This window comes from Cornus florida, unplaced genomic scaffold (genome assembly GCF_030987335.1).
Source record: "Cornus florida cultivar Cherokee Brave unplaced genomic scaffold, ASM3098733v1 CherokeeBrave_3.0.0_Hap2_Chr09, whole genome shotgun sequence".
NCBI classification, from domain to species: domain Eukaryota; kingdom Viridiplantae; phylum Streptophyta; class Magnoliopsida; order Cornales; family Cornaceae; genus Cornus; species Cornus florida.
Window position 1 is genome coordinate 50,639,504 of NW_026775579.1, and position 72,089 is coordinate 50,711,592.

The 72,089-nt window shown below is 36.5% G+C and overlaps 2 protein-coding genes, 3 long non-coding RNA genes and 1 other non-coding gene across 8 annotated transcripts; 5 read left to right on the forward strand and 1 right to left on the reverse strand.

The window, feature by feature from the left end:
• The first annotated feature begins 1,913 nt into the window (after positions 1-1,913).
• LOC132273891 (uncharacterized) lies at positions 1,914-2,803 on the forward strand. The gene is made up of 2 exons (XR_009470295.1): positions 1,914-2,155; positions 2,566-2,803. It is a non-coding gene; the product is annotated as an uncharacterized LOC132273891 (long non-coding RNA).
• Positions 2,804-23,441: 20,638 nt separating this feature from the next.
• LOC132275704 (small nucleolar RNA R71) lies at positions 23,442-23,547 on the forward strand. Its single transcript, XR_009470711.1, has one exon. It is a non-coding gene; the product is annotated as a small nucleolar RNA R71 (small nucleolar RNA).
• An 11,039-nt stretch (positions 23,548-34,586) lies between these two features.
• Positions 34,587-39,670, forward strand: LOC132273892 (probable disease resistance protein At4g27220). The gene is made up of 3 exons (XM_059774999.1): positions 34,587-34,819; positions 34,916-37,599; positions 38,941-39,670. The coding sequence occupies exon 2, from the start codon at positions 35,056-35,058 to the stop codon at positions 37,003-37,005; it is 1,950 nt and encodes a 649-aa protein (XP_059630982.1). The 5' UTR covers positions 34,587-34,819; positions 34,916-35,055; the 3' UTR covers positions 37,006-37,599; positions 38,941-39,670.
• Positions 38,695-43,703, reverse strand: LOC132273895 (uncharacterized). Its single transcript, XR_009470299.1, has 2 exons — positions 43,319-43,703; positions 38,695-38,950 (listed from the first exon to the last, which is right to left on the reverse strand). It is a non-coding gene; the product is annotated as an uncharacterized LOC132273895 (long non-coding RNA).
• LOC132273893 (uncharacterized) lies at positions 40,110-41,615 on the forward strand. Its single transcript, XM_059775000.1, has 2 exons — positions 40,110-41,197; positions 41,331-41,615. Exons 1-2 carry the CDS (start codon positions 40,942-40,944, stop codon positions 41,423-41,425), a joined length of 351 nt encoding a protein of 116 aa, XP_059630983.1. The 5' UTR covers positions 40,110-40,941; the 3' UTR covers positions 41,426-41,615.
• A 1,371-nt stretch (positions 43,704-45,074) lies between the features above and the next one.
• LOC132273894 (uncharacterized) lies at positions 45,075-50,682 on the forward strand. Of its 3 annotated transcripts, none has more exons than XR_009470296.1 (4): positions 45,075-45,205; positions 45,956-46,027; positions 50,062-50,222; positions 50,341-50,682. It is a non-coding gene; the product is annotated as an uncharacterized LOC132273894 (long non-coding RNA). The 3 variants fall into 3 exon arrangements; XR_009470297.1 differs by having other exon boundaries at positions 45,086-45,227; XR_009470298.1 differs by lacking the exon at positions 45,075-45,205 and adding an exon at positions 45,234-45,872.
• Positions 50,683-72,089: the final 21,407 nt, after the last annotated feature.

Here is a 72,089-nt window from a genome sequence, read left to right on the forward strand (position 1 = left end):
TCTGGGCAGCGGATACCTCAATATTTTTTAGAACATTCGTTTGACATCCGAATTGAGAAAACATAATTTATTTTGAAATTAAACTTATTGAATTATAAATCAGGAATTTTTTGGAATTTTTGGAGGTCAACAAGTCGGTCAAGTAAAATGTTCAAAAATCAAGTTACAAAAATCAAGTTATAGCCATTCCGACTGGTCTAAAAAGGCTTGACAAATGCCTCCTTTCAAATTCTAACACTGCCCATTCAGTCGTGTCATTGTGGTGAAACATACCTTCAATGTCGAAGGTAGTCTCAAAATCCATACGTTTGGTACGCCACGGGGCTTTGGGAGTCTCTTTGGATGGTTTCAAACGTTTGAAAGAAGAAACATGAGTCATTTTTGTAGAGTTCAGGCTTTCTAGTGAAAAAGTTTTGAGACTGGCAACACCCACTTTGTAATAAACTGCAGATTCAACTAAGTGCATCAATTCTACTACAATGACAAACCAAAATCCATATCAATAAATCCGCAAAATTCAACAACCAACTATCCCAATCACCAATTCAACTCTAAACAATTACCCGAATCAAGCACCCTATGCACAATCCAAATCCAACAACAACCTAACCCAACACCCAATTCGGCCACTGTGAAATTTTTTCATGTTTTTTTATTTTATCAATTCAACTCTTTTTTTTTTTTTTTTTTTTTATCATCAATGTATATTACAAAGGGAACCCAATCAACTACGCAATTCACATGCAAAAGAGTACCCAATCAACAATTCAACCATTCAGACCACTGCCAACAACCACCATACACTCAACACTTACCGAAAAAAATTTAATTACTTCAAATTTTTTTTATTTGCTGCAAAATAAGTACTTTACCAAAAAAAAAAAAAAAAAAAAATTCTTTAATTGCTTCAATTATTATTTATTTTTTTTAATTTTTTTAATTTATTATTATTATTATTTGTTTGTTATCAAAATCAGCACTTACCCACAACTCGTCGGAGAAGAGCCAGCCGAAATCGCCGGCGAGACAACGAAGCAAAGAACAACCAACCGACAAGCTTGCTAGAAGAAAACAGTCAAAAATCGCTGGAGAATGGCGACCCACAAGCTAGCCGGAAAGACCCTGCCGCGATCAGAGAAGAACCCAGCCGCGACTCACAAGCTCGCCGAAGAAGAACGACGCAATGAAATCGTTGGAGAACACCGATGCAAAGAACCCAAATCGTCGGAAAGAACGGCGATTCAGAAACTCGCCAGAAGGAACCCAGCCGGAATCGCTGGAGAAACCGGCGATTCAAAAGCTCGCCGGAAGGAACCCGCAACCCAACAGCGATCGCAGGAGAAGAACCAGCCGGAATCGCTGGAGAACACGGCGATTCACAAACTCGGCGACCCAAACTCGGCAAAGAAAAGCAACCCAGAACCATGGCGCAGGAAATCACAACCGCGACACCATGGAAGATGAGAACGAACCATGAGGGATGGACGAAGGAATTGGGAGTGGAGGTTGGGTTTAGAGAGTTGCGGGGAAAGAGAAGAATCGGTGAGGACAGATGAAAAATTCGGAGGGAGAAGAAGAGTGATTTATTTGGGGAAAGGGTATTTTAGGCAACACAGAAAAAAGGGGAAAGGGCATTTTAGGTAACACAATTTTTAAACAGTATTTCTCCATGTGCCACCTCAGCTTTTAGGTCCAACTCATTTTAGGGAAATTATAGGACTTTGACTCAGCCTCTAAGTAAATATGGTGCCTTATTCCCATTTATATGTAATAATCCCATTTTTTTTCACCTTATCATCAGCAAAACAATTATATTATAGTAATTCTGAATCTCTTACAGTTGTTTATATCTTATATATATATATGTAAATTTGACATTTAAAAAAAATAATAATAATAAAAAAAGAGTAAATTTCTTACAAGTCCATCTTTCTTTCCGTGAATCCATCTAGGAAGCATGTGCATTTCTGAAAATCTAAAGTAATTTCTTCACTCTCCCTCCACAACGCCAGCGCCACGTTCGCCTCTCTAACCGCTTCGATCATCATCACCGCCCTCATATCTCTCTCCACCCTCAAATCTGGAGGTACATCAATAATTCTTGGAAACTTGAAGAAGCTCACAACAATGGCCATCACTCACTCCAATCTCACAGGTACCTTCCCAAAAACTAGCATTTGAATATTAATTGCATACACCTGTCTGCTAATAAGCTCAAAGGAAAGATATCCACTTCCTTCTCTTAGCTCCAAGTTGATTTCTTGCGTTAATCTCAATCTCAACATATCTAATTCTTGTAGAGTTCTTATCAATTTTTATTTGCACATACAATATATATATATAGAGAGAGAGAGCAGCGATACAATTCATGAAGTAAATTTCAATATGTGCATCATGAATAGTACTGCCGTTACTTTCAAAGTTCATTCTAACCCACTTTTGTATTTACCCTTTTTTTAAATAGCTTTTTTTTTTTTTTTTTTTAGCTCCAAGTCCATTTCTTGCATTAATCTCGATCTCAACATATATATCTATATAATCTAGATCTGAGTATGTTTTTTTCAGAGATAATTTACTAGCTCACTCAATTCCACGGCATGTTGATGGAATTGAGACTCCTCGCTCGCCCGAACAAAACTTTAAGCATGTTAGAGGTACGTATTTCTCCAACTATATATATATATGTGTGTGTATATCTTTTAGTTTCTTCAATACTTACACTTGTAGTCAGTGACGGAGCCAGGATTTCAAGTGGGGGGGGCACTCTGCCAAAAAAAAAAAAACAATACGGAGTATATATATATACATACCAACTATAAAATTCAAAAGACAAAGGAAAAAAATATTATTAAAATATAAAAGAAAAGAAAAATGAGAGAACTTTAAAAGGAAATAGTTGAAAAGTTTCAATTGAGGAAGAAAAATTTGACTTTTTTTACTAAGGAAATTTAAGCAATGTGAAGAATAAAAGAGAAAATAAAGAAAAAATAAAAATATAATTTTAGGAACTAGAAATTTGAGGGGGGCACTATATAAATTTTTTTATATATATGAAATTTTTTTAAAAAATTACGACATATATTATAGGTTGCTGACCAACTCAGGGGGGGCACGTGCCCCCCCAAGGCCTTCATTGGCTCCGTCCCTGCTTGTAGTTCTCTGTTATTTCATTTTTTTTTTTTTTTTTTCCATAATTGGTTTTGTATAAAAAGAAAAAAAAAAAAAATATACAGGTACACAGAGGGCATACCCTCAGTAAACATTACTGGAAAAAAACAAAATCTGGACTAGGAATCATTTCCAGTATACAGGTGCAAAGAGGGCATACCCTCAGTAAACATTACTGGAAAAAACAATATCTGGACTGGGAATCATTTCCAGTAAAATAAAAAGAAACAAAGGAGTGGAAATTATATAATAGCTCTAAGTGAGACATTATAAAAATCAAAGACTTCTAGTAAAATTTTCCTAGCCACCTCTGATGTAGTACTAGAGCTGTGTCCATGTAGTCTTTGATTTCTTTCTTGCCAAATACTCCAAAAACCAGCTACAAGTATAGTGTGTAACATTTTGCTGATCTGAAATGAGAACCATAGCAGCAAATCATCCACTGAGTTAATAGCAGTTAAGTCCATATTCCAACCAAGAGTATCCTTCAACCAGTTCCAGAAATTCTTAGCAAAAGGGCATTGGACAAAAACATGATTTTTGGTATCAATCTGCTGTTGACAATTAGAGCATCTAGGAGCCAGCTGCACACTCCTCTTCTACAGATTAAACATTGTAGGTAACCTGTCTTGGAACAAAAATACTCCAAGGATTGACTATCTAGGTCTAGCTTTCCCCCAACAAATCTTGGACCATATAACCTCTGGGTTAGTTATTCTACATCCTATAACGACCCACTCCACCACATGGTATGATATTATCCGCTTTGGGCCTGAACCCACACGGTTTTGATCTTGGACTTTACCCCAGAAGGTCTTATACCAATTGGAGTGAAACACCTATATATAAGCACTTCACCTTTCCCTTTCCCAGGCGATGTGGGATTGTGCACCCGTAGCTCGCCAGTGTGGTAGTCTGTCAGTGTCTTGCACCCGCCCACGATACACCCGCCCACAAGGTTATCACAATCTACCCCCCTTGGAAGCCCGACGTCCTCGTCGGCACACTTTCGATTGGTTCAGGTTTTGATACCATTTGTAACGATCCACTCCACCACATGGTATGATATTGTCCACTTTGGCCTGAACCCGCACGGTTTTGCTCTTGGCTTTACCCCAAAAAGCCTCATACCAATTGGAATGACACACCTACATATAAACACTTCACCTTTCCCTTTCCCAGGCGATGTGGGATTGTGTACCCATAGCTCGCCAGTGTGGTAACCTGTCAGTGTCTCGCACCTGTTCACGGCACACCCGCTCACAGGGTCATCACACATTCCTTCCAAGCTTTTTTGAAATTAAACTCACCTCCATTCCACAAAAGTCGATCTGGTGTAGCATGAATAGACAGTGTGTGCAAATAATCTTTTATAGGCCTGAAGATTTCGTCCTGTAAGAGATTAAAATTCCATCTTCCTTTTATAATGAGACTTGACAAAGGAGTAGACCAAGAGAACCCCACCCTTCTTTCCTTTCTGTGCCCAAGTTTCTGCAATAAAGTTTTCCCTTCACACCAAGGATCTGTCAAGACTTTGAATATATGCCCAGTTCCAATAGAAAATTGAATATTTGTCAGCATTATTTCCCTAACATATACCAAGGTTTTCCACAGAATTGAATGAGAGGTCTTTGGTATTGCATTCCAGTATGTTGAGTTAGAAGCATACTTGTTTTGAAACCAAGAAACCCAAAGCCTGTCCTTACTCAATAAGTAATCCCATGCTAGAACACAGTAAGCAGCAACCTGTACCTCCTTCAGCTTTCTGGGTTTTTTTTTTATTTTTTTAATGTACTTTTGGTTTTAATATTAGTGTAAATTAAACATGGTGCTAACTTCATATAGAGGATGCTTTTCCTAGGAGCAAGCAGTAACATGGATGTCTTAGGCACCTATGTTTTTTTTTTTTTTTGGTAATTAATATTTTATTGGTGTGTTGGCTACAGGGAATATGTTGTTTTATATTGTCAATTCCTAAAAAGACCATACAAAATTAAAAATCATGTTTAAAAGTATTATTTTGTTTTTTACAATAGAATATATATATATATTTTTTGGTGAAAAAATAAAGAAGAATAAACACATAAAAAGGTGTTTATGTTGGCACTGTGGTGCAAAAACATTTTCACTATTATTACTACACATGCACGGTTCATTCAAACAAAATTCATGATAGTCATGTTATATACTAAGTCTACATATTAAATACTAATAAAAAAATCTTTTATTAATATATAATGTTTGCATAATAGTGTAAATTCTGTTTTTATTTTATAAAAATTATGTTTTAAATCATAATATATTACTATATAATAGTGTAAATTATATTTTGAGTCAAAATTAATTATGATTTATTTTATACTTATATGTATAAATGGTGCATACACAGTACTTATATACATAATTGGTGAGAATATTTTTGTTTTAATATACACTTATGTATTAGGTATTATTAGGATTTTTTTATTTTAAATTGAATATTGCATTTATTATCATATATTGACTATGGTTAATATTTGTGAAATAATTAAATTACACATGTATTTTAAGGCTTTCTGACACTAGTGGAAAAGTTCAAAATAAAATAAAAATAGATAGCTGTCCATTCCTTACAAATGGACAGCTTCTTGAGGAGATTAAATTTACCCCCTCTACCATGAATGACTTTAGACATGTACAGAGTATCTTGCTGTAACATTTTCTACAAAGTTCTCTAAATTACGTGCTAAAAAGATCCAACCTTTGCTACCCTTCCTTGTGGATAAGTACCAGACTGCCTTTATTAAGAATAAAAGGATAGGTGACAATATGTTCATTGTTCAAGAGCTTTTGAAGGAGTATGTCACACCCCGAATTCCAGTGACACAGTACATGAATGGATAATCGAAAAGCCAACCCAAATCCTGAGTAAAAAAAAATGAAAGCGAATACAAAGGAAGATGTCCATAAGGTGAACACCACCCCTAAGACAATAAAAGAATCACAAATGAAGTTAACAAGACATAAGCACGAGTGCAACTATGGAAGCTAAAGTTACCTTGCCAAAACGGTCACAAATGCGGAAGTTAAAACCCTATACTAGCCTATATGGCTAAAGTGGCCATGAACAGTGAGTCAAATATCATATATATATATATATCCTAGATTATTTATTTATTTATTTATTATTATTATTTTGTCATGGGTTCTTTTCTCTTTTTACAACTAATATATATATATATATATTGACGGGTAATGATACATTAAATGTATGTTAACGACAATCTAAGAGAGTGGGAGTAAGTAGGCACGAATCCAGTATAGGCTCCCACTGAAATTTTTTTCTTTTGCATTTTATACTTATTAATTTTGTTTTATTTTATTTATATACTTACAAAATTAAATTTTGACCGCCCTTGAAATTATAGAAAAACTTCACTAATGCCCCCCCCACACACATTTTTGTTAAAAGTCGCCCCCACTCACATACTTCTTTGGGTCCGTCCCTAGGAGTAAGTGACCACTGACTCTTTGGCCTTTTGGATGGAATGTAAATCTTGTGTATGTGCAATCACTCATAAACCATACATATCATTTAAATCAGTGTGTTTTTGTGCCTTGTGAGAATTGAACTCAAGATGTCCGAGTTTAAGGCTCGCCCCTTGAGACCCCTTAACTACTTGGAAACTGTATTTTTCATATTCTATTTCTATTGTTCCCCAGTGCACCTGATAAGAAACATTTCTAAAAATCTATTTAAGAATTCAAATATTCCTATTTTATAATATAGTTCTTCAAATTCACATATTTTTTTTTATTCATATAATTTTTTTAATCAAAATTTATTTAAATATTGGATCGTCAAGCTCTCGATCTCATACCAACTTTAGAGCTTTTGGGGGTTGTAGGTGCAAAAATTCGTCCACTTTGAAAGTCAAAGAACGATTGCTAGACACTCAATGAAAATTATGAACACTAAGGAATAGAATCAACTTGTCTATATATTTATTGGAAGTCTAAGCCTCTATTTATACAGATTCATGGAAGAATTAGGGTTTGACTCGCATTGCTTGCCCCCCACGATCCTTCCATAGTTGATAGTTTCCTTCTATATTTCTTCAATATAAGAAGTTATAAGTACAACTCTGGTGGTTGGTGGATTATGCAAGTTGGGCTTCTTTTCTTCATGGACCACCACTTGGCATCCAACTCCAGATCCTGTCTTTGTGACTCAATCACTCGACCAACAAGTGTAGGCTGAGCCACGAGACTAAATAAAAATGCTAACTTACTGCCATCATCGTCATCATCACAATGCAATCCCATTTGTGCCAAATCCTCCAACATCTTCCATTTCTAAATGACTAAACTAGCCAAAGTGCTACGAGACTTCCAACTTAAGGCGTTTGCTACAACGTTGGACTTTCTCGGATGATACTGCAAATAAAAGTTGTAGTCCTCTAGGAACTCAACCCATCGTCTCTGCCTGTTGTTTAAGTTCTTTAGTGAGAAAAGGTACTTGAGGCTCTTGTGATCAGAGAATACCTCGAACCACTCACCATATAAATAATTCCTTCAACACTTTAAAGTAAACACAATTGCCGCTAACTCCAAATCATAGGTAGGGTAGTTAAGGTCGTGAGTCTTCAACTGTCTAAACCCATAAGCAACTACCATCCTGCATCAACACACATCCCAAACCGTCACAAGAAGCGTCACAGAAGATGATGTAAACCCAAGTCACGCTCAGGTATCACCAACACTGGAGCCGTAGTTAGTCTCATCTTCAACCCCTGAAAGAATGACTCACATGCTTTATTCCACACGAACTTAATTCCCTTTCGGGTGAGTCGAGTCATAGGAGCTGCTAAGCGACAAAAATCCTTTACGAACCTTCGATAATAACTTGCTAAGCCAAGAAAGCTCCGAATCTTAAACACATTCTTGGGATACTCCCAATTCAAAACCAATTTGATCTTCGAAGGATCAACCAATACATCGCCTCCTGAAACAACATAACCCAAAAACTTCACCTCATGTAGCCAAAACTCAAACTTCTCGTATTTGGCATACACACGGTGCTCTCTCAAAATATGCAAAGCCGTTCTCAAATGGATCTCATGCTCGGCATCCTACCGAGATCATAAGTACACAAGAATGTCATCCACGAACACTACCACAAACTGATCGAGATTGTCTTGGAAGACATGGTTTATTAAGTCCATGAATGCCGCTGGTGCATTAGTTAAACTGAAAGGCATAACAAAGAGCTCATAATGTCCATAGTGTGTCTCGTTCCTAACCCGCAACTGATAATATTCGGACCGCAAGTCAATTTTAAGAGGAAGGAGTCCAAATTGGGACTTGAATCATGAAATACATATGTTTGTAGAGAGATAAAGAAATTTTAGAGAGAAAGAGAGGAGAGATCTTGGCTGAAAGGTGGGAGAAATGACCAAAATATGGTCTTATGGTCCTCTTGCAAATGTGATGGTCAATGGTGGGGTCCACATTTGACCTTAAAATGACAAAAAAAAAAAAAAAAAAAAACCAATTTTGCATATATAACCCCAAACATGCCACTAATGTATATATATCAACCCTATATGGAATACAATGAACTCACACGAAAAATCTGGGTGTGGGACCCACACAGGACCTCCAGGAACAAAATTCTGAAAAATGCCAAAACAACTCAAAATCCATTTCTAATAGTTCTAAACTCAAATAAATGCTCTAAACCACTCTCGGGACTCACACGGCATGTTAAACAGTGCTCGACACAAAAAACAAGGCAAAAAAATAAATTAATACGAAAAAATAGAAAAATGTTGAAATTTTCAAAATGTCACAATTTTAATTCCTCGGCATTCTTATATTCCTTATAGGAATTTTTCTTTTATTTTTGTAAATAACACGCCTATTGTAGGTAAAAAGGCCCCTACCGCCACAACTTTGGGCGCAGTGGAGGCGGTGGTAGTGACCAGTTTCTATGTTGGTTTCTATAAGAATGAATTTATCCTTTATTTTCATGTTGATAAAGGACATTTTCAAAATAAGTTTAGCCTATAAGCGGGTAGTCATTAACCTTATAGAAATTTTCTTTCATTTTTGTAAATAACACCCCCGTTGTAGGCAAAAAGGCTTACCACCACCTACCGCCACAACTTTGGGTGCAGTGGAGGCAACAGTAGTGACCAGTTTGTATGAGAAGAAATTTATCCTTTATTTTCTTGTTGATATAGGACATTTTCAAAATAAGTTTAGCCTATAAGCGGGTAGTCATTAACCTTACTGGGCTGACACCATAATGGGCCTGTTATACTTGGGCCCAAAAGATAGGTTATAACAAAATTATTACAAGGAGAGCCTGCTAGCAGTAGGGCCATAGTTTGGGCCCACTGCTAGTAGGTCCTCTTTGCAATTTGCCTATGCAAAAAATGTTCTCATATATTAATAAGAGTTTTGGCACTATCGTTAGTAGTCTCTTCCCCCCAATTATGAAGGAAAATGTATCTTTAAAGGATTCAACAATAAGATTCTTAATAATTCAAAAATGGGCACTTCCCTACACGGTTTTATTGTTAAACGTGTACGAGAGTGGCCATGTGATTGGGATGCTGCCTTAAGGGAGTATATATGGGTTGTGAATTCACAAATTTATTCGATGCGGGACTTTCATCCCCCCCCCCCCCCTTCCTCTTATATATATATATTAATAAAAATAGTCACCTCCATGCACCGTTAAATGCAGTTCCTTTATTGATCCCATATTGATAAAAAAATGTACGCATTTTTCAGGTTATATACGCTAAGGGAACCCTTTTCCTAAAGTAATGGAGTCCCTCGGACACACGGGATCTTAACGTGTATTCGAGGCTCTCCATTTTTTTTATTCTTCTTATCAAATTGAGATGTTGTATGGGTGAATACTTCTAAAATTTCAGATCGAAGATATTACTTTCGAAAAACTCAAATACAAGTGGCTATAAGTGATTCACCTTTATTAAATAAAAAAGGTTAAACAATCATTACTAATGATACTCCCTTTTGAGGTGTATTGCATTCCAAGGTCGTGGCATGACCATTGCTTTTGACTAATCTGTAAGCTCCTTTGCCCACTACTTCTGTGACTCGATAAGGCCCGGTCCAGTTTGGTTAGAGCTTCTTCACATGTGTTATTTCTTGCTTTAGCACCCAATTACCTATGTTAAAGCTTCTGGGATTGACCTTTTTGTTGTAATTATTTCTCAGTTGTTTCTGATATGAAGCGAGCCTTATTACAACCGCGTCTCTTCTTTCCTCGAAGAGATCTAAGTTATTCTCTAGTTGTTGGTCATTGCCTCCTGCCATGAGTACATCGGTCTGAAGAGTTGGTATCTTTGATTCTGTTGGGAGTACCACTTCGGAACCGTTGGCCAGTGCAAAGGGGCTCTCTCCTGTTGGCCTCCTCGGAGTGGTTCTGTAAGCCCATAACACGTTCGGAGATTTTGGTACCATTTGGAATTATGTTGATCTAGCTTCTTCTTCAGACAGTCAAAGATTGTTTGGTTAGTTATCTCTACCTAGCTATTTCCTGCGGGTGACTTACCACGGCCAGCTTCTGGCTTATCCCGTGCTCTCTAAAGAACTTCCTGGTGTGCCTATTTTCTAGGTTTTTCTCATTATCCATTACAATGGCTATTGGCAATTTGAACCTACATATGATGTTATTCCATAAGAAGCTTATTACCTGCTGGTGGTTCACAATTGAGTATGCCTCGACTTCCACCCATTTAGTGAAATAGTCGGTAACTAGGAAGACACACTCATTTTGGTCTAAAGTCTTTGGAAGAGGTCTCACACCATATCAACTCCCCAGTGGGCGAAGGGCCATGGGTTTGCCATTGCGTGTAAGTCCTCTGCTGGCTGATGTTTCATAGGTCCGTAACATTGACATTTGTCACATCTCCTTACATACTCTGGCATTTCTGGATAGATATGGCTAAAAATATCCTTGACTAAGTATTTTATAAGTAAGGGACCTTCCACCAAAGTGGTTTCCACAATCTCCTTCATATACTTGCTTCAACACTTCTAAAGCCTCTGTTGGTGTTAGGCACCATAGGTATGGTCCTGAGAATGATTTTCAGTATATGTGGTTGTTTGCAATTGAGTATTTGACTGTTATGGCCCTTATCCTCCTGGCTTCTTCCTTCTGGTCCGGGAGAGTTCCATTCTTGAGGTAATCTTCCAATATATCTATCCAACTAGGCTCTCTCGGAGTCTGCAGGATCACCATTACCTCCATATTAAGGCTTAGGCTCTGCTCTTCTAGTACATCTATTGAAATTATTCTGACCAACTCTTCGACAGACGCCGAGGCTGCTAATGCCAATTTATCGGCCTCCACATTCTCCTCTCTGGGTATTTGCAGGAATTTGACTTAGTCGAAGCTGCAGGAGGAAGTGTCGATTGCTTTCTTGTATGCTTTCATTTTTTCATCCCTCGGCTGGTATTCCCTTGTTACCTGGTTCAAAATACACTATGAATCACTGAATACTTTCAAGCATTTTACCTGAAGGTGTGATGTTAGCCGAAGTCTAGCCAGCAAAGCCTTATATTTGGCTTCATTATTGGTGGTAGGAAAATCTAGGCATATCGGTTGTTGAAGTTTGGTTCCTTCAGATGTTTTGACCAAGATTCCTGCTCCTGCTCCAAGCTAGTTTGAGGAACCATCTACATACAATTCCCACTCAGGTTCGGGGGGTTCTGTCTCCTCGCTTTCATATTCATATTCATATTCGAGAAGGAATCGGTCACTACTTGGCCTTTATGGGACATCCTTGGTTCCTATGCAATGTTGAAAAAGCTGAGTTTGATTGAGAAAGATCTGGTTTGGCTAGTATAACCCTGATTGGGCTGGTAGTGCGGACCATAATTTTATGAGACTCGAAGTAGTGTCGCAGTTTTCTCTTGGCGTGGACCAATGCTAGTATTACCTTTTCTGCCTTGTTATACCTTGTCTCGACATTCATCATCGTTCTACTCATGCAGAAGATGGGATATTGTTTCCCACCTTATTTGCGAACCAGGGTTACACTAGTTGCGGTATTTGAAACCGCTAGGTACAAGATGAGGGATTCGCTGTGCCTCGGTGCGGATAAAATTGGGGGATTGGACATTTAATGCTTCAGTTTTGCATGTGCCTCCTATTGCTGAGGCCTCCATACGTTATTCTCCTTTGACTGTATGGCGTTAAAGTATGGCTTACATCTGTATGAGAATCGAGAGATGAAATGACTCAATGTTGTTATCCTCCCCGTTAGGATCTGCACGTCCCTGTCTTGGGCTCTTGGTTCTGTACCAAAGCCCGGGCCTGGGCCGGACTTACTTCAATTCCTCTTTTGTTGACAATGTGGCCGAGCAATTGGTATGATGAGATTGCAAAGGAGCACTTAGGGGGATTCAACTGATGTGTCTAAAATTTTACCACTTGTAATAGAACGAATCCTTGTAGGATAACACTATAGAGAGAGTGTCGAACCCACAGGGAGATGAGTATTTATGTTCGGCTCTTAATTAAGTCCTATTGGTTCACAGGTAATGGTTGAAGTGTTTGATTGGTTGTCACGATTAAAAACAAACTAAAATTAAATTGAAATTAAACTAAATGATCAGATTGAGAGATCTTAGGGCTTTAACTTCACCACAATCATCATACTATGGTTAATTGTTTCAACTCTGGGAATTTAACAAATTATGTTTTAATTGAATTGAACTCAATAACATTCGTTCAATTCGGGTTTTAAAAAAATATTTTCTATAAAATTCAGTTAATTATAACCTATCTGCGGTTAGCATGGACTATCCACCTACCTTCTCTAACTATTTTAACTACTTTAACTACTTTGCAAATAATCTATCTTTCCTAAGCATAGACTATGAAAACATTCTTTTATAAAAACGTTGGAACACCATTACATAACCTATATCCTTATGTCTGGCAGGCCTCTGCCAGATACCGTCCAGTAAAAATAGGTTGAGAATAGAGAACAAATAGTTATATCTAAGACAAGATAATAACAATTTGTAATCTATTTAAAGCATTAAATCCAACTGAGTTGTCTCAATTGCTCATAGTTATATAATTAAAAAAACATAATATACATTAAATAATCCCAGAGTTAAGAACAATCAAACCATAATACTAGATTGAGTTACATCAGTGCCCTAAGAGGATTTAACTACTCATGACGATGCCGGATATCATCTGTGTTGGAGCTATCTCCATCGTCATGGACAGCACTTCTCTTCTCAAGATCTTCACCATCTAAGGTTGTGGAAACCCTAATAGCCGCCACCACAGTATCAGCCTTCTAAAACAATACAAGAAAATGGACCTTTTCTATCAAGGTTATGCCTTCTTTTATAGAAGAAAATAAAGGCTTGGTGGGCTTTAAGGTCTTCTGGCCCATCTGGAAAGAAACATAACTTGTAAAGAGAACAATCCCATAACTTAAATCTGACATGTCATGGAAGGCTTGAGCTTTAGGAACAAGGGCTCGAGCTTTGAGGTTCGGGCTCGACCTTTGTGAACAAGGCTCGAGCTTCTTTGGATTGGTGCTCGAGCTTTAATGAATGGTGCTCGATCTTTACTTTGATATTTAGCCAAATTTCTTCAACTATTTTCCGAAGCGTCTTTTTCTTCAACACTTAAAATATTCTCGGGCTTCATATCTTTTAACATTGCTCGATCCAAGCTTCATGAGCTTGAGCACTAGGTACCAAGCTTGAGTTTTAAGTACCCAAGGCTCGAGCTTTGGGGTAATGGTGCTCGATCCTTGAGGTTAGGCACGAGGCCTTGGAAGCTTGGTTCTTCATTAAATCAACTATTCAAATTTCGACGCCTTGTGCTCGAGCTTAAGGGTCCAGGCTCGAGCACCTTATGGTTAGGCTCGAGCACCTTGAAGGTAAGGCTTGAGCTCTAAGGTATAAGGCTCGAACTTTAATGCCTTGTTGACTTTTCTTCTTTTGCTTGCAGGGCTCGAGCCTCAAGACTTGGGCTCGAGCTTTGGATCTTGAATTCCTCCAAACTTCATTATTTAAGCTCTCGGCTTGCTTTGAATGACTAGCAACGACTCTGTAAGCTTCGATATCAGTCTTTTGATCTTCAAAACATGGTTTTAACCATTTCTCTGGGAAAGTACCTATAAACACACATTAAACATAAATCAGTCTAACAATGGATAGAAGTATCACTTTAGGCCTTAACATACGTATATGTAGGGGCTTGAATATATAATATTCAGCGCTCATCACGCCCCCAAACTTACATATTGCTAGTCCCTTAGCAATATAGAACTAAAAAGCCGCTTTCGTGGGAATTACGGTTGCATTTAGCTTATACAACAAGCCTTTAAACCCCTAGGTTACTCGTAGTGGACGAGTTATAGTCTCGTGAGGATTTCCAGTGAAGATACTCACAAACTTCTCAAATCAATGCCTTAATTGCACGATAAGCTCATTCAAGCCTGTTTTTAAATCATATTATCCCTACAGTTCATTAATCAGTTAAATATAGTAAGTACAGCCAATCCTGTAATCAGAAATACTCTCAACTTCCAATTTTAGTTTAGCAGCTATGGTCCCCACGTGTCAGTTTAATCATTCATTCAACTATCTTATCTCCAAAACACTTTTTGAAAGTGACCCTACAATTCAACGTGTGGCGTACTATCCATACTTGCATTCATTCCTTGCTATTCCTCAATTCACAGGCAAATTTTTTAAGTTCCAACTTCCAAGGCATTTATTATATTTTTTTTCAAGGTATGCATGTTTCAAAAAGGATATTGTGCAATGTTCAGACCTATTAAGCTTTCTAGATCACCCATGTAACGAACTTTCAGCTAATGACTCCCAGACCAGATGGTCTTAGGGCATTAAGTGATAAAACATCCCTCCAGACCTAATTGTTCAAGTAATCTAGGCAACCTAAACCATTTATGTAACAAGGTTTCAGTCAATGACTCCTAGACCAGATGGTCTTAGGGTATTAGGTGTTAGAACACACCCCTAAGGACTTAATCACTCAAGCAATCTAGGTACAAATCTGAACTTGATCATTTTCTATTTCTTTTCTTCACTTTTTCTCTTTTTTTTTTATTTTCTTTTTTTATTGTTATTTTTTTTTCATTCACATTGGTGAAGAAATTTTTTCTTTTGTAGCATTACATACATACCACTTTATTTTTCTCTCGTCTCTATTTTTTTTAATGCCTTGGTTATCAAAATTATCAAATCCACGTGCTCACCTCAGTTCAAAACAAAACAAGACTTCTAGTGTTTACCCCACATGATTCATGCAAGTGTGAATATGTGCAAAGTGTATCATCTTAGAGATCAATTTCATTAAGCAAAGATCATTCTAACAGAGTGGACCACAAGCCACCAACTGATTTAAAAAAAATTCAAGAATTTCTTTTCACAATATTTTAGCATACAAACCATTTATAACCAACATCAAACTGCAAACTGAGTATATGACCATCAACAGACTCAAACTTATGCTAATAACAATAAACTTATCCTTGTGGTAGCCAAATTTCAAATTTCTCTCCAAAATGTACCTTACCCTGAAACTTATCATGCACATTGTCCTTAATGGGAGAACAAGAGAGAGTTAGAAAGATATTACCATACAAACAGACAAGCAAATATTGATCAAAATGAAGTTCCGAAGTGTAAATGGAGAAATCACCCCCAAACTTAATCTGTAGTATCTGGCAAAATCAACAAACTCCAACACACATTAGAGTATCAAGCATATGGAGTAAATGGAGTATATGAAGTACAAATAATAACACAAGGATAGTATAGGCAAAAAACATCTATATAAATGAGAAAGATTATACAATGCTTTTGTAAAATAGACTTAGGGCAGATATACATCATAAAGAAAATAAATACATCCAACACACTGCCCTAGTCAACAAAAATGCCAATCTAACAAAAGAAACTATAGAAAAGCCCTAGTCAGCTAATCTATCTGTGGGGGAGGAGTGTCTGTAGAAGTAGAAGGGGCGGAAGTAACTCTTCTAATATGCTTTACTGGGCAATCAGCATCTGCCGCAGCACTGCTTATCCATCGTGCAGCTCGGTCACCCTGACCTGTAGCTCTCTAATCTCAGCTTGAGAAGAACGGCTGCAGGAACGGGCCTTTTCCTCGGTAGGGCTTGGCTATCGGAGAGATCCATCTCATCCTTTGTAGCCTCATTATCAAATTCCTCATCCTCGTCCTCCTTCGCCATTGCTGTATCAGCACGGTCGGTAGAAATAATAGTAGGCGGAGGTGGATAGGGTGGAACATGTAGCACATATGGCACACCCCGTGCCTCGGCATCCATGCGCCGTCGATCCTCTCGGATCTCATCGTCGACGCCCCACTCACTCTTCCTCGCCTTCGGCATATGGCCAAAGACGTTGTTCCACTGTGTGAAACGGTATTGGGTGAAGACGGTAAATGTAGCCTCATTCGGGAGTATGGGAACTCCCAAAATCTCCATTAGGCGGGTAACAAGCTTGGGAAAGTGTATATGGTGGGTAGGAGGGCGTCGGGCCTCTCCCATCTCATCATAGAGCCGGCGCAGCTGAACAAATACTAACTGGGGAATGGACACCCAGTAGCCGGCATGGAATGCATAGTGTGCATCCACCATCTCTGTGCATCACCCTATCTTATGTCCTATAGGGCGAGCATTGGCCACCAGGACCGTATATAGAAACCAGAAACGTCTCGGAAGCTGTGACTTCCGGATCGTCTCCCAGGTGGTGGAGTGCCTCCCCTGGCCGAGTGCGCGGACCATCGCCTCCCTCGAAAGGCCAGGGGGAAATGATGGGAATCGGCCCTGTAAAGGAGCTGGACAGCTATGGTGGCAACCCATAGCCTGTGCAATAGACTCACAGCTCACTGTCAGCTCAACCCCCTCGACATTAGCTGTGAAGTAGTCCTTGCCATCTTGGGCATCATCGCCCGCATGAAACTGCAAGGAGCGGTAAAATGCTCGCACCAACCGGGGATAGGAAACCTGTACTGGATGCGGCAAGAATCCTGACAGCTGTTGAGCCTGTAGGGCCTCTACAGCCCAAAATGTATCTCTGTGGTGCTGGAAGTCCTTCAGCACAAAATCTGTCTCATGGCGGATAGTGCTGTACCGTCATAAATCATCCAGTGCCATCGCTGGAGTCCGTACTACTCTCAGTCGCGGATGTCGAGGCATCTCTGATATCCAGCCCAAGCTCACCTCCTCAATACTGTCCAAACAAACTCCCAGATATATGCTCTAAGGCTCGAGCCTAAAGTCCAATGGCTCGAGCTTTACTCAGGTTGAGGCTCGAGCTTCCTGCAAATCAAGGCTTGAGCTTGAGTATGAGGGCTCGAGCTTCTTGGTTTCCAACCGAAGCTAAATCGTCTCCAATCCTCCAAAATCGTCTCCAATCCTCCAAAATCGATCAACACCAACTTCAAATCCACCCCAAGGTTCTTCTTAATCACCTAACAACCCCAAAGTTCCTCTATTTGCACCTCAACCCTTCAAAATTACTCAACCCGTGTTCTTCAAATCCTATCAAGATTTGGAATTTCTGCAAGGTTGGATGATAGATTCATGATTAGATTGGGTTGTACAAGATTACAAGGAACTATTCTAGAATATTTGGGCATTATTTTGGGATAAAATTAGTACGTATATAGAAAATATATATATATAAGCGAAAGGGATGGAGGGATTCTTATCTTTTTGACTTGGAATCGAAGCCTAAGATTGTAAGGATGATGATTCAATGGAGATTGAAGAATTTTGAGAGAGAATGGAGGCAAGAATACGCAAAGGCACGAGGGTTTCAAGCTCGGCTTGAGGGTTTCCTTATATTTTAAAGTACAGAGGCTCGAGCCCTAAAATGAAGGCTCGAGCATGGCCGTTGAAAACCCTAAAGTGAACGATGATAAAGGGCTTGAGCGTAGCGTGTGCAGGCTCGAGCCTTTAGTAGCTAATGCTCGAGCTCCAAAGTTCAGGCTCGAGCATTGAGACAAAATTTTGGATTTTTTTCTATTTTTCAATTTTTATTTTCTTTTTCTATTTTATCTAAACCTAAACTATCCTAAACATAAAATAAACATATAAATAAACTAAAACTTAGAAAATAATTAAAATGCAAATAAAAATAAAACTAAAAATAAAACAAAACTATGATACAACATACAAATGCTAAGTTTAACGTCGATAGCTCGACAGCATGCTAAGTTTAACGTCAATAATTCGACGAAAACTGACCTCTCTAGTCCAAGTAAATAAGATTATGAAGTTCTACTGCCTCCACTGTGCCTCTGCACACTACCCTCTCTATGTAGGGTTTAAGTCTCTGTCCATTGACTTTGGACAGTTGTCCAGTCTTGCAATCTTGTATCTTAATCGCACTATAAGGTGTAATAGAAATAACCATATATGGACCTTCCCAACGTGACTTCAGTTTACCAGGAAAAAGTTTCGGTCGTGTATTAAACAACCAAACCTTCTCCCCAAGCTTAAAAGTCTTACGCAAAATATGCTTGTCATGAAATGCCTTAGTCTTTGATTTGTAAACCTTAGCACTCTCATAAGCATCATTACGTAATTCTTCAAGCTTTGTTAGTTGAAGCTTCCTGTTAGATCCAGCAGAGTTCATATCAAAGTTGAGCTTTTTTATGGCTAGAAAGCTCTGTGTTCTAATTCTACAGGAAGATGGCACCCTTTACCATAAACGAGACGGTAAGGTGACATACCAATTAGAGTCTTAAAAGCTGTTTGGTAAGCCCACAAAGCATCATTTAGTCTTAGAGACCAATCCTTACGATTTGGCTTAATCGTTTTTTCAAGAATTCTCTTAATTTCACGATTGGATAGTTTAACTTGGCCACTTGTTTAGGGATGATAGGGAGTAGCAACTTTATGAGTGATGGAGTATCTTTGTACCAAGGTACAGAAATACCTATTATAGAAGTGAGCACCTCCATCACTAATAATAGCTCGTGGCATACCAAACCGACTAAAAATGTTCGTTTGAATGAACTCAACCACGACTGCGTGATCAGCGATTTTAATGGCCACTGCTTCAACCCATTTAGACACATAATCTACAGCCACAAGAATATATTCATTATGATTTGACTAAACAAAAGGACCCATGAAAATCAATACCCCACACATCAAAAACCCCAATGACTAAGATTGGATTTAAAGGCATCATGTCTCTTCTGGAAATCGATCTTAACTGCTGACATCGAAGGCACGACCTACAGAACAAGTATGCATCCCGAAAGAGTGAAGGCCAAAAGAAACCGCATTGAAGAATTTTAGCTATAGTTTTCTTTGCACTGAAATGACCTCCACAGGCTAAACTGTGACAAAAGGTCAGAATGCTATGAAATTCACTCTCAGGAACACATCTCTGAATGATTTGATTAGCACAATATTTGAACAGCTGAGGATCTTCCCAATAATACATCTCAATCTTAGAGAAGAATCGATCTTTTTCCTGCTTTGATCAAGACAAAGGAATTTTGCCTATTGCAAGGTAATTTACAACATCAGCAAACCAAGGCAAATCCGTATGAGAAACCCCAAACAGCTGTTCATCCGGAAAGGAATCACAAACTGAAAGTGAAGTTGAGGTATCCTCAATAAGAATTTTAGAAAGATGGTTAGCTACCACATTTTCTGACCCTTTCTTATCCCGGATCTCATAATCAAACTCTTGAAGCAAGAGGATCCATCTAATCAAACGGGGTTTGGTTTCCTTTTTGGAAAGAAGATGTCTCAAAAGCAGAATGATCAGAATAGACCACTACTTTAGAACCCAACAGATAAGATCTGAATTTATCTAAATCAAAGACAACTGCAAGCAACTCTTTTTCAGTAGTGGTATAATTCAATTGTGCTTCTGAAAGAGTTTTGCTCGCATAGTAGATAACATGAGGAAGCTTATCTACTCGTTGTCCTAAGATAGCACCCATAGCATAATCAGATGCATTACATATGATCTCGAATGGAAGAGCCCAATTTGGAGGATTCATGATAGGTGCTGAAGAAAGTAGAGAGCAGAGCTTGTGGAAAGCTTTTAGGCATGAGTCATCAAAGACAAAAGGAGCATCCTTTGCAAGTAGATTACACAAAGGACGAGAAATTTTGCTGAAATCTTTAATGAAACGTCGATAAAACCCGGCGTGCCTAAGAAATGATCGCACTCCCCTTACGAAGGTAGGAGGATGCAATTTAGAGATCAAGTCTACTTTGGCTTTATCAACTTCAATACCTCTCTCTGAAATAATATGTCCTAAAACGATCCCTTCTTGAACCATGAAATAGCTCTTCTCCCAACAAGAATAAGATTGGTTTCCCTACAACGCTGAAGCACTAGGGACAAATTTTGGAGACAGTTTTTGAATGTGGATCCGAAAATAGAGAAGTCATTCATAAAGACCTCGAGGAACTTTTCAACCATGTCCGAAAAGATAGACATAATACACCTCTGGAATGTTGCTGGCGCATTACACAATCCGAAAAACATCCGTCTATATGCAAATGTACTGAATGGATAAGTGAAAGTAGTTTTCTCTTGATCCTTAGGATCAATGACCACCTGATTATAGCCGGAATATCCGTCTAAAAAGTAATAATTGCTCTGGCCAGCCAAGTGTTCTAGAATCTGATCAATGAATGGAAGAGGAAAATGATCTTTTCTAGTAGCGGAGTTGAATTTCCGGTAATCAATACACACACACCATCAAGTGGTGGTGCGTTGTGGAACTAATTCTCCCTCGGAATTCTCAACTACTGTAATACCTGTCTTCTTAGGTACTACCTGAGTAGGACTCACCCACTTGCTATCTGAGATGGGGTAGATTATTCCCGCATCTAGCAACTTCACAAATTCCTTCAAAATCACCTCCTTCATATTGGGATTTAATCTTCTTTGGAGTTTCCCAGATGTTCGGGAATCCTCCTCCAAATGAATCTGATGCATGCAAATTGTGGGGCTAATTCCTTTTAAATCAGCCACACTCCACCCAATAGCTTCTTTATTTTGTTTAAGAACTTTTAAGAGACCACTTTCTTGGGAGCTTGTAAGATTGGAAGCAATGATCATCGGGAGGGTGTCATTTAAACCCAAGAAAGCATACTTGAGCTTGTTCGGGAGTGGCTTAAGCTCAAGCTTAGGTGGAGACTCTAAAGAAGGAATAGGCGGAGTACTAGAAAGTGAAGGAAGAGGCTCAAGTCTAGATTTCCATGGAGGAAAATATGTGATAGGAGTGGAATTGAGCAAGGAATTGACTTCAGATATTAAAGATTCGATGTCGAAATCTTCATAATTGAAGTGATTCAGACAAGCTTCTAAATGATCCTTGGATAAAATAGTTGGTAGTGATTCCTCAACCAACTCATTAATAATATCAAGGAAAAAGCATTCACTATCATCGTAAGGAGGATGAATAGCATTGAAGATGTTTAGCTTGACTTTCATATTTCCAAAAGATAAATCCATGGCTCCAGTCCTACAGTTAATGCAAGCATTTGCTATGGCTAGAAAAGGACGCCCAAGAATAACTGGAATATACTTTTTGGAATCGTGGACCGGTTCTTTATCAAGAACTAAGACATCGACTAAAAAGAAGAACTTGTCCACTTTTATGAGTACATCTTCAACAATACCTCGTGGTTGTCTCACATAACGGTCAGCAAGCTGTAGAACAACCGACGTAGGTTTTAACTCTCCAGACCTAACTTCCCATACACCGAGTAAGGAATAAGATTAACACTTGCTCCTAGATCAAGAAGTGCTCGCTCTATCGCATTGTTTCCAATGATGCAAGAAATTGTAGGAGCACTAGGATCTTTAATCTTTAGATGAGTGTTATACTTAAGAATATCACTGACTTGCTCGGTGAGACAAATTTTCTTAGGAACTTGGCTTTTGGATTTTCTCTTGAGAGTGCACAAGTCCTTTAGAAATTTGGAGTAGGCTGGAATTCGCTTTGTAGCATCAAGTAGAGGAAGATTCATTTTGACCTGTTTAAAAACTTCCATCATATCTTGAATTTTCTCCCCTTGTTTACCATAGTGGGAGGGTTCCTTGAGATGTTCAGGATAAGGTGCTCTTGGCTCATAAGCTGTCTTAGGAATAGGAGTAGATGAAGAGGTGACTCCACCTTGAACTCCTGTGGTGGATTGTGGAATAAAACTTGAGGAAATATCCTTGGGATGTGGATTATGGATGACAGGAACAATGGGAACCCTAAGCCTCTCTTTTTCTTCCTGTCGTTTTTTAACTTGATTGTCAACCACTCTACCATTTCTCAATGTAGTAATAGCCTGAACTTGCTCATGATGAATACCTGAGGAATTGGTTTCATCAATCATGTAAGTTTGCCCTTTTGGGTTGGCTATTGGCTGACTAGGCAACTTTCCATCCTCTCTTCGAGATAGAGTACTCGCTATTTGCCCTACTTGTGCCTCTAGTTTTGCTATGGCTTGTGAATGAGAATTGAGAAGTTGGGTATTGGCTTTAAGATCAACAAGAGCATTGAGTACTTGATCCTCAAAAGCATAATTTCTTGGAGGAGGTGGAAGATTAGGAGTTTGAGTGGGTTGATTCTTGAACTGAGGTGGACGATAGATACCAGACTGATTGAAAGAATTATTTTGGGGCATAAGATTGGATGAATTTTGGTACTGTCCCTGTGATTAAGAAACAGTGGTTCCTCGACGTTGATTACGCCATGATAGATTGGGATGATCTCTCCAGCCAGAATTGTATGTGGAAGCATATGGATTGTAAGCTGGTCTAGAGAATGCAGCATTCACTTGCTCCTATGGGATCTCAGATGATTGTTCCATCATAGGGCAAGTGTCAGCAAAATGGGAAGGATTAGCACAGATTGAGCAAACTTCCTTGGGAAGGTAGTTTGTGGATTAGCAACAGGAGCAAAGCCAGATGATAAAATTTGATCGAACCTACTGTTCAAGGCTTCTATTTGAGCGGCTAACTCACTAGATTTGTCTATCTCATAGAGTTTTTTAACTTTATGCATTCCAGGTGAAGACCTAGACCTAGAGGAAGACGCATGTTGCATTGAATTTTCACTTAGGGCCTCAAACAGTTCCCAAGCGTCAGCCGGACTCTTACGTAGAAAAGCTCCATTACTAGATGCGTCAACCATGTTTCTATAAGAATCAGAGAGACTATCATAGAAAATCTGTATTAAGTGCCATTGAGCAATATCATGGCGTGGACACTTTCTTAGAAGATCATTATATCTTTCCCATGCATCATGGAACTTTTCTCCCGGGATTTGGGAAAATGCCATGATTTCTCTTCTCATTTGACAGGTTTTACCCACTGTGTAGTACTTTTTCAAGAACTCTTGTTGCACCATCTCCCATGTAGATATGGAATTTGGTGGAAGGGAATGCAACCAAGTCTTGCTTTGTCCTTGAGAGAGAATTGGAAAAGTCGCATCCTGAATGAATCATTGGTAAGAGTGGTCAACTTGGTAGTTGAACACAATTCCAAAAATACATCCAAATGTGTATAAGGATCCTCTGTTGCAAACCCATGGAAGGTAGGAAGCATTTGGATCATAGTAGGCTTGATCTCAAAATGGGTTGCATCAACATCTGGAAATACAAAGCACGAAGGAGAAGTGTATGTGGTAGGAATGAAATGGTCTCTCAATTGTGGTTGTGAAGGAACAAGTGGAACCCGTCTTCCATTACCATTGCCATTCCCATTACCATTGCCATTACCCGATGCATCACGATTATCAGCCATATAATCAGAGGAACTACCTATTGTATTCAAATGTTTTTTAAGTTTTCTTAATTGACTAAGAGTTCTCTCTATTTCAGGATCATGCACTAAAAGTTTTGACCGAGTTTGGCGAGTTAACATGCATTAATTCCACTAATCCTAAAAGTGACAAAAATAAAATTTTCCCAAGTAAAAGAAAACAACAAAAACTCACAGAAGGTTTAATAAACCGAAGCTTTTTATCCCTTAATCGTCATTGTCCCCACTGCTAATTTCCTGTACTTGAAAAGAAAAAGAATTAAGGTGAGATATCAAAAAGTCCGAAAACTGGTAAACCAAAAATAAACTAATTAAAAACTAAACTAAATAACAAATCTCCCCGGCAACGGCGCCAAAAATTGTTGTGTCTAAAATTTTACCACTCGCAATAGAACGAATCCTTGTAGGATAGCACTATAGAGAGGGTGTCGAACCCACAGGGAGATGAGTATTTATGTTCGGCTCTTAATTAAGTCCTATTGGTTCACAAGTAATGGTTGAAGTGTTTAATTGGTTGTCACGATTAAAAACAAACTAAAAGTAAATTGAAATTAAACTAAATGATCAAAAAGAGAGATCTTAGAGCTTTGACTTCACCACAATCATCATACTATGGTTAATTGTTTCAACTCTGGGAATTTAACAAATTATGTTTTAAATGAATTGAACACAATAATTTTCGTTCAATTCGGGTTTTAAAGAAAGATGTTCCATAAAAATTCAGTTAACTATAACCTATCTGCGGTTAGCATGGACTATCCACCTACCTACTTAAACTATTTTAACTACTTTGCAAATAATCCATCTTTCCTAAGCATAGACTATAAAAACATTTTTTTATAAAAACGTTGGAACACTATTACATGACCTCTATCCTTATGTTCAGCAGGGCTCCGCCAGATACCGTCCAGTAAAAATAGGTTAAGAATAGAGAACAAACAGTTATATCTAAGACAATATAATAACAATTCGTAATCTATTTAAAGCATTAAATCCAAATGAGTTATCTCATAATCAAAAAAACATAATATACATTAAATAATCCTAGAGTTAAGAACAATCAAACCATAATACTAGATTGGGTTACATCAATGTCCTAAGAGAGGAATTAACTACTCATAACGATGTCGGATATCATCTGTGTTAGAGCTGTCTCCATCGTCACGGACGACACTTCTCTTTTCAGGATCTTCACCTTCTAAGGTTGTGGAAACCCTAAAAGCCGCCACTACAGTATCAGCCTTCTAAAACAATATGAGAAAAAGGGACCTCTTCTATCAAGGCTTATGCCTTATTTTATAGAAGAAAATAAAGGCTTGGTGGGCTTTTAGGTCTTCTGGCCTATCTGGAATGAAATACGACTTGTAGAGAGAACAATTCCATAACTTGAATTTGACATGTCATGGAAGGCTCGAGCTTTAGGAACAAGGGCTCGAGCTTTGAGGTTCGGGCTCGAGCTTTGGGAACAAGGCTCGAGCTTCTTTGGATTGGTGCTCGAGCTTCAATGAATGGTGCTCAATCTTCACTTTGACACTTAGCCAAATTTCTTCAATTATTTTTTGAAGCATCTTTTTCTTCAACACTTAGAATATTCTCGGGCTTCATCTCTTTTAACGTTGCTTGATCCAAGCTTCATGGCCTCGAGCACTAGGTACCAAGCTCGAGCTTTAGGTACTCAAGGCTCGAGCTTTGGGGTAATGGTGCTCGATCCTTGAGGTTAGGCACGAGGCCCTGGGAGCTTGGTTCTTCATTAAATCAACTCTTCAAATTCCGACGCCTTGTCTTCAAGCTTAAGGGTCCAGGCTCGAGCATCTTATAGTTAAGCTTGAGCACCCTGAAGGTAAGGCTCGAGTTCTAAGGTATAAGGCTTGAGCTTTAATACCTTGTTGACTTTTCTTCTTTTGCTTGCAGGGCTCGAGCCTCAAGACTTGGGCTCGAGCTTTGGATCTTGAATTCCTCCAAACTTCATCATTTAAGCTCTCGGCTTGCTTTGAAGGACCGGTAACGACTTTATAAGCTTCAATATTAGTCTTTTGATCTTAAAAACCCAGTTTTAATCGTTTCTCTGGGAAAGTACCTATAAACACACATTAAACATAAATCAGTCTAACAATTGATAGAAGTATCACTTTAGGCTTTAACATACGTATATTTAGGGGCTTGAATATACAATATTCAGCGCTCATTATCAACCTCATCTTGAACCTTCTCAGTGTGTCGAATACTTCCTGGAGGTGTCTGGGGAGATCCCCTGTCTTCTCATTCTTAACTACCATGTCTTCTATGTACGCCTCTACGGTCTTCCCAAGCATTCTGTCAAGCACCTTATTGATGAGGCGTTGATAAGTAGCCCAACGTTTTTCAGCCCGAAGGGCATTACCCTATAGCAGTAAGTTCATTTTTCTATGATAAACGAGGTCTTTTCTTCATCCTCTGGATTCATGGGGATCTGGTTGTAACCGGAATACGCATCGAGGAAGGTGAGCCTTTCATAACCGATGGTGGTTTATACCATCTGATATATCTTTGTAAAAGGAAAACTTTCTTTGGGAAAAGCTTTATTAAGGGTGGTCCACTTTTCATTTTTCTTTTGTACCACTACAACGTTAGAGAGCCATTGTGGGTACTAAACTTCTCTGATGAAACCTGCTTGCAACAACTTCCTTATTTCCTTGGAGATTATCTGGTTTCTTTCAAGGGCGAACCTCCTCTACTTCTGCCTCACGGGTTTGAACGCGGGATCCACGCTAAGGCTGTGGCATGATACTGAGGCATGAATCCCAGGAATGTCTAAGTGGCTCAAAGCGAATACATCTTTGTTTTTCCTGATAACCTGCGTCAGTTCTTCCCTTTCTTTCGGCAAGTGGGAGGATCCCACTTGAGTGACTTTTTCTAGGTCTCCTGGAACAACCTTTATGGTCTCAAGCAATTCCCCGGTGGGACTGCGCTCTTCTTTCTCTGCCATCAAGTATTTGGGTAGAGAGTTCTGTGATTGCTATTTGGTGGTGTTTTCGAGAGCTGTATTTGGCTTTTTACGTTTGTGTGCTCCTTTCAATGTTATGGAGTAGCACTCTTTGGTTGTGGCCCGATCTCCCCATAGGTCAATGACCTCCTTGCCGTCTAGAGACAAGCACCTTATAACTTGATGTAGGGTAGATGGCACCCCATTCATTCACTGAATCCACCCTTTTCCAATGATAAGATTGTAGGACGGGTGAATTAATGTGGGGACGAAATTTTCTTTCAATGTTCTTTTAGTAGCAGATAAGTATACTACTCCAATGGGATTCACCTTCGTGCCATCGAATCCTAACAATGGGCTAGAGGTAGATTTGATCAATGCGAGGTCAATCTCTAGTTATTCGAAGGCAGCCTTGGTTATGATATTGGCGCTGCTGCCAGGGTCCACAAGCACTCTTTTGATTAGGCAGTTTGCCACCAAAAGGTTGATTACCAGAGGATCCTCATGGGGGAGTTGGACTCTAGACAGATCCTCATCTCCAAATCAGATTCTGATATTACCAGATACGATGACGTTTATAGTGGCTAGCTTCCTCAATTTGTGCACCACCTTGAGTCTAGATCGGTATACCCATTCTGACTCCTAATCCTCTTCTGGTTTTCCGTGAATCGTGTGAATCACCTTTACGGGGATTGCCTTCTACTCTTCTAGGGTTGATGTTTACCTCCCTCTACCTTGGCTATTCCTTCGGTGGGAGATAATTCGACAACTCGCCCCTCGATATCATGGACTCTACATGTCTTTTGAGAATTCTGCAGTCATTGGTTGTATATGCGTAATCTTTACGAAAAGCACAATGCTTATTCTTGTTCCTTTGCTCTAAGGGCTGCTAGATTGGCAGCGGGGCTGGGAATCTTGCTTTGTTTTCTTGGAAAAGCTAGGCTAATGTGGTCTTCAGGGGGCTAACTCTCCTTTGCCTATTTTCTGAAGCTGGTAGGGCCGAGGTAAGAGCTGAGGCGGGAAGATTCCTCGGGTTCTTGGAACTCGAGGTTTTTTCCTTCGGTTTGCTTTCAACCGAGATGAGAGTAGCATGTTGAACTCGATTCGCTACGTTTTCCTCAAGCCTCATGCGCACCTGTGCCCTGACATTCAATGCAGACATGTCCAATGGGGAGTACTTGACTAAAGAAGTGTGGAATTTAGTGCCCTGGATTATGGCTATTTTAAATGCCTCCACAATTGTTGTAGGGTGGCAATCTGGGATCTCCAAGGTTTCTATATTGTATCTAGTTAGGAAGTCCTATAACTTTTCTCCCATTCTTTACTTGATTGTGAACAGGATGGAGATGGTCTTCTTTTGCCTTTTATTGCCGCAGTACCGGGCTAGGAAGACAATACATAGAATCCATAGACTGGGATTGACTTGTTTGTCCTATTCTCAAATCATTCTAACGCTGCCCCCTTTAGACTGGTGGGGAATGCTTTACATATGAGCAGATCATTGTTGTTGTCCATAGTTATCTTTTGGGAATAATTCTCCGGTTCTATCAAACTGGGTGAACACTGGCATGGTAAACTTTCTTGGTCTCTCGACTTAGTAAATCTCATCGGTAAAGGGGACTTATGCGCTTTGGCCATCTCTCCTGGTGTTTGTATTCTCAACATCTTGCATTCATCAAAGAGGGGTGGAACACCATTGGACCACACCGTGAGCCTGTGGCTTGACTCGACCTGCTCTTTATGTGTTTGGGTTCGTTGATGGGGTGACTCTTCGATGCTTCGACCTCGGTTCTCACCCACACCTCTCTCTGTTCTTATTAGCTCGATCCTCTGTCGCTCGAGGTACGACAGGGTCATAGAGGTTTCCCTGATCTTCGGCCGGTAGGTTAGCTTGTGGCTGTGGTGGCTGTGCCGTGATCTGTTCTACCGTTGCCTGGAGAGCATCATTCTGCTGCTAGAGCTGAATGATTTTGGCCGTGTTGGCTTTGTTTGCTTGGTGGAGTGCCTCGAACTGTTGTATGAACTCTTCACGTATTTTCTATATGAGTTCCATCTGCTGGTTGACTACAGCTTATCCCGTCGCCATCCTGGAGCGATGTCGCATATAAAACTCATAACTATTTGCAGGAGTATACTTCTATACGATTCCCACAGACGGAGCCAAAGTGTTAGTGCAAAAATTCGTCAACTTTGAAAAGTCAAAGAACGGTTGTTACACACTCAATGAAAACAATGAACACTAAGGAATATAATCAATTGTCTATATCTTTATTGGAGGTCTAAGCTTTTATTTATACAGATTCTTGGAAGAATTAGGGTTGGACTCGCATTGCTTTCCCCCCACGATCCTTCCATAGTTGATAGTTTCCTTCTACATTTATTCCATATAAGAAATTGTTATAAGTACAACTCTGGTGGTTGGTGGATTATGCCAACTAGGCTTCTTTTCTTCATGGACCACCACTTGGGCTGGAGGTTGATTGTTGGGCTAATGGGTCTTTTTATAATGTCCTACCCAACCTCCTCTTGGGCTTTGGTAGATTGGGTTAAGCCTGATATTCAGATGGCCCCCAAGGGAGTTATTTCGTTAAAAATTCCCTTGGTGACATGTCAGATTCCAATTGGGCCGTAAGATTTTTCCCTAGCATGGGCAAACTTTAAAATATTTTTGGTTAAACAAAAACTTTTCTTTTTAATGTTGGGGTACAATCTTAATTTCCCAAAAGTTTTTGGGTTTTCCTAAAACTCATAACTTTCTTGTGGGGTTTGGGGAAAAAGGGGCTTGGTTGGTTTCGTTATGAACAACTGAATGATGTTGAACGACATATGGTATGGTGACTGTTGCATTTTTTTTTCCCCGAAAAGTCGAACAATCATATTCTAGAAATTCTGATTCTAGTCGTGAATCCATCTTTTGTTTAGAATCATATTAGGAAGTGTGTGCATTTCTGAAAATCTAAAGTAATTTCTACACCATCCCTCCACCATCCACAACGCCGGACAGCACCTATGATGCCACCTTCGTCTTCGATCGACCATCATCACCACCCTCAAATCTCTCTCCACCAATCTCAGACGTCCATCAATAATTCTTGAAAACTTGAAGAAGCTCAAACCAATAGCCATCACTTACTCTTTATATCACATGTACCTTCCCAAAAACTAGCATTTGAACATTAATTGCATTGTCTGGTAATAAGTTTAAAGCTTGCTAGAGGTATATCCCTAACTATTATATATCTCTTTTAGTTTCTTCAATATTTATACGATCGTAGCTTTACGATCTCTGTTTAGAGCCAGTTGAATTTCATGACTACCACAACATGCATCTGCTTCTGATCCATCTTTTTGTATAGAATCAAGCTCAGCCTGTTGATGGAATTGAGACGCCTTTACTAGCTCTCTTTCCCGTTGGCCACACTTCCGGTGGGTTCCGTCTCTAAATACCATTTGTAACACCCCATATTGTCCGATTTGGGCCTAATCCTCCACAGTTTTGTTCTTGGATTTTACCCCAAATGCGTCGTACCATTTGGAGATAGCACTACCACATAATAATATTAAAGCTTGGAATCTTTCCTTTAGGTTCCCTTTGGTTAGATGAAAAAAGCAAGAAAAGAAAGCAACTGGAACATTTATGAACACTTTATAGTTTGGTTAGCTAGAAAAGAATAATTTTAAGGAAAATTTACTTTCCATAATCACCAATCCTACAAAAAGCACAGAAATTTTTTGATTTCTTGATAAACTTTTAGAAACTTACAACAATGCTCCGTCTTTTATGGTAAGTTTCATGTTATTCAAACTATAAACTCGTAGTTTCTAATTCTTTTTTTTTTTTTTTGAAAACTTTCAAACCAATCATGATTAAAAATTTATTTTTCTTTTATTCACTTCACTTTCTTTTACTTTCACTTTTCATTAATAGTTTTTACCTAAGCAAACGGAGTCTTACTTGATTGGACTTTGATCAACAAAGGTTGAATGTTATTTCTTCAAGAGTACAGCATTCTTATTTTTCCTTGGTCCTCAATGGAGAATTCTTAATAGATTTTGGAAGAGAAGAGAGTTGGTTTTATGTTTTGGATAGCTTAGATTGGAGTTTAGGAGGTTTGGAGGCCATTTGGAGGCTCAGGACCATTGGATAGCTTAGATTGGAGTTTGATAGAGTTTAGTTCTTTTTTTTCCAGATTGCAAAGAGGAGTCACTAGGTTGTCTTGCCTTTTTCGTGATGGAGGAAAGGAGGTATTTATAGATGTCTAGGGCCATTTAGTATTCAAAAAAATCAGCCAACCAGAAAAAATAATAATAATAATAATTGGACCCTTACAGAACCCTTCTAATAGGGGAGGGTTGGTTTTGGTTTTTTGGATGGAGTTTGGGAGGTTTGCAGACCGCTCGGAGGCTCAGGACCTTTTCAGATTACAACAAGGAAGTCACTAGGATGTAGAACGTTTTTCTTTATGGAGGAAGGAGATATTTAGTCTTATAAAGATGTCTAGGGCCAATTAGCATTCAAAAAAATCAGCCAACTAGAAAAAAATAAAATAAAAACAGGACCTGTATAGAAATCTTAATACTTATTGCGATCAGACGATCCCGAAGGTTCCTTTGACGATTCAATGGTTAAATTAACCTAATCGAAGTGGGATTTTGAGTACTTTTATGGATTATGATCCAAATTGATGTTTTTGAACCACTTGATTGGCTTTGATGAGGGATTATAATATGGAATGTTGGCCGGAATCAAAATTCAGGCACCATAATTCATAATGTAGGCCAGATTTGGAATCAATTCTACGATCTGACGATGGGAACGATTTGAAATATTAAGAAATGATGAAAATTCGCATTTGCGGTGGATTTGGAGTCTTTAGATCATCTTAATGTTAACTGGACCGAATTTTTTTTTTTTTTTGATAAGTAAAATGTATTAGAAGGTGTTCAAAAGGGGAACGCGTCCCAAGCTATACAAAAAAACTGAAACTATGATCTCAAGGAGCCCAAAAAGTCCACAATATCCTCAATGGAGGAAAAATCTCTCCCCCAACCCCAACAAAAAAGAGAACAAATAATAGAGAATTTCAACACCCCAATGGATGACTTCTTCCCATCAAAAGATCTTTTATTCCCCTCTTTCCAAATGCTCCACCAAACACAAAAGAGGGTTACCCTCCAGAAGACTCTCGCCTGAGCCCCCACCCATTGGCCCCTCCAAATATCCAGCAATTCCCGAGATGTCCGAGGCATAACCCAATGAATACCAAACAAATCAAAAATGAGACTCCAACAATCATGAGCCACAGGACAATGCAGCAACAGGTGATCCACTGACTCCCCATTCAACTTACAAAGACAACACCGATTAACAATAATATGTCTTCGCTTCCTTAAGTTATCCAAAGTCAAAATCTTGCTCCAAGCTGCAGTCCACACGAAAAAGGCCACCCTAAAAGGCGCCTTAGACAACCACACCTTTTTCCATGGGAAGGAGACACCATGAAAACCAGAAAGGCACACAAAAAAAGACCGGACCTAGAACATCCCCTGAGAAGAGGGCACCCAAAACAGGGAGTCAACACCAGTGCCCTCCATCTCCTGTCTGTACAAGAGAGCCAACAAGCCAGTGACATCATCCAACTCCCAATCCTGAAAAGATCACCGGAATCGCACATCCCAAGATAACCTCCCGCTATCAAGGCGATAGCAGTTAGCAACCATAGCATGTTTGTCAACAGCAATCCTGAACAGCCTCAGAAACAAAAGAGCCAGAGGCCTATCCGCGCACCAGGGATCCTCCTAAAACCGGACAAACCTTCCATCCCGAACTTTGAATCTAACATGTTTGGAAAACTCGTCCCATCCTTTTCCAATGGCCCTCCGCACCCCTACTCCACTAGCAGACCTGACTGGCCTAGCTGACCACCCCCCCTCTCTCCTCCCCAAAGCGACAGGAAATAACCCTTCTCCATAATCTATGCCTTTCACTGCCGAATCTCCAAAGCCACTTACCGAGGAGAGCACTGTTAAAGGGGGCCAATCTCCTAATCCCAAGCCCGCCCAACTGAAAAGGCCTGCAAACCTGCTCCCATCTGACAAGATGATACTTAAACTCCTCTCCACGACCCCTCCAAAGGAAGTTTCGTTGTAACATCTCAAGACGGCCAACAACCGAGGCTGGAACCCGAAAGAGCGAAAGAAAATACGTTGGGAGGCTTGACAAGACGCTTTTCACTAACGTAACTTTACCACCCTTGGAGAGATATTGCTTTTTCCAACAAGCTAATCTTCTTTCGAACCTCTCAATCACCGGGTCCCAACTTCCCACCCTCTTAGCCGAGTCCCCCAGCGGCAAACCCAAATACGAGATAGGGAAACGTTGCGTCCCACACCCTAAGGCAGCAGCAAGAGTGTCCACCTCCTGAACCTCCCCCCACAGGGACAAGCACACTCTTGCCCACGTTGACTTTCAAACCAGAGACAGCCTGAAAGCAAACTAAGACATATCTCAGATACCTCAACTGGGACACCTCTGCCTCACAAAAAACAATAGTGTCATTCGCAAAGAGCAAGTGAGAAATCTCCATTTGCTGAACGGACTCGGGACCAATCTTGAAACCCCTTATAAAACCCAAATCCACCGCCCTTCTCATCAACCTACTAAGAGCCTCCATAACAATAATAAAAAGGAACGGGGAGAGAGGGTCCCCCTGCCTCAGACCATGAGAGCTGCCGAAAAACCCCGCAGGGGACCCATTCACCAACACCGAAAACCTGACAGTGGAAACACATGAAGCAATCCATTTCCTCCATCTCTCACCAAAGCCCATCCTCTCTAATAGGTAGAACAGGAAATTCCAGCAGACATGACCAAAACCCTAATTGAGGCTCTATTTTGGAGTGATTCTACAATGAAATGGTGGAATCACCTTGGAATGACTTGTAATGATAAAATTTCACATTCGGAAAGGATATGGAGTCTTTGGAGCTACTTAATTATATCTATTGATGGAGTTTATGCAGTCTGATTGACGAAAAATAGCTATAATAGGGAGTGAGGCAAAATGTGGTATCTAGAGTCTCAAAACGTAAACCAAACCACTATTTCTAAATAAAGAGTATAATGTATTCAACCTCCTTGGGAATGTTCAAGTTTCAAACTCCAATGCATTTGGAATCACTTGGCATTGTTTTATCTTCAACCCTAAATGCTTTTTAATTCCAATACCTTAGGAATAAACAATCAAAAATAATTCAAGTCAATGATTCACTTTTCTAAGTGGTAGTTCATAAAATACTTGCTATTGAATGATTTTGATGTCCCTAGTACAGCTTGATAAGAGAATCGACTCAAGCTCGGTCATTTTGTCAAGCATATATGTATAGGAGTGCTTGGAAATTAATTCTGATTAAAAAAGCTAAGAAAAATATTAAACCATGTTTCTTCAAATTCCATTAAAATCCAAATTCTATTAAATACGAAAACCAAAGTCGTTTTCCATATCGGATTAAAATGCACCAGTGAATGTAAAATTCGTACAGATAAATTAAGCTTCCTAACATATTATGCAACCCTTTCCTGAAGACAAAAAAAAAAAAAAAAAAAAAAAAAAAAAGAAAACGAAAAAGAAAAAGAAAAAAAAAAGATTTTTTAGAAATTTCTGTACAGAATATCAGACTTGTGGTGGTGGTGGAATAAATATTTCTCTGCATCTGCTGCATTCATTTTTCTACTTCTTTCTAAACCATCTCTTGTTTAAAATCAGACTTGTCGTGGTGGTGGAATTAAACAAGCAATCTGAATCAAACTAGTTCTATCGCATCAAATCCTTAAGCTTGTTAAAGGTACGTACCCAACTATATATATCTCTTTTTAAATTCTTCAATACTAACAGTTGTAGCTCTCTATATTTCATGTGCTGCCATTTGCTTTCTATACAGGAAAAAAGGTAGCTAGTGAGCTGAAAATGGAATGTGTCATTGTTAGTGCTGTGGTGGGCAAGATAGTAGAGTTACTTACTGGGGCTTTCTTGACATCCACCAGGCGTTGAATTGGTCATGTGGTTCATTACAAGAAAAATATGGATGTTCTTGATGCTGAATTTGAGAAACTTAGCTGCATGAAGGATACGATCCAAGCAAAAGTCAATACTGCCCAAGAAAGTGCAGAAGTCATTAAAGAGGATGTTTCGGCTTGGCTAGATAAAGGAAAGGAGGAAGACCGGAAAAGATTATTGGTAGCCAGACAAAACATCACATGTTTTCATGTTTGTTCAAGGCATCATGTTAGCAAGGAAGGTAAAGAGTTGTTGTCTCATCTTTCTGGGCTAATAGATGTTGGCGGCAAGTTTGAAACAGTTGGACACCCTGCTATTTGGTACACAGCTACCACAATATTTGAGCAGTTTGAATCCAGAGTATCAGTTCATAAACAGATCATTGACGTGTTGAAAGATGATAAAATTTATAAAATTGGAATACATGGAATGCCGGGTACCGGAAAGACGAGAATGGTGGAAGAAATAGCCAAACAAGCTAAAAAAGAGAACCTATTTGATGAGGTCGCCAAGGTAGTCTTCTCCCAAAGTCCTGATTTGAAAAAAATTCAAGAAGTGCTTGCAGACTGTTTACATTTTCCATTCGAAACAAAGACCGAAGATGGGAGAAAGGGGGAGCTGTCAAAAAGATTGACAAATGGGAAAAAAATCCTTGTAATAATTGATGATATTTGGAGTGATGAGCTTAAGTTGGAAGAAATAGGAATCCCACCTAGTGATAATGATATCGAGGGCTGCAAAGTTTTGTTGACCTCTCGGAGAGAAGATGTGTTCATTAAGATGGGGGTTCTAACAAAATTTCCAATTGGACTTCTACAGCAACATGAAGCATGGAACCTGTTTAAGAAAACGGTGGGAGATTTTATTGAATCTCCTCATGAAATTCATTCTGTTACAAAACAAGTGTGTGGAGAATGTGATGGTTTACCCTTGGCAATTCTTGTAGTTGGAGCATCTCTAAGGGATCAGAAAGAAAAGCCTGCTTGGGATGATGCACTTTCACAATTGAACAATTGTCAAGGAGATAACATTGAGGGAATAAACGAAAATTTGTATTCACGCATAGAGTGGAGTTATAATTATCTAAAGCAAACAGATGTTAAATCTTGCCTTCTACATTGTTCTTTGTTTCCAGAAGATCAAGAAATTCCGATTGATGTCTTGGTGATGTATGGAGTGGGAACGAGGTTTCTCAAGCATAGCTCGTCTACAATGAAAAGAGCTAGAGATAGAACACATGTATTGGTTGATACCTTGAAGAAATCTCATTTGCTGTTAGAAGGTGAAAGTAAGGACTTTGTCAAAATGCACGACATTGTTCGAGATGTTGCCATCTTAATTGCATCAAAAGTGGGATTTCTAGCAAAAACAGGTGTCCCAAAGTGGCCGGAGAAAGATGAGTATGAATCCCGCCGGGTAATCTCATTGATTTCCCAAAATATTTATGAGCCTCCTAGTGAGTTAGAATGTTCAGAACTATGCACATTGGTATTGGGATGCGATTACTATCGCAAACCACAAGTTCCAGATAATTTTTTTAAAGTGATGAAAAAGCTTGAAGTTTTAGTTTTGCATTCGGTGCGGTTGCCATCATCACCTCTAAATCTGATCAACCTTCGGATGTTGCGTCTCTCTGACTGTGAACAGGTGAGCCTAGCTTTTCTCAAGGAACTAAGAAATCTTGAGATACTAAGCATTGTTTATTCTAATGTCGAAGAGGTGGCTGTGGAAGTAGGACAGTTGACTAACTTGCGGTGGTTGGATTTAAGGGAATGTGAAAACCTCAAGATCATTCCATCAGGTGTCATAAAAAGTCTATCCAAAATTGAGGAACTGTACATTCCACATGATTTTGGGGAATGGGGGGTTGAAGGGAATGCAAGGCTTGATGAACTTAATTCATTGACTGGCTTAACCACTTTACAAATTCACATAAGAGATTGCATGCTACTGCCCAATGTGCTCTGCTTTTAGTGCTTGAACAGATTCAAAATATCAGTTGGGAGGACTAAGGGTTTTGATTATTATGAAGAAGACTTAGGAGCAGGGATGTTGAAACTTGATGATATTAGTTTGAGGAAGGAGTTCAATATTTTGATGGAGAAAGCTGAAGTACTTCTTTTAAAAAGAGTGGAAGGTGTAAAGAATGTGCTTCACTGTGGAGATGGAAAAGGGTTTCTGGACTTGAAATATCTTCAAATTGAGGACTGCAGTGACATGGAATATCTACTTGGTAGAGAAAAATGGAATGTACAAACTCAGGGTTCTTTCTGCAAATTAAGTGTTCTAATAGTTGAAGATTGTACCTTGAAATTTCTGTTTTATCCATCCACAGCAAGAGCTCTTCTACAACTCCAAAAATTAGATATATCAAGATGCGAAATCATGGAAGAAATAATTCTAGATGATGATGGGGAAGTAAAGGATAAAGTTATTTTTCCTCAATTAAAGGAAATGAAGTTGAGGAATTTACCAAACCTCAGAAGCATCTGCTGCGCCAATAGGAAGAAAACGTCAAGCACAGAGTGCAATACTTCCGACCTTACACAAGCTTTATTTAATGAAAAGGTATGCTTTGTCACTCAAAACATATTTTATTTAATGGAAATGTATGCTCTGTCACTCAAAACATATTTTATTTCATTGAAAAATTGTTCGCCATATACCACTTGGAAGTATACTTGTTGTAAAAATAATAATTAGCCTATTTCAAAAACTGGTATATGCCTTTGGAGTACACCATCAAAAGTTTGGGCCTTGGGGGCACCATTGGAATGTTTGGACTCACTATCATTGTTTATATATATCAATATCACGTGCATCCTTTAACATAGAATCACTAACCAATTAGTAGAAAAAGGGCACATGACAAAAGTGGCAATGTGAAATCTCACCCACTTTATTGGTGAGATACTGTGATTTAAAAATTACAGAGCTTAGCATAAATTGATAATGCAACTTTTTTTTGTAAGGATCAATATTATCTTTTTGCCAAAAATACACACACGTGTGAACAACAAAGTGTCATTTTTTTTATAATTTTATTTTTCTATTTATCATAAAATAATAATAATAAATCTGAAGTGGCCATTGACGTTTTTTATTTCACCCTCTTCATACTTAGTTCTTTAGGCAGTAAAATTTTATTTCTTAATAACATAGAATTCATGCTAGTATTTCACTAGCATTTTTTAGTTACTATGAAACCAGAAAGTTTCATTTGGATAAAAACAAGCTTTTTCTTTTTTTCTTTTTTCTGGGGAGATTCAAACAATTTTATATATGGAGTAATATTTGCAGTTGGGCTGTAATGGGTCAAAACCCAGCCTAACAGAGGCACTTGGCCCAGAACATTAAGTAACCTGCCAAATAGACAGTCCCAATATTATGTAACAGAAGCCCAATAACGAAAATCTATGCTTGGATGAAGTTATGTTACTTTTCATCAATTTATAAAAATCCACTTTGTGATTGGGCTTAAAAGCTGATATCTGATCACACAAAGAAAATTCGATTATCAGGTTTATGTCTTTCTTATTTTTGATCTTTCTGTTTCTATGCTTTGATGAAGTTATGTTACTTGAAGTATTCTTTTAACGAAATAAAAGCATCACAACATAATTCTTTTCTTTAGTGCCTTTTTTATATCTAAGCAAAAAGAAATAAAACCAAAAAAAGAAGTATTTATAAAAATCTAAAGCACAATTATGGTAGATATACATCTATTTTCCCACACTCAAGATGTAATATATATATATACACACGTTTGCCATATAACACTTGTAATAGCGAAGGCGAAGGAAGCTTGTTTGTAAAATTTACTAGCAGCACTAGTCAAGTAAAGAGCTGGGGCTCATTGATATGATGTACATCTGTTGATCATAATATGATGATTGATGAATTTTGTAGGTTTCATTCCCTGCATTGGAGGAACTAAAGATAAGAAAATTGGAAAGCATTACATGGATATGGGATAACCAATTATTCCTAGCTTCAGAAGCAAAAGAACTAAGGGAGATAGAGATAGAAAGATGTCAGAAACTGGTAAATGTGATACCCTCAATTTGATTCCAAGGTTACAGAATCTGGAAACGGTCAAAATTGAAAGGTGTGAGTCAGTGGTGTCAGCAGTCGAAGTGCTTACTATTGAAAAAGGGTTTGCAACATCAATGGAACTACCTCGGTTAAAATCAATGATTCTTAAGTCACTACCTAAGCTGATGCTCATGGGTTTGAACAGAAACGAACATTCTGATCACAGACCTAACATTGGTGCCTATTCAAACCTAACATCTCTTAACATTAGAGACTGTCATAGTTTGAGAAATGTATTCTCATCATCTATCGCAAGAAATCTTAAGCAGCTACAAGATTTGACAGTAATAGACTGTGTGCATATAGAAGAGATAATTGCAATTAAAACAAGAGAAGGAAAAGATGAGGTAGTGGATGAGGAGATCATTGTTTTCCCTCGATTAAAGGAAATGAATCTTACAGAGTTACCAAATCTCAAAAGCTTTTGTGGGCCCAAGAAAGAAGCAGTGGAGGATGACAATATTCCCCAACTACAATCCCTCTTCAATTACAAGGTACGTATTTCCTAACTCCAATTTAACATATATGCATCATTCACGTTTTTCATTTTACCTTCTATTTAGCTCAATTAGTTCTTTTGTGCATAAATTTATTTCTTAATACATAGAATTCCTGCTATTGTTTTATTATCATTTTTCAGTTCCCATGAACCATGCAAGTTTATTGGGATAAAAACAAGCATTCTGTTTTTTTTGGGAGATTTCTGTGGAATAATATTTGCAGTTGGGCTGTAATGGGCAAGCCCAATCACGAAACCCGTAAACCAAAACAATTTATCGAAATCCATATCCTTGAATTTATTTTGACTTGAAGTTCATGGGCTTTAAGTATTAGCCCTTTTTGCATGCGGCTCCTCACATGGTAATATTTTCTCAATTGGTGAAGGCCTATACCATCACTATCACATATGTGGCTGTTATGACACATCATGATTAATTAAAAATAAAAGATAATAATATTATCCAAAAATTAAATTGGCCCATATGACTTCCATAGTTTTTGACAAAATAGGAAGAGGGTGTGATTACAACTTACAAGTCACTCATTTGGTGGTTATGAGAGGGACATTGTTGTCCTGTCATCTACTACTTGCTTTGAACTATTATACTTTAAGAAGAATTTTAGTGATCTGCTATCCAATTGTATTAAACTTTTCATCCAAAATTACCTTACCTTGCCATTGTCTCAAATAGCAGCTTCATGTGAAGCGTAACTTGGGGATGCATGTCCAGCAACCCATCCATCACACTTGAAACTCCTTTTAACTGAAAATTTAATAACAAACTGTTTTCTTTAATTGATTTGTCTGTTGCTTTTATTTCATCAAATTTTACATGCTTCAAACAGTACTAAATAATTTGTGTAGGTTGCTTTTCCTGTCTTGGAGGATTTGGAACTCTCGGATGGAAACATCTTTTTTGAAGATATTTGGTATGGGCGTGTCCCAGCAGGCTCATTTAGCAAAGTAAGAGAGCTGAAGCTTAAGTGCTGCATGTTAGTGAACATTCCTACCCTGCTGCTACAGAGGTTTAAAGTTGTTGAAGAACTCAGTGTGGAATATTGTGATTCATTACAAGTTGTCTTCAACCTTGAAGGACTTGAAGACATCAAAAGAGGAGCAGCAGTGTTTTCTCAAATAACAAAGTTGGACCCCTACCACAACCTAACATCTTTAACAGTTTATTATTGCAACAGCCTGAAATATTTATTCTCACTCTCAATCGCAAGAAATCTCACAAATATTGAAGAACTGAGTGTTGGTTGTTGATTGAAGAAATAATTAAAAATGAAGATCAAGGTGAAGAGGATGGTGCCATGGATGAAATTGTGTTTCCCAAGTTACAGTCTATGGAGCTTTGCGATCTACCAAACTTCACAAGTTTTTGTTGGGCACAAAATGCTTTTAAATTGCCATCCCTACGGAATGTTATGCTGAGATATTGTCTCAAAATGCGGACATTCACATTTGGACAGATAAGTACACCGGTGATAAAATTAGATGACAACTATGAAGACGAAGAAGTGAATGACCTCAATAACTATGTGCAACAGCGTGTTCAAGGAAGGAAGGGTAAATATAGAATGACATAAAACTTTGATAAAAGATTATATATATATTCTTTTTCCTACATAGTAGTAATAAACTATTTTTTTATTTTATTTTATAAATATTATGAAGTTTTATCAACTTGTATTTAATTCAGGGATTACGATGTATAAGGATGATGAAGAAACAAGTGTTGGCAAAGAAAAAGAGTCTGGAAACCATGATGAAGAAGATATTTTGCTAAATGAGTAAATTAAGGTAATTCTATCTTTTAATTTTTATCTTTCTGCATCTCACAGGTTTGGGAAGGGGGAATCTCATGTGATGGTATTTTTTAAATTTCAAATTGATTGGTAATTAAACTTTGCATTTCCCAAATTTAGTTGGCCAAACCGTGAAGGATGTGAATTCTTCAATCTAAATTATTTGGATAATGTTTAGAATATATTTTCCATTTGAAGAGATATAGATTTGTGCAATGACATCTCGGCCTGTTATTCATATATGGGACTTATGCAAGCCTTATATTTGTCCTCGAGATTTGTGTAGAAAAGTACTAGTCTCTCAAGGGTTTTCCAATCTTCCTCAAGACTTATTTGGAGAGATGAGTTCCTTGATGGCCCTTAAGCATCCTCTAAACTTCTCTATAGAGAGGGGTTTCTTGAGGGCCCTTCAGTACATTAACATTAGCCATAGAAGCTGAGATTACATTATAGAGGCTTAGAGGAGAGGTCCTAGAGCTGATATTGAGGCTTATCTATATAGAGAAGGTCCTCGTAGTTTATGATTTGCCTTAGATTGGGGTCCTGACCATGGAGTTTCATATCAATTTTACAGCCTCTAAGTTCATTTTGCAACTGATACAAAGCAAAAAGCATTTTTAGAATTTCAAAAATCCAGAAAACAAAAGAAGCCAAACTCAACTGAACCAGTGGGTATGCAAAATTGAATGACATGAATCCGGTGCTGATTTAACTTTTCTAAAATTGCTTCCAAAAAAACTCCGTTCTACCCTGTCATATGCCTTGCTCATGTCCTTTTTCAAAGAGCCATATTTGTTTTTTTCACTTTTTTATTTCTTCCTTTTAAAAATGCAAAAGCTCGTGAGTGATAAGGGTGTTGCCAGTAATTTGTCGACCAGCTATGAATGCACTCTGAGTTTCACTAATGACACACTTGAGGATAGGTTTAAGTCTATTTGTCATAACCTTAGAAATGATTTTGTAAATCATATTGCAAAGTGAAAATAGGTCTATACTGGCTGACTGAGGATAGGGTGTTTTCCTTTGAGGTAGATTATGATTTAGACTATTCAGGATGAAACCTAAACGGAAAAAGCTGTTAACAGCATGTAAGATCTCACTTTTGGGACTTTAACTAATGAATTTTGATGATACACTTGTTGCCTTCATTTTGTTTTTTTTTTTATTTTTTTATTTTTTTATTATTATTATTATTATTATTTTTGGCTTCTCTATTTTGTTGTAATCTGGAAATCATATATTTTTTTCCAGAATGATGTTGTCTGTGGAGGTTTTCCTCCTTAGGGATTTATATTTTCCGAATGAAGTTCAATTAAGGAAAAGAAATAATTGGGGGCCTGACATGGTTACTGATAAGCTAGTTAATTCCACCGGATACAAGATACGTTTCCCAATATCCAATTTTGAAAACTCTTTTCATTAAACTTGAAAGAAATTCAATTTCCCACCTTCACACACCACCATGCACCCACACTATGAAATGGATGGCATCATTTAGCTGGATAATGTCATTTTGTGAATGCTCTAAGAATATGAGTACATTATTGAACACAACTTAACAAGGATAAGCTCACATAGGCATTTCATCAAACATGTAGCATGCTAATTATGATATAACTCAATTTCAAGGAAATATAGCACAAACTAATCACATAAAGCATGAAAAACTTCCAGTAGCATGGAAGGAAGCATGTCTATCACAACTTAACCATAAAGAGAACATAGAATTTCACAACTAACAACAATTCAACAAGAATTGATCAAACAAGAAATCATCTAAATTGAAGTAACAAGATAATATTCTATCTATACGTACTTAACATGGAAAATCATAGAAATTACTTACAAAAACTTAAGAATTCACTAATTAGACAAACCTTACCTCAAATGAAGAGCAAACCATAGCTTCCTTCAAGGTAAGATTGCTCCAATCCTCACAAAAATCATACCAAAACGAATCCCTTAAGATGCTTGTCAATTTCTTCAACTAACTCTTAGATCAATTCCCTCTTTAAATAGATCAAACCATGGGTTTTATCTTGCAAAAGTTGTAAGAAAATATGAAAGAAGAGAAAATAGTGGAATAAGAGAGAGAGAGAGAGAGAGAGAGAGAGGGGTGTTGCATAAATAAGGAAGGGACTAGAATTCCTTTGAGACTTCATTAATCTGTATATATATATATATATATATATCACTCCATGCTTGGTGCGTCCCTCCATGTGCACCAAAATCACAAAATTGCCGACACTAACACTCAAACACATACATTTAACCACAAGTAACCACATATACAATAACATAAAATAAGATGATAAGATTAAGTCAAAAAAATTCCCGAACACGTAAACCCGACCCCAGACCCGCATGGAACCTCACGGGCCGAAAACAAAGAACAAGCAAAAAGACAAAAAATACATTTATAAGAGTTCTTAAACTTGAAAAAATTCTCTAAATGAATCCCGAAACCCACGTGGCACGTATCCCCATGCACAAAATATAAATACGAAAAAAATAAAGAAAAATGCCAAAAAATAAGAAAAAGGTTAAGACCTCACAGATCACACACGCGCGCCCTTCACTTCTCCTTTTTTCTTGTTCTTATATTTGCTACTAATAAAAAATAAATAAATGGGTAAGGTGCAAAAAAAATCTCTTCAACTATGTTTAAATTTGTAAATAACCCCTGAACTATATTTTGTGTATAATACCTCTTAAATTATCTCATTTTGTTGCAAAATATGTCAATGCCTATACTATATTTCATTAAATAACCATGATGACCCTTCTTATTAAATTACACTTAAACTATTTTTTTATTTAGATAAATTATGAAAAAATTTCATACTAATTTGATGACATATTGTCCATTAAAATTTGCATAAATTTACCTTTAATTTTTTTAATTAATAATTTAAATAAAAAAAGTAGAAAATTTGAAAAAAAAAATGAATTATTTTTTATTTTTAATGAATATATTACATGAAAATAAGTATTTTTTTTAAAGTAATTTTTTAAAAAATTCATCAATATATTGCATGAAAAAGAAGATATTTTTCTACGATAAAAATGTTTAAACTGGTTATAATAAATTTTAAAAATAAGCTAATCATTTTAGAAAATTGTAGTTCCAAATCTATTTCTCTTTTTTTTCATTTTTATGATAAATTGATACTAATAAATAAAATTAAGATAAATAGTATAATTAATATTTAGATAAGAAAAAATTTAATAAGAAATAAAAAATTTAATAAGAAAGGGTAAAATAATCTTGTATAATGTGTTTGTCCTTAATTATAACAATAAATAGTTGGGGCAATTTTTAATTGAGGGAGTTATTAGACAAGGAGGGTTTTTTTTTTATTATTATTATTTTTTTGGCACTTTATCTGAAATAAATAAATAAATAATATTAAATAAATAACATAAATTTTGCAGACCACATCAATCAAAACCGGGCCATAGAGAGAGACTACTCATCTTACCAAAAGAAGGCCAATCAAAAACCCCTTTTGGGTTTATATATTTTCCGATTCTTCAACCCAATTGAAGCTTGTTCGCAATCGTGAGCTTAGCACCCTTAAACGACGCCGTTCCAACCCACATGTGTTCGCTTCAGAGGCGGAGCTCCCTCCTTATGGACCAGGTGAATTATTCTTGTATAAGCAATTTTTTGCACATCTTTTGTTCCTAAGGGCATTGCTGGAGGAGGTACTAGATATTATCCTCCATCTTTATGTATTCTTGAAGGGTGATGCATATGTTAATGAAGGTATTCTAGTTTTGAGATTATGGTATGAATGATTCCACTTGTTTTTGTAAATTTTATACATGGATTGAGAAGACCAATTCTCAATTACATATGCAAAAATTTCTTACATTTCGTGGTGTTAAAATTGTGCATGTTTTTAGTGAACACTTTAAAGGCTATGAAGGAAATGAGCAATATTTTACCTAGAAAAAAGAAGAATAAAGTTCATCTATAGGGTCAACCTGATAGTTTGATTCAGATTGTTATTTTTCTATTTATGTATTTATTTATTTTGATTGATACATTGGAAAGAAACCAGTTTTGCTAATATGTTTAGTTTTGGCATGGTTTCTGTCTCAAATTGGGAAAGTTGTGGACAATTTGTCAAACAAGTGATGTTTGGTCTCTTGTACATTCTATATTGAGTTCTCTATTCTTTTGGGTAAATGGGTGAAATTGTAAGTCTTTGGCGGATTTTGTGGATAGCTTGAGAGTATAGCTGGCCTCTTTTGGTCTTCTGTGTGGTTGTTCTCTGGGTGCTCTCCTCTCTTGAGGCCCTTTTTTTTTCAGAAAAAGGAAAATAAGAAGCTTTTTGTGTTGGATTGTGTTGGATCCTATTGTTATTACCGATGCATCGGCAGAAGCATTCTTTGCTGATAGATATTGTTGTTTGGTTGTCATAGAAAAAGTAAGTTGTTTATGCTTCTGCAAATTAATATCATAAACACTGAAAATATTTTATGGCCCCAATTCTCCTTCACTGTGATGTAGGTTGAGCGATTAGATGTCGGAGCCTTACTCTCTATCAGAGTTGTAGGTCGTGTCACAATTGTGAAAGTGCAGGTACATACTCAATACTTCTGTTTTCTGCTTTCATTAAAGTATACTTATAGTTTATTTATAATAGCCGCAGTTGATAACATGATTTATCATGTAATGCATCCGAATTCATGATCTTAAGTTGGAAGCTTGTAGACTTGAGTATTGGTTTCTATCATGAGAAAATCACATCAGTTAATTGTAACTATTGAATTTTCGATTAGCGAGTTATAGAAGTATATACAACTAGTCCTATTTTGCATAAATTTATTGACTATAAAATGGATGCAATAATTGATTAATTTCAGAACTTTAAGAATGTATGTGTGTAATTTGTATTTCTTCCAAGGGCAAAATATATATATATATATATATATATATATATATACATATATCTGTGTGAGAGAAGAAAAATGGTGAATATTCTCTCCCACAAAATTTCCCAAATCAGTGTCGTAATCTTATTATATTCTTCAAACCCTAATTTCATCATGGTATCAGAGCGGATTTGATGCCGATCATAATCGTTGTGTAGTGGTCACTGTAGAACGTCATTTTATATTGCCATTGTTGCCAGCATGTGTTGTTGCGGACATGTGGTGGTGGTGATCGAATAGTGTTCATTGTGTTTTTGTCATTGTGGAGCCATTGGTTGGTTGTAATTGTTGTCATCGTTGGGAAGAGTTGCAGTGGCTAGGGTTATCATTAGATAACAGAGTAGAGAAAGAAAGAGAGGGGCTCTGACCAACCCAACCTTTACTTGCTGGTCCGAAATGAGCAGTTCAACCAGACTCAACCCGACCAGTTCAACCAGACCTGAATCCAACTGAAGCAACCCAGCCATTTTTTGGTCCTATTTTCCGGCCATTTCAGTTTTTCCAGCCAGTTCAATTTTATGGATACATTTAGGAAGTTTCAAAAAAGGAATACATATTTGAAGTAATTTAATGGCAATTCAATGGTGAAATGGTGATTGGAAAAGGGCAATAGTCAAATTGGAGTTGGTTGCACATGTTCAACACATGCACATTCTGAAATTTGGGTAAATTATTGTAGTGCACATTTCTTTGATGTGCAGAGCGCTGAGAACACTTGACAGATCCAATTCTGAGCCTTGTGTATAAAAATAAGTAAGGTCCAGCAATTATAGCATGTGCGAAGCTCAAAATAGATTCTATTAGCTGTATATGTTTGGGGTATCCCTATATTTGTAAATGGTGTGTCAAGGGTGTTACTTGCGTGTCCAAGGGACTTTACCTGTGCCATACATGCATGGTATGCAAGTTTTCATTTTTAACACTGCATAGATGCTCTTAATCCTTGAATTGCCACTATTTTATTTCTTTACAATTTCAGAGTTGTCCCCTACACCCATTATCTGTATATTTAGCATGCTCAAAGCTGTTTTCGATTGATTTAAATGTTGGATGCACATTTACGATGCTCATGGCGTGATAAATTGCTAACCATGTTGCTTTTTCTTCTTCTTTTCTTTCATAAATCTAACTATGTTGCTTGTCTTTTGCATTTGTGCTCTTATTCTTGTTAAGTTTTACAGAACATGAATGTCTATTAAAAAGTCATTGCTGATTGATTTAAATGTTGGATGTACATTTTAAATGATCATCAACTTGATAAATTGCTACCATGATACTTATTTTTTATGTATACTCCTCTTTTTCTTCTTAAGATTTACTGTATATGCATCTCTATCACTTGCAATAACCATATTTTCAAATTAAATCTTTAATTCTAGTATTAACCATTCACAAGTTCAAGTAAAGGATGTTAAAAACTTGCCAATTTAGTTAATGCTGGGGCAAGATCGAGAGTCGCCTTGCTAACATGGAGAGTTTTTTGTTCTTCAATGTTAAAGATAGAGGGTCAACCTTTAAATATAAAGTTGTTTGATTAAAAATATACTCGACCAGGTGCATGGGCACATAGCTGTCCTAAGACTCAATGACCAAATATTATGTGACCCATGGTCCAAACTAGATCGAGAGACAATTTTATAGAGGATCGATTGCCTAGCCTGGAGGCAGTCAGTTTGAATTAGGTGATATGGGAAGACTAATTTTTCCTTTTGGATGAATTATCTTAAAGCTTAATTTTCCCTCAGTGAGGAAAACAATTTCATTACTTTGTATGGAACTCCATGGATAGAAGTTGGTGTAACAGTCTTGGTTATAAGGAGCAATATAACCTCTTTGATATAGTACGGAAGATTGCTACTGGACTTCAGTTATATGTCTAATTTATAAACTCCGAATCTCTGAAGCTGTATGATTATAACCAAATTATCTAAGCTAAGCAAAGATAGAATTGGTGGGACGCCTGTTAATAAGTGGTTTATGATGACTATTTGTCAATCCTAATAGGCTAAGACTAGTGGCCTTTAGATCTGTTTATAGATTCTTCGTAGCTGTTAGGTTGAAGTGCGGCATTGCGATATGTACCACTGTAACTGTCAAAACCCCTATCAATTGCCACTCGCAGCTCCAAAATGTTTTCAAGTGTTCTATTTTCTTCAATTTTTATTTGTTCTGAATATATTGATCAAGTTTTATCAGAACTAAGTCAAAATTTGTTGAGATCCTAAAATGAGGATTCTTGAAGGGTTCCCCAAAGGTGTTATGGATATAAGGGGTATCATAAGAGAGGATATCCATGTGTAATGGTTGTATGGATTTTCACAATTTCAATGTCACCTGGTTGGGCCTCATGGAGCATTGGGGAATCACTTAGCCACATTGATCGTTGTATACTTGTTTTAGTCACTCTTTTGACTAATGTATATAGAATAATATATAAAATTTAGACATGCATGTGAGCATGTCCCATCACTCCCATGTCATCACATTTTTTTAGAGCGTTGGAGGGTTGTGTTACAAACATTACTTTTCCAAACAAGTGTTTGTGTTCTATGGAGAAATAAAGGGGAAAAATAAAAAATAAAAAAAAAAATAAAAAAAATGAAAGAAAATTGAACTGGGTGCTGATGCAAAAAATTAATGCCCCATCTTTCCAAGCTTTATGCAAATTACTTATAGGAAAAGAAAAATAGATGCGTATGAGCTGTGCCCAACTCATTTTGCCGAAGGAGGGTCGCAACAGCTCTCTCCACATAAATGTCTGTTTGTAGTGAAGTAATGTGAGAAATATAAAATGGTGAACTGGGAGCTGGGCGGTGGGTGGTAGAGGGATGGGTAGTGTTCAGGTGATGGGGGAGGTGGTGGCGGCATGTTTGAGGGAGAAGATGGTGGTCGCTGATGTTCATCCGGTTCAACAAAAAAAAAAAAAAAAAATTTGGCAAGAAGTATTTGTAGCATTAGTCTTATGCTTAGGAGGTTCAAAATTTTACGGCCTGTTATTCATATATGGGACTTAAGAAGGCCTTATATTTGTCCTCAAGATTTGTGTAGAAAAGTAGTCTCTCAAGGGTTTTCCGATCTTCCTCAAGACTTATTTGGAGAGAGTTGTTCCTCGATGGCCCTTCAGTACATTAACATTAGCCATAGAAGCTGAGGTTACATTATAGAGGCTTAGAGGTCCTAGTGCTGATATCGAGGCTAATCTATATAGAGAAGGTCCTCGTAGTTTATGATTTGCCTTAGATTGGGGTCCCCACCATGGAGTTTCATATCAACACTCTACTCTCCTTTTGCTGATGCAAAAAATTAATGCACCATCTTTCCAAGCTTTATGCAAATTTCTTATAGGAAAAGAAAAATAGATGTGTATGAGCTCTGTCTAACTCATTTTGCTGAAGGAGTGTCGCAACAGCTCTCTCCACATAAATGTCTGTTTGTAGTGAAGTAATGTGAGAAATAAAAAATGGTGAATTGGGAGCTTTAGAACTAACTTTATAAACCATTGTTCAAGCGTTCCATGAAGCAATTGATAAACTGAGCAGTCTCTTGTTAATAATGAATCTTATGAGAAAACCCGTATGCATTGTCTCTGTCATTCGTTTGAGGTTATCGAGCCAATCTTTGACTTAGCTAGTGTCATCTTCAAGTGTTTATTGTTGTTGAAAGAATGCTGTTGTTATACAGAGGATGATGTAATGGACGATGAAATTGACCATGAATTACTGTCGGAGGCAGATAATGCTTGGGCCCAGCGGGAATGGTCAATCCAGCATGTCTTGTTTCCCTCCATGAGACTCTTTCTCAAGCCCCCAAACTTGATGGCAACAAACGGAACATTTGTCAAGGTAATTCTTTATATTCCAATTGAAATGTTTCATTTCTCGAACATGCTAGGCCTCATATCTATTGCATTCTGGATCTACCTGTGATTATTAGATAATTTTATTTATTTATTTTCTGTAGGTAGCTTCACTGGAGAAACTTTACAAGACTTTCGAAAGATGCTAACAAGAACAGTTCCAGTCAGACGTATTGACACAGAAATTAAGTTGCTGACATGTCTTGTTTCCATAGGCTGCCGCCATGTGTACGTGCCAAAAGACACTTTCGGTGAAATACTACTGTAATTCCTACGGGTCATGGGGTTTAGTTAGGAATATACATCCATCATCTGTAAACAACACAGTGGGTGTTTGTATATGTTTCTTTTTCTCTCTTGCTGTGTCTTTTGGGGTGGTTTAACATTCTGCCTCTGTTTGACTGTTCTTGCTGGGTAATATAAGTGATAATTGACAGTGGTGCTTCCGTTGACTTGTGATAAATTTCTTGGGGTGTTACCTAAGTATTCGTCTTTGTTGGACATGCATAGTTTTATAGATATATCAACCACATCGGGGAAAATATAACAGTAACTTACAAAAATATCATCAACAACTTTTTTATAACATATTTTCCAGATTTGGACTTTCAAGTCAATTACATCCTACTGCAGAAAATATTCAACAATCATGCAAAATTAAAATTCAGTAGTTTGTCTACATATATATAACAGAAAACAAGAAAAAGGGTAGGGAAAAAATATTTAAATTGCTCTATGTGGTTGGCTTGGCAACTCGAAGCGACACAAGGGGCACATGTGACTCCTTTTGAACCACTCCAAAATGCAACTCGATGGTATATATAAGAACATGGCATGTGACTCACTTCCGACCCAATAAACATATCATCCCTGCATATCGCACACACTTTCCCTCTATCATTATTCTCCTCAAATTTGATTGTCTCCAATCCCTCGATAGATGATGTACTTGCAGGCACTAATCTATCATATCCCAAGTACTCTCTCGTAGTCCGATCCATCAATGACAAGAGCAAGTTTCTTTCATATCTTTGGTCCAATCTAGCTTTCTTTGGTGCTGTGTTCCTCGCTCTCATTGCTATTTCTTTCCATATGCCATCAAAATCCATACCAGGCCGCACCCTTACGATCCAGGAAACAAATTGGTGAAGTTCGAGCACACGTTTTTTCATCTCCTTTGCACGGTCCATTGCTTGGATCTCCTGACTAGACAAAATCACTATTTTCTCAATGTTGATGTTCAAAACTAGTATTTTTCGGTCACAGTTTGAGAATTTAGCGACGGTCCAATGAGTATCAGCCATGACAATATTGACTAAATCATCCAGCTTGTCAAGTTCATGCATTGTTTCGTGGTCATAATATGGTCTGTATTCAAATCCCTCTAATGGGAATGGTACATTCATTCCAAAAAACATTCCGGATACGATATCGGATGTTAAGGTTTCGTATGGAAACTGTTTCGAGATTTGTGCGATGAGGTCTCGTCTTGTGTTGGTTTTGAAGGATCCATCCGAAGAGATATAATTTTTTTCCACCTTAAAATCTAGGGAGAGTTGAATGGAAGGCAGTGATTGATCATTGCTTCCGCTAATGAGACCTCTGCTCTTAACCTGCAGCTTTGTTGCAGCCATTAGGGGATAACAAAGAGGGACAGGTGTTTTATGATGATCGATATTGGCTACTTAGGAAACCAAGAGAAAGAAAGACGGTGAATCGGCAGTGATGGTACAGACTTGCGGCAGAGAGAGTGTGTTGTATATATGCTGTGACCAAGATTACAAGCGTCATATATATATATATAAGGAACAATATTTGAGTAGGAATAGGATAAACGTCGATAAACCTGTCAATGGAGCGGATCCTGATCCCGATCTGATTCGAATCCGATCCGATTAGTCGGATATAGATTGAACAAAAAATTCAATAACCCGGTTACGATCCGAATCCGATAATCCGTTAGCTTAACAAATCGGATATGGATTGTGCTGATCCGATTCGATAAAAACCGATCCGATTCAATTGAAATTATATATAAAAATAATTATATATATATAATTATTTATCAATAATTTTACATATATATATATCACTACTACTATTAGAATTGTATTAGAGGAAACCCAAAAATCCAAAATAATAATAATGTTATATATAAATATTGTGGTGTTCTCATCCACATGCTAATAAATCTCTTAGTACACATACTAATAAAATCATACTCTTTATAATTATATATGTTAGTAAATATTAATTTAATCCGATTTCGAATCCGATCCGATCCGAGTCCAAGCTAAATAGGATATGGATTGAGACATTCAGTCTGAGAACCCGTTAGTGATCCGAATCCGATAATCCATTTGCTTAACAAATAGGATATGAATTTGATCGATCCGATCTGAATCCAATCCATTGACAGGTCTAAACGTCGATTTGGATTAGGAAACACTTTGGTACTAAACAGCATGCTTGTACTAAAAGGCTTCTGAAGAATCCTAGCTCTGTCAGGAGTGCGACTTGGATTTGGAAAGTTATAAAACATAAAAAAATAAAAAAAAATAAAATGGAATTATTTTGAAGTTGGAAAGAAATTAATTCCATTTGTTTTACCCTTAATTTGGAGGGTAAACAAAATTTAAAATAATCAATTAATATGGGGCGACCATGATTGGCCAAATGGGGCTGGGTTTGACCGACTGACACATTGCGACTAGTATATAGGACTATGCTAGCCCATTCCCGTCCATCCAATTTATATCGAGCTCTATTTAAATAGTTTACTGTTAGGCCCAATCTTATAGTCTAGGTCCAATCCTATGTAGATTAAACCTCAAAAGTATTATAAAGTAAATACTTATAAATAAACACTATAGTTCAATCTTATGGTCTAGGCCCAATCATATGTAGATTAAATCTCAAAATTATAATAAAGCAAACACTTGTAAATAAACACTCTTGACAATCGCTTCTACTTCGTGTTTTTTGTTTCGCATAATGTACTATAGCGAAGCAAAAAAAACAAGTCGTGTTTGGTAACGTTTATTACAATTTGAATAGTATTGAAGCGCTTCCGAAAAAGAAACCAAAATCGAAAACACTAAGCCGCGAAATGATGTATTGATGAACATTACCACAAATAAAATAAAAAATAAAAAAAGAAAAAGAAAAAAGAAAACACTCTAAAATGACCTTTTAACAAAATATTTTATTTTTCAAACTTGCAATACTTTTTTTTTTTTTTAATCAAATATACTTTAATGTTTTTACTTCCAATAATCTTGCAACAAATATAGGTTATCAAACAAGTTTTCGAATAGTATTGAACACACTCCAAGGTTGAAACATTACTTCTGTTTTTGATAAAAGCAAAAGTATAAAGCAATTATGATTCTCAATTAGAACTTTTTAATTGCCTAAAGGACTTTGTGCTCTAACTCTACCGAAAGATAATATGCCTTACCATAAACGAGACGATATAATGACATGCCCTTAATTAAGGAGAAATTTAAAATATAGGTTTATGTCAGTTTCTTTGAGCTTTACATGCTATTTGCAAAATAGTGGCAATGAATACTTGCATTCAAAGATGTAAGGAGATAACTCTTTCTTTTCACTGATACATGGTGATATTGAAAAGAGATAGTAGTATATATCCTTTATAAAGAAAAATTTAAAAAGAAAAAATATTATTAATAAGTAAATTTACTTGCATTTTATTTACAATATATATTTTCTTAAGTCCTAACAACTTAACTTGTGTCCTCACTTCCATACATGTTCTAAGCAAAATTCTATACTCACATCGAATTGAGGTATCTCATCTAATATTGAGACTCAAAATAAAATAAAAATATGACCCGATTGGACTTGTTTAAACATCGATATTAGCCTATACAAAAACATGATCTCACATGCACCACCACATGTTTGGTTAACTGATTTTCAGCTAAGAAGATCAAGGTAGAAAACAATATGTGAAAGTAAGGCCACAATGAGAAGAGGCTCGTTCATTAAGTTTGGTAGTATGGTAGGTGTTGTGCGCGTGTCGCAATACTCTATGGACACTTCAAAGGCTTACACATCCTAAACTCTCAGATGTAATAAAAATATATCTAAATCTAGCTTCAAATCTTTAAATGTCAAACTCCTTTCCTTTTAAAAGAAAATTAACATTATTATAAGCATGCGACTTTCGTATCATGGCAAGCATGACCGACATATCATCCTTCATCCTTGCATATATCACACACTTTCTTCCTATCATTGCTACAATTTACTTCAAATCTGTTATACGATCCCGAAAGAACTCTCTCATAGCCCATTGGAGCAATGACAATTGCAAGTTCCACCACTACCACCGCCATCACCACCACTGCCTTCCACCATCGTCATTGCCACCATTCCCGTCACCATTACCACCACTACTGCCACCGCCATCACCACCACCTTCACCCTTGCTGTCTTCATGTAATGTTCCAGATTTTTATGAATTTTTTGGCATTTTATTATTATTATTTATTAAATTTTATTTTCATTTTCATATTTATCATGATCGTTTTGTGTACCACGTGAGTTTCAAGGGGTATTTGGGGCATTTCTTCATGGTGGGCTCATGTTTTTGGACTAGGTTTGGTTATCTTTGTATGATCAAGCAGAGACTCAAAAATATTTCTCACAATGGTTTCTTACAAGTTTTTGTACGTTGTACCTTTATGAGTGAGAGTGAGCTGATAGCTTTCTTAACATGTCTATTGAACTTTTACCTTTATACCCCCAAATGTTACAGATTAAAAAACACCAAAATATCTCTTACTCATTCATACAAGTGATGAGAAACCTAAAACCCGATAAATTCTCTGTCCTTTTCGATCCCTTTCCTACATGAAAATAAGATAACACAGTGCAAAATGATGAGCGCTGAAAAGTGCGTATTTAAACCCCTTAAACTTAGGCATTCTAGCACCTTTATCTATCTTACTTTACCGTTTTATATTGATTTCATATTGTTTCCATTTTTAGGCACTTATCTCGAAAATAAGCTAACTCAGCCAAATAAGAGCTTAATTGAAGCAATTCTGGGATTAAACAAAGAAAGGAGCAAAGTGGAGAAAAAAGAAAGCAAATGAAGCCAAAGGTGGGAAGCAGCAAAGTTCGATCGATCCAACTTCAAGGTTCGATTGATCGAACAATGATTGATCTCAGCACTTCAAGATAGATCCAAGCCTTGGCCTAAAAGCATAAAGTCCAAAAAGTTTGATCCATCCAACACCACCCTTCGATCGATCGAACACTTTTGTCCTTATTCAAATGATTGATCATATCCACAGCTGTACCATCCACTAACCACTTTTGTCCTTTTCCTAAAAATATCTCCCAAAATATCTCGGATTTGTCTTTTTCCAAAAAGCTCAACCAGTTGGATCGATCCAGCCTAAGTTTGATGGATCTCAGCCAGTTCGATCGATCCAAGTCCAAGGTTCGATCGATCGAACTTCCTCCAGTGCGAAAAAGTTAAATTTCCATCTCATTGAAAGTTGTCCTTTATCCAATCATTAGGGAATATTGTGTGCACGACCCCAGCTCATTTTGGGTGTCATTTTGACCTACCTATATAAGGAAAAGGATTGCTTTTTACAAAAGGGAGGCCAATATCATTTTCATATCATCTCTTGGAAAGCAAGCTTAGAGGAGGAGGTGGCTAAAGACACCATTGGAGTTCTTCATCAACAAGGAGCAGATTTCAACCATGGAGTTAGCCCTTGAGGGTTGGAGCAACATCACCATGAGTGGCTAGACATCCTCTTAGGGCTAGAGTTAGCCCCAAGCATGCTTTTTATATCTTAGTCTTGTGTATTATTGAGGGATTAGTGTTGTAATTAATGTTTTGACACTTTGATATATATAGATCTTGTTTATTCAATGATTTATGTTGTTTAATGTTTCCAATTAATCATTTCATTCTATCCATGTATGCTAGAGTAAATGTTCATGTGCTTGTCTCTAGATTTTATGTTATTGATGCATGTCTATGTGTATTGATGCTATAGATATGGAGATTGTCAAAACATAGTGCTTAAAAGAATACTCTTGTGATTCTCTTGATGGTTCATACTTATTCCTTGATGGATTGTGCCTCTTCCCTAGTTTATTTTCATGATAGTAGTGTAGATGTAGTGTAGTTGTAGTGTAGTGTTAAATGGGAAGACAATCCATGCTTGTTGTTTGATGGTCCAAGCTTTTGAATACAAGTAGCATATGTCTCTATCCTTGTGTTGTATTTGGATTGTGAGCTTAATGAAAGGATTAATGACTTGTTTTGATCTATTGTGCCTTTCACATATTGTTTAGACAATATATGCTTCATTGCTTAGATATATTGTGCATTTCACATGATGTTTATACAATACATGCTTAACTAGTTATCATTGCTTGTTGAATCAACCAAACACACATACACACACCAATATTGCAACACACCTTTTGCCCTCATTAGTCACTTGTCAATGATATAGAAATGCATTGCTTGGTGGTGATCTCTAAACCCCAAGATCTCTCTCTCTCTCTCTATTACTTACTCTTAATTGCATTCTTTGTTATCTCTTAGTTTAATTTAGTTGCTCTCTAATCAACCAACCAATCAATTGTTTGATCACTCGACCTACTAGCCCTAATAACGATTCCACGACCTTGTTCGATCCTCATAATCCATTGGGACGATCCCTACTCGCCCTAGCTATATTTATAGTGAAAGGTAGTAGTGGCTTCTATAAATGTAAAACTCTTAGCCCTCGCCTTAAAATCCATACACTATCAAGCTTGATGTGGTTGGGCGGCACACTTGCATCAATTCCCCGGCAACGGCGCCAAAAACTGATGCGAGTGTTCCGCCCCACCACATCAAGCTTGATAGTGTGTGGATTTTAAGGCGAAGGCCAAGAGTTTTACATTTATAAAAGCCACTACTACCTTCACTAAAAATTTAGCAAGGGTGAGTAGGGATCGTCCCAAGGGATTGTGAGGATCGAACAATGTCGTGGAATAGTTATTAGGGCTAGTAGGTCAAATGATCAAACAATTGGTTGGTTGGTTGATTAGAGAGCAACTAAATTAAACTAAGTGATAACAAATAATGCAATTAAGAGTAAGTAATAGAGAGAGAGAGATCTTGGGGTTTAGAGATCACCACCAAGCAATGTATTTCTATACCATTGACAAATGATTAATGAGGGCAAAAGGTGTGTTGCAATATTGGTGTGTGTGTATGTGTTTGGTTGATTCAACAAGCAAGGATGACTAGTTAAGTATGGATTGTCTAAACATCATGTGAAAGGCATAATATATCTAAGCAATGAAACATATATTGTCTAAACAACATGTGAAAGACACAATAGATCAAAAACAAGTCATTAATCATTTCATTAAGCTCACAATCCAAATACAACATAAGGATAGAGACATATGCTACTTGTATTCAAAAGCTTGGATCATCAAACAACAAGTATGGATTGTCCTCCCATTTAACACTACACTACAACTACATTACACCTACACTACTATCATGAAAATAAACTAGGGGAGAGGCACAATCCATCAAGGAATAAGTATGAACCATCAAGAGAATCACAAGAGCATTCTTTTAAGCACTATGTTTTGACAATCTCCAAATCTATAGCATTAATACACATAGACATGCATCAATAACATAAAATCTAGAGACAAGCACATGAACATCTACTCTAGCATACATAGACATATGGATAGAATGAAATAATCAATTGGAAACATTAAACAACATAAATCATTGAATAAACAAGATCTATATATATCAAAGTGTCAAAACATCAATTACAACACTAATCCCTCAATAATACACAAGATTAAGATATAGAAAGCATGCTTGGGGCTAACTCTAGCCCCAAGAGGATGTTTAGCCACTCATGGTGATATTGCTCCAACCCTCAAGGGCTAACTCCGTGGTTGAAATCTGCTCCTTGTTGATGAAGAACTCCAATGGTGTCTCTAGCCACCTCCTCCTCTAAGCTTGCTCTCCAAGAGATGATATGAAAATGACATTAGCCTCCTCTTGTAAAAAGCAATCCTTATCCTTATAGAGTTAGGTCAAAATGACACCCAAAATGAGTTGGGGTCGTGCACACAATATTCCTTAATGATTGGATAAAGGACAACTTTCAATGAGATGAAAATTTAACTTTTTCTCACTGGAAGAAGTTCGATCGATCGAACCTTGGACTTGGATCGATCGAACTGGCTGAGATCCATCGAACTTAGGATGGATCGATCCAACTAGTTGAGTTTTTTGGAAAAAGACAAATCCGAGATATTTTGGGAGATATTTTTGGGAAAAAGGACAAAAGTGGTTAGTGGGTGGTACAGCTGTGGATAGGATCAATCATTTGAATAAGGACAAAAGTGTTCGATCGATTGAAGGGTGGTGTTAGATCGATCGAACTTTTTGGACTTTATGCTTTTGGGCCAAGGCTTGGATCTATCTTGAAGTGCTGAGATCGATCATTATTCGATCGATCGAACCTTGAAATTTGATCGATCGAACTTTGCTACTTCCCACCTTTGGCTTCATTTGCTTTCTTCTTTCTCCACTTTGCTCCTTTCTTTGTTTAATCCCAGAATTGTTTCAATTAAGCTCTTATTTGGCTGAGTTAGCTTATTTTCAGGATAAGTGCCTGAAAATGGAAACAATACGAAATCAATCTAAAACGGTAAAGTAAGATAGATAAAAGTGCTAGAATGCCTAAGCTTAAGGAATTTAAATACGCACTTTTCAGCGCTCATCAAATAACAAACCATAAATATACTACTAGGACATCCTTTTGGTGGGACAGTCCGGAAATTAATTAATTTTATGATTAATATTTGATTACATGTAATAAATAATAAAAAATTAAATTTTGATTTTTTATTTTTATTTTTATTACTTGCAATTTTTGGTCACTCGTGTTAGACTTCAAGATCTTTCCATCCATATGTGTGTCTCCTCAGCGAAGAGTGTTCTCGGTAGGGCTTCAAAATTGGGCTAAAAACCAATTCTGCATTTTGAGAAAATCATAGTTTAAGTAACCTTGAGTTCGTTAGGCTTTGGCAAGGGACGCTCCCGCATCAGAAATCTAGTTTAATTGTTCGTTTCCACTTCTCCTTTCAATTGACAAATTATTTAGTTTGCTCGAATCTGAAATATACAAATACATAAAAGTGTGAGTTACGCGGTGCAGAAGCTATCAGTTGATTAAGTTGTGATTAACTCTCTAAATGACCTAGAGGAGGGTGAATATGTCAACTTGCTCAATTTTTGTGATTGATTAATTTACCTACAAATAAGATTAATTAAATATCCACAACCACAAAAATAAATACTATAAAATAAAACATATAAAGTAAAGTTTGAGAGATGATACCAGGATTTTTAGCGAGGAAAACCAATTTGAAAAGCCTTGAGACTTTCACGCTATCCCATGTGAATCAATCTACTATGTATGAAGCAAAATATATTTCACTTTGACTTAGGTTCAAACCCCTTCACTCTATAAAAAATCAACTTGTTGAATGCCACCGGCTTTATGACCTCCTGTCCAACAACTCACGACTTCAAACTTACTCCTTGAACTTCGCAGAAGGATTGTTGGTAGATCATGAACACTCCACGAATGCTCTAACCCCTTCAAAATGTGATCGAAAGACCCATTTTCTTCAAATATGTATTTATATGTGCGAAGGCAAACAAAATCCCCCTTCTTGAAATAGTTGAATATTCAATTATGCTCCAATTTTGATCAAATAGAGAACGTCACCCTAAATCACTCTTGTGTTTATGTGTGTGCTCTCAAAAATAAAATTAGAAAAATCAAATTGATTTTTTGGATTAAAAATATCTCTTGGAGGTTCTTTCAAAATAGTTGAAAATTAAATTAAGTTCCCAAAAGCCATCCTAATTTTAGAGTAAAAGAGAGATTTTATAGATTTTTGAAAGACTTACGAATACTTGGAAACCAAATCAATATCGTGCATGTACTATCTTTGAAAAACTTAGCCAAAAAGAAAAACCAAAACTAAAAAGGATTCAACTTTCTATTTTGGTAGAAATAGTGCAACCTGCTCCGTAGAATCGCAACCAGTTGTTCCATTTATACGCGACCAGTTTAGCAGAGACATAATAGTATAATACAATTTATGAACATAAATACTTTAAAAACCTTTTAAATGTATATACCCTCAACCTCACATGTCCTCCACACACACTTACCTTACTAACATGTCGTTCTTATTTAAAAGGTTTTTTATATATCTTGTATTGGATTATATTTTATTAGGAAAACATGCATAGGAGGTTGTAAGTCACCAACTAGTTGGAAAAATGTGTGTTGGGGTTAGGGGTACACACAGTCACACACAGAGAGAATCCATATATGAGGCTATATCTAATCATTTTTTGTTAGGGAAGCTGGGGAAGGTATGTATAATATAAGTTCTGGTTGACAAAAAATTGAAAACAGAGTCAGAAAATGACATCCTTTATTTATCTGTTGAATGGTTGTAAACTCAAAAGTCCAAGTCTATTTTGTATAATTACAATATTATTGTCCTCCAATTCCAATTTGTATATATTACAAGATCCAAATTTGACTTGATTTAATTCACCTGTGGACTGATAATTATTACAAAGTAAAACGAAATATATTATTGTAGAGACAGATAGAACTAGCTGCATTGACACAATCATCCCAAACATTGAAAATTCCTCTCCTCAATCATTAGAAAACCAATTAATTAGTGAGGTATGAGTATTCTGACTCTCTCTCTCTCTAACAATTATGGTAGCAATGGCAAGTTTTTGTAATTCAGGACATTTTTATTTTGGTAGGTAATCAGACAATGTCTAATATATATATATATATATAAAAAACAAGAATAGTAACAATGGAAAGTTTTTGAAATTCAGGACATTTTTATTTTTATTTTGGTAGGTAATCAAAACACTGTCTAATGTAAAGGTTAGTAGTGACGAGTCAAGAATTCACTCCATTGGAGGCAACCTTTAATAAAAGAATTTTTTTATTTGAGCCGCCCAAGTCGAATACATTGATGCAGGACTATAACTTTCATTATAAAAAATAATAAAATTTTGAGCAATGCTATTTCATCTAACTCTAAAAAAATCGATTTATACCGATTTCAACTTATAATACAAGTGTCATGTGATTAGTGGAGCCCAATTTAGAAACGTACACGCAATCTCTCCTCTTCACCCCAATCTCTCTTGTCTTTGCCCTCCGCAAATCACACATCATCGCACTCCTCACTTTAATTCCTAGACTCTAGCCTAGTGCCGTGATCATTGGAGTCATGGACACGAGAATCTAGCCGCGCCAAACTTATCCGATGACGGTCTCTCTCCGGTTCCCTCCGATTGTAAAGGCATTTACTAGAGAGCACATCAGATTTTTCTTTTGCATGAAATCATAAAATCATCTATGTGAGGCTACGCCCTCTTTAAGCTCTCTCTGTTTTGATCTTTTGCCCAAAGGGGTTGTGGAGATCCGGTTAACCCATGAACCCTAGGTTCTTCAAATCTCAATTTAAAAAAAAAAAAAAAAAAAAAAATACATCTCTATTAGATGATAAAAAAGAGAACTGAAGGGAAAACGATTATGCAAACCCAGGTTAGAATATTCTCTCTTCTATTTTTTTTTTTCATTTTTTTTTTTTTTTTTTATATTTTAGAGGTGAAAACTAGTTGAAGATAACAGAGAGAGACTTCTTTTTCACTTCCAGGTAACAAAGTATTTTAATAAAGAATGTATTTTGTAAAGTGAAGGAATTTTAAGGAAAAAGATGTACATATAAGTAAATTGATGTACACAAAGAAAAAAGACATGTAAAGAAAGAAAATAGTAAAGAAAACAAAGAATAAAAGATACTTTTGTCTAAAATATATACTGCATCTTAATATGCCAGTAGGAGAAAGAAGTCGTCAAAAATATCATTTTCCTAAATTTTTTGAATCAAAACAATAAATGTAAAAATTAAATAAATAAATGGGCCTTACTTGGCCGAAGGAGGTACGCAACCTCTTTGGGGCTTGTAAATGGTCCAAGGTCCCCTTTATGCGCTATTCAGATCATGTCGAGAAAAAAAATTGTTGGTGTCTTTTGAATTTGGAGTAAATAATAGTTTCTTTTAGAATACTCTTGGTTTTTTTTTTTTTTTTTTTTTTGAGAATTCTTTAAGTTTCAATAGGGTCATTTTTATAATTACTCAAACTTGTCGGTATAAAATCAAATTAATAAGAAAGTTTAGTATGAGCATCTACCCTTCACGTTTGCTCAAACCTCTCACCTCTCAAAAAAAAAAAAAAAAAGTTCACACCACACACATGCGTCCACTAATAATTTGAACCCTAACATCTCTTTAAAATGTAGAGGCGAATCATTATTTTGTAACTATTAAAATAATAAACATCCTTACTAGGAAGTTAGGAACAAAAAATAAATAAATAAAAAAATTGATAATAAAAAAATAAATAAATACAAATGACAAAGACCCTAATATATGTAATAAGTCAACCCACTAAACTTTAATTTTTTATCAGTTGGATTGATTGATCAATTCCAACAAATTTTTTTCTATTAACTATAGATTTAATTTACAAATCATAATACTAAAGTGAGGTGAAGATCACCATATTTGAAAATAGTAACTCTTCATTTATAAAATTGGGCAGTGGAATCAACAGGCCTTGGTCTAGCGGTATCAGCCTCTTACTTCTTAAAGGGAGATTAGAGGTTCAAGTCTTAGAAGAGACATGTGTGTATGAGCACCAACTAAGAAAAAAAAAAATTTGGGAGTGATTGATCGACTGCACCCTTAATTGTTAAATTTTCTTGGTTTCCGTCCATTGTTGCCTCAAGTCCAAGCTTATTTCCCAAGTATGCTAACAGCCACCAACTTTCATCTTCCCTTTTGTCTTCTTCTCGAGAGATTGTAACATATTTTTTTTAATTAAATGGTAAGTTTGAGAGATTGTGACTTGGCGTCCAGTGCACCGGACTAATCAGAACTGTCCGTAATGTACATGTATAGATGCAAATTGTGCACGCACGATTCTGATTAACCAGATGCACGGAGCATTGGATACATCGAATACCTACTCCACCTATTGGGACCTCACTATCAACATTGGGGTCAACATCCACCATGTCCCACAAGTCCAAGTTAGGCTCACATGGAATTTCAAATATTTCTTCACACACATTTTGAGTGTTCAAATTGTCTTCAACTACACTAATGGCACTTCTACTTTCACAACCAAACACATTGAAGGCAGTTGTTCTTTCTCTGGTACATGACAGTTAGCATTCCATGTCAATATGGGAGAGACAAGCTAGAGCATAGGCCACCTTATTACCTCCCCTTCGAACATGCGCAATTGAAAACGTAGAACAAGCTTGCATCTCCTTTCGGATAGCAGACACCAAAGGAAAGCACACACCATCACCATTTCTCACACCCGCAATAGCTTCCACCACCACTTTAGCATCAGTCTCAAAGCATTCTGGATTTCCCTGTGGGAACTTCGATAAGATAGCTATATACCCTAGTTTGGAAGTTTCCATTGGACAAATTCCATCCTTTAATGCACTTAATATCTCCTTTTCTTTTCTTTTCTCTCTCCTTTCCTTCTACACCCGTGCACCGTATTATTAGAGTAATGTTTGATTTTTTATTTTCTGTAGCTTCACTGGAGAAAATTTACAAGAAATTCGAAAGATGCTAACAAGAACAGTTCCAGTCAGACCTATTGACATAGAAATTAAGTTGCTGACATGTCTTGTTTCCATAGGCTGCCGCCATGTGTAATTCCTGCCTGTCATGGGGTTAGGTTAGGAATATACATCTTTGATCTGTAAACAACACAGTGGGTGTTTGAATATGTTTCTTTTTCTCCCTTGCTCTGTCTTTTGGAGTGGTTTAACATTCTTGTTGGGTAATAGGGAAGGGTAGAATTATAAGGGATAATTCACACTGGTGGTTCCGTTGGCTTGTCATAAATTTCTTGGAATGTTACCTAAGTATTCATCTTTGTTGGACATGTATAGTTTTTATAGATATCAATCACATTAAGGAAAATAAATAAATTCTACTTATGAGAGTAACTTACAAAAAAATCATCAACATTTTTATAATATATTTTCCAGATTTGGGCTTTCAAGTCAATTACATCCTACTGCATGAAACATTATATAATCATGCACAATTAAAATTCTGTAGTTTGCATACATATATATAACAGAAAACAAGAAAAAGGGAAGGGAAAAAATATTTAAATTGCTCTATTTGGCAACTCGAAGCGACACAAGGGGCACATGTGACTCCTTTTGAGCCACTCCAAAATGCAGACCGGATGGTATGTATGAGAACATGGCATGCGAGTCACTTCCGACCCAATAAACATATCATCCCTGCATATCGCACACACTTTCCCTCTATCATTATTCTCTTCAAATTTGATTGTCTCCAATCCCTCAATAGATGATGTACTTGCAGGCACTAATCTATCATATCCCAAGTACTCTCTCATAGTCCGATCCATCAATGACAAGAGCAAGTTTCTTTCATATCTTTCGTCCAAGCGAGCTTTCTTTGGTGCAGTGTTCCTTACTCTCATTGCTATTTCTTTCCATATGCCATCAAATTCCATACCAGGCAGCACCCTTACAATCCAAGAAACAAATTTGTGAAGTTCGAGCACACGTTTTTCCATCTCCTTTGCGCGGTCCATTGCTTGGATTTCTTGACTAGGCAAAATCACTATTTTCTCAATGTTGATGTTCAAAACTAGTATTTTTCGGCCACAGTTTGAGAATTTAGCGACTGTCCAACGAGCATCATCCATGACAGTACTGACTAGATCGTCGAGCTTGTCCAGCTTATGCACTGTTTCGTGGTCATAATATGGTCTGTATTCAAATCCCTCTAATGGGAATGGTACATTCATTTGAGAAATCATTCCGGATATGATATCAGAGGTTATGGTTTCGCTTGGAAATTGCTTCGAGATTTGTGCAATGAGGTCTCGTCTGGTGTTGGTTTTGAAGGATCCATCTGAAGAGATATAGGTTTTTTCGACCTTAAAATCTAGGGAGAGTTGAATGGAAGGCAGTGACTGATCATTACTTCCACTGATAAGACCTCGACTCTTAACCTGCAGCTTTGTTGCAGCCATCAGTGGATAAAAAGAGGCACCGATGGTATGTGATAATACTAGCTACTCAGGAAACTAAGAAAAATAAAGATGGTGAATCCGTGTGTTGTATACTATATATGTACAAGATTACAAGCGTCATATATATAGATATAAAAGGAATAGTATTTGAGTAGGAATAGGATAAACGCGCGTGGATTTGGATTAGGAAAGACTTTAGTACTAAACAGAGCATGCATGTACTAAAGGCTTATGAAGAATCCTAACTCTGTTAGGAGTGCGACTTGGATTTGGAAAGTTATAAAAACAATAATAATAATAAAAATAAAAAATAAATTGCTTCCATTTGTTTTACCCTTAATTTGGAAGTTAAATAAAATTTAAAATAATCAATTAATATGGGGTGACAATGATGGGCCAAAACGGGCTGGGATTCACCGACTGACACAATGAGAGTAGTATATAGGACTATGCTAGCCCATTCCCTGTCCATCCAGTATATATCGAGTTCTATAGTCTAGGCCCAATCGTATGTAGTTTAAACCTCAAAACTATAATAAAGTAAACACTTATAAATAAACACAATAGTCCAATCTTATGGTCTAGGCCCAATCGTATGTAGATTAAATATCAAAATTATAATAAAGCAAACACTTGTAAATAAACACTCAAGTTATGTTTGACAACAGCTTCTACATCATTATTTTTTATTTTATTTTATTTTATTTTATTTCTGCATAATGTACTAGAGCGAAGCAAAAAAAAACAAGTCATTTTGGCAATGTTTGTTACGATTTAAATAGTACTGAAGCGCTTTCGAAAAAGAAGCCAAAATCGAAAACACCAAGCCGCACTGTAGCAGAAATAATGTATTGATGAACATTACCACAAATATATATATATATATATATAATAAATAAAAACAAAAAAAACAAAACACTCTAAAATGACCTTTTTAACTAGCTATTTTATTTTTTAAACTTGCAATACTTTTTTTTTTTTACCAAACATCTTTAATATTTTTGCTTCCGAAAATCTTGCAACAAATATACGCTATTAAACAAGCTTCCGAATAGTATTGAACACACTCCAAATTTAAAACATTACTTCTACTTTTGATCAAAGTAAGAGTACAAAGCAATCATGGTTCTCAATTAGAACTTTTTAATTGCCCAAAGGGCTTTGTACTCCAACTCTACCTGAAGATAATACACCTTACCATAAACGAGACGTTATGACACACCCTTAATTAAGGAGAAATTTAAAATATAGGCTTATGTCAGTTTTCATGAGCTTTAAATGTCATTTGCAAAGTAGTGGCAATGAATACTTACAATCAAACATGTAAGGAGATAACTCTTTCTTATCACTATACATGGTGATATTGAAAAGAGATAGTAGTATGTATCATTTATAAAGAAAAATTTAAAAGAAAAAATAATAATAATTAGATAATCTACTTACACCAAGGTCAAATTTGATCTAAAATTAATTAGTCATTTCTAATTATTCAATTATATCGTGACATGTTAGTTATAAAGAAATATCTAGAGGCAAGTACACATTAATTTGGAAGAGAGAAGAGAAGGGTAAAAACGAATTATCTAATTCTATTCCGTAGAAAATGTAGTACTTGCATACAAAAAGATTAATCTAACTCCCAAGACAGGTAGATTGAAAAAAAAAAAGAAGAATCAAGAATGTATATGACAACTTAACTTGTGTCCTCACTCCCATACATATTCTAAGTGAAATTCTATACTCACATCGAATTGAGGTATCCGCATCTAATATATATCCAGAGTCATAATAAAATAAAATTATGACTCGATCGGACTTGTTTTGACATCGATATTAGCCTATACAAAAACATGTATCTCACATGCATCACCACATGTTTGGTTAACAAATTTTCAGCTAAGAAGATCAAGGTTACAGGTTTAAAAAGAGAAAACCACCTCTCATGATATGTGAAAGTAAGGTCACAATGAGAAGAGGCTCGTGCATTAAGTTTGGTCATATGGTAGGTGTCGTGTGCGTAATACTCTATGGACACTTCAAAGGCTTACACATCCTACACTCTCAGATATAATATATATATATATATATATGAATCTTCAAAACAATACAAATACAGTTTAAAGTGAATGTTCTCACTTATTGTAGATCCCTTAGTTAGATGTCTCCTCCTTCGATCTCCTTCTTCTTGGTAATAATCTTGCCTTTAGGAATCACCCATAAGCCTCCATGAATGACCTTAGAGAGCTAAGCTTGTGGAAGCCTCCATTAGATGAGAACACTAACCCTAAAATTCTAGAGAGAGAAAATATTTTTCTTGTCTTATAAAATTATTGCACAAAGCGTAACCTCAAATATACATGGACTCCATGTATATATAGGCAATATAATAATAAAAGATATTATATTTTTCTTAATCTCTAAAACTAATGTGATATCCAAATCTAATAGGATTCTAATATCAAGTTGGGCTATGAGTGAGAATCATTTGGGCTTATTATTTTCTTGGCTACAATGAATTAATAATTGGCACGATCCATGAACCTAATTCAATTAATTTATAAATTAATTTCTACTCTACTAAAAGAAATTAATTGAACTCTAATTAAATAATAAATAACATCTAAGTCAATGTTGCACTTTGACCCCTCTATGCATAATTAGTTATCGGATAAATAAAGTCATCAATCCGACTACTAAATTAATATATTTATTTTGGTACCTTTGATTATTTCCGGCTTGATCACAATAAAATATTAGTTTAACAAAAATAATATTTTAAATAAATATATATATAGAAAATCATTTTGTCTAAAAACACACGAAGGCCTTCGAATTTACTTTATGATCAATCATAATCAGTATAAAATAAATACAAGTAGCAATGATGCAAATATTGAAAATATAACCCTCTAACTATTAATTACATAATTGCCCAAAGTGCCGGTCTATGGATTCTGAAGATTCCGCTGAACAGATCAAAGTAATTACTAATTAATAAAGAGTTTATACTTCTCTCAAGCTTAAGAATCAAATGCCATGACGGTGATAGGGAGCAATTGAATACGACGGCTCTCGCAATATATCTCAACCTAACGCGGATCCAGTTCAAGTCTTAGTTAATAATGAATCCATCCATAATTACCGACTATGAACTATTTATATTCATGTATTGATCGCCATCATATATATATATATATATATATATATATATCTTGTAATCAAGTGGATATTATCAATTCTACAATGAATCGAAATATAATACATTGAATTCACCAGTATAAAGCATAAATATTTTAGATATGTTAGGAACATATGTCAATTTAATCCAAATAAAAATTCGCTATGCCAGGGCATATAAATCCCAACAATATCATCCTTGCATATGTCACACACTTTTTTCCTATCATTGCTACCATTTCCTTCAAATCTGTTATAGGATCCCGAAAGTACTCTCTTGTAACCCATTGGAGCAATGACAATTGCAAGTTCCACCACTACCACCGCCACCTCCACTGCCTTCCACCACTTTCATTGCCACCATCCCCGTCACCATTACCGCCACTACTGCCACCGCCATCACCACCACCTTCACCCCTGCTGTCTTCCTGAGATGTTCTAGATTTTTCTAGATTTTTTGGCATTTTATTATAATTTATTATAATTATTATTTATTGAATTTTATTTAGGGCATTTTTCCATGGTGGGCTCTTTTTTTTGGACCAGGTTTGGTTATCTTTGTATAATCAAGCAGAGACTCAAATATTTCTGAAAGTGGTCTTACAAGTTTTTGTATGTTGTATCTTTCTTAAGTTGTCTATTGAATTTTTACATTTACACCCCCAAATATATATATATTTTTTCTTAGTTGGTACTCACACACACGTGCATCCACTTACGCTCAAACTTCTGACCTCTCTTTGAAAAGTAAGGACTTGATACCGCTAGACCACTACCTATTGATCCCCCAAATATTACAGATTAAAAAACACCAAAATATCTCTTACTCATACAAGTGATAAGAAACCTAAAACCCGATAAATTCTCTGTTCTTTTCGATCCCATTCCTACATGAAAATAATAGAACACAGTGCAATAACAAACCATAAACATACAACTAGAACATCATTTTGGTGGGAAACTCTGGAAATTAATTAATTTTTATGATTAATATTGGATTACATGAAAACTTATTAATATTTGATTACATGTAATAAATAATAAAAAATTAAATTTTGATTTTTTTATTTTTTATTTTTATTACATGCAATTTTTGGTCACTCATGTTAAGACTTCTAGATCCATATGTGTCTCCTCACCCAATTCTTTCTGGAGTGTTCTCGGTTGGGCTTCAAAATTGGGCTAAAAAGCAATTCTGCATTTTGAGAAAATCTTAGTTTAATTAAGTAACCTTGAGTTCCTTTCAATTGACAATTTATTTAGTTTGCTAGAATATGAAATATATAAATACATAAAAGTGTGAGTTACACGGTGCGGAAGTTATCGGTTGATTAAATTGTAATTAACTCTCTAAATGACTTATAGGATGGTGAATAGGTCAACTTGCTAAATTTTTGTGATTAATTAATTTATCTACAAATAAGATCAATTAAACATCCATAATCATAAAAATAAATACTGTAAAATAATAGCAAGTAAAGTAAAGTTTGAGAAAGAACATCGGGATTTTTAGCGAGGAAAACCAATTGGAAAAACCTTGAGGACTTTCACGCTATCCCAGATGAATCAATCCACTGTGTATGAAGCAAAGTACATCTCACTTTGACTCAGGTTCAAACCACTTCACTCAATCAAAAATCAACTCGATGAACACCACCGGCTTTACGACCTCCTGTCCAATAGCTCACAACTTCAAAATTACTCCTTGAACCTTGTAGAAGGATTGCTGGTAGATCATGAACACTCCACGAATGCTCTAACCCCTTCAAAGTATGATTGAATCATCCATTTTCTTCAAATATTAATTTATGCGAAGGCAAACAAAATCTGGCTTCTCAGAATAATTGAATATTCAATTATGCTCCAATTCTGATAAAATAGAGAACATCACCCTAAATCACTGTGTTTATATGTGAGCTCTCAAAAATAAAATCAGAAAAATCAAATTGATTTTTTGAATTAAAAATATCTCTTAGAGGTTCTTTCAAAATAGTTGAAAAAATACATTCCCAAAAGCCATCCTAACTTTAGAGTAAAAGAGAGATTATATAGATTTTTTAAAGACCTGCAAATACTTGGAAACCAAGTCAATTTCATGCACGATTTTTAAAAAATCTAGCCAAAAAGAGAAACCAAAACTAAAAAGGATTCAACTTTCTATTTTGGTAGAAATAGCGCAACCTGCTCCGCAGAATTGCAACCAGTTCCGCTAATCCAGAAAGCAATGGTTAGACTTAAACTAAAAAAAAAAGCAATGGTTAGAGAACGTATTTAAAAAATTTCAAAGCGCAACCTGTTCCATTTATACGCAACCAGTTTAGTAGAGACATACTGCAATTTATGAAAATAAATACTTTGAAAACTTTTTAAATGTATATGCTCACAACCTTACATGCCCTCCACACACTTATCGTACTAACGTGTCGTTCTTATTTAAAAGGTTTTCAAAGAACCTTTTAAATGTACATGCAATTTCTTATCGAATAAAATGGCTAAAATAAGATATTTTATATATATATCTTGTGTTGGATTATATTTTATTAGGAAAACATGCATAAGAGGTTGTAACTCACCAACTAATTGGAAAAATTTGTGTTGGGGTTAAGGGGTACACACATACTCACACACAGATAGAATCCATATATGAGGCTATATCTAATCATTTTTTGTTGGGGAAGCTGGGGAAGGTATGTATAATATAAGTTCTGGTTGACACAAAATTGAAAACTGAGTCAGAAAATGACATCCTTTATTTATTTGTTGAATGGTTGTAAACTCAAAAGTCCAAGTCTATTTTATATAATTACAATATTAATGTCCTCAAAGGCCAATTTGTATACATTACAAGATCCAAATTTGACTGACAATCATTACAAAGTAAAACGAAATATATTATTGTAGAGACAAATAGAACTAGCTGCATTGACACAACCATCCCAAACATTGAAAATTCCTCTCCTCAATCATTAGAAAACCAATTAATTAGTGAGGTATAAGTATTCTCTCTCTCTCTCTCTCTCTCTCTCGATATATATAACAATTATAGTAACAATGGCAAGTTTTGTAATTCAGGACATTTTTTTATTTTTATTTTTATTTTGGTAGGTAATCAAACAATGTCTAATATATATATATATATAACAAGAATAGTAACAATGGCAAGTTTTTGTAATTGAGGACATTTTTATTTTTATTTTGGTAGGTAATCAAAACACTGTCTAATGCAAAGGTTAGTAGTGACAGTCAAGAATTCACTCCATTGGAGGCAACCAAGTCGAATACATTGATGCAGGGCTAAAATTTTCATTAATAAAAAATAATAAATCTTTTGAATCAAAACAATAAATGTAAAAATTAAATACATCATGTCCAGAAAAAAGTTGTTGGTGTCTTTTGAATTTGGAGTTAATAATAGTTTCT

Coding starts and splice junctions, on each gene's coding strand:
- LOC132273892 (XM_059774999.1), top strand. CDS start 35,056: ATGGATGTTCTTGATGCTGAATTTGAGAAACTTAGCTGCATGAAGGAT.
- LOC132273893 (XM_059775000.1), top strand. CDS start 40,942: ATGGATGAAATTGTGTTTCCCAAGTTACAGTCTATGGAGCTTTGCGAT. Junction 41,198..41,330: donor GCGTGTTCAAGGAAGGAAGG/GTAAATATAGAA, acceptor TATTTAATTCAG/GGATTACGATGTATAAGGAT.